Source organism: Nerophis lumbriciformis, linkage group LG04 (genome assembly GCF_033978685.3).
Source record: "Nerophis lumbriciformis linkage group LG04, RoL_Nlum_v2.1, whole genome shotgun sequence".
Taxonomy (NCBI): Eukaryota; Metazoa; Chordata; class Actinopteri; order Syngnathiformes; family Syngnathidae; genus Nerophis; species Nerophis lumbriciformis.
This window is the reverse complement of record NC_084551.2, coordinates 15,812,582-15,884,670: the sequence shown is the minus strand read 5'-3', so window position 1 is coordinate 15,884,670 and position 72,089 is coordinate 15,812,582. Positions and strand designations below refer to the sequence as shown.

The 72,089-nt window shown below is 39.2% G+C and overlaps 1 protein-coding gene across 1 annotated transcript; it reads left to right on the top strand.

Annotated features, from left to right (window-relative positions):
• Positions 1–21,427: 21,427 nt before the first annotated feature.
• On the top strand, positions 21,428–47,462 carry trhra (thyrotropin-releasing hormone receptor a). Its single transcript, XM_061944806.2, has 2 exons — positions 21,428–22,321; positions 46,533–47,462. The coding sequence occupies exons 1-2, from the start codon at positions 21,524–21,526 to the stop codon at positions 46,995–46,997; spliced, it is 1,263 nt and encodes a 420-aa protein (XP_061800790.1). The 5' UTR covers positions 21,428–21,523; the 3' UTR covers positions 46,998–47,462.
• Positions 47,463–72,089: the final 24,627 nt, after the last annotated feature.

Genomic DNA, 72,089 nt, shown 5'->3' with positions numbered 1-72,089 from the left:
GTGTGTGTGCGTGTGTGTGTGTGTGTGTGTGTGTGTGTGTGTGTGTGTGTGTGTGTGTGTGTGTGTGTGTGTGTGCAGACACATTCATGAAATATTAAACTGAGTCTGTCACATTAATTCACAGTGACTGTGCTAATTGAAGCAGCGCGTACTTGCACTGTGTGGTGGTGTAAGGCTGGAAGGGGAAACAAGCTGTTTGATGATTAAGCAAGGCTATACAAAGATAGTTCATTTCAGTAAGATTTATTGTCTTTATCCTCTCATCATCATGATTAATGTGATGTTATACCTTCAGAACCCACTGCTTTAATTCTCTCAATAGTATTTCATGATGATTGTCTGTCCTGTTGTTTATATGTGTTCCTTTAAGGCCTAGTGACTGTTGGTATTACCTTAATTCAGGGGTTTGATTGGTTGATTGATTGTTTGATTGATTGAAATGTTTATTGACATCTTCAACAATTGAATCCATGTACTGCTTTAAAAAGGCAAATTAATGGCACAAAAAGCCAAAGGGCTTGTTTCCACTGTGTCCAAAGTGCGGCCCGGGGATCATTTGCGGCCCGCAGCTAATTGTTTACCGGTCCGCCACACATTCTGGAAATGCTATTGCAAAAATAAAAAAATATAAACATTAAAATAAAGTGGAATGAGGTGAAATCTAACTAGAAAAAGTTGCAATGTTGACACAAAGCAGGCTGTTTTTTTGTTGTTGTCTATCTTTGTTTTTTTATTTTTTTGCCATTGCTCAAAAAAAAAAAAGAAAATCAATGTTATAATGAATTATTGACCTATTCAAGACTCCAATTACTTCAAATATTTCACTTTAAAATGTTTTATGTGGAAAATGTTGCATATATTGTGTGGTTGCCATATAAATACATCAATGTTTTCTTTGACAAAAGAGCATAAAACAAACAAAATTATAGTTTAATCGTAAAATAGACAGCTCTATCTGAAGTTGATCCTGTAACTTAAGTGTTGAAAGTAAAAAAAAAAACACTAATACAAATTAGAGATGTCCGATAATATCGATCGGTATCGTTTTTTTTTGTTGTTGTTGTTTTTTTTAATAAAATCAACATAAAAAACACAAGATACACTTACAATTAGTGCACCAACCCAAAAAACCTCCCTCCCCCATTTACACTCATTCACACTCATCCACACAAAAGGGTTGTTTATTTCTGTTATTAATATTCTGGTTCCTACATTATATATTGATATAAGACCTTTTGGATCCCAACAATATTTAGTGGGATTTTATTTATCTTTTCTCTGTGATTACTCAAAAATAATAATGCATTAAAATCAACGGTGTCCTGCATTATTGATCTTTTAGGGCTCTAATTACTAAATACTGAATATTTCAGTTTTACTATTTTAAAAAAAAAAAAAAGAAAAGAAAAAAAAAAGTGGTCTTTGACAGAAAAGGCATAAAGGCATTTTTATTTTTATTTTATATCAACCTGAAGTTCATACAGAGATTTACTGTAAGCGTTAAATAGAAAATTATAATAATTTGACTTATTTTTAACATTTTAATGACTGAGACCCTTTATGGTACCCGGGACCCCTAAAGGTAAAAAAAAAAAAAAAAGCCTTAATAATAACCCCTGCCTTAATTAAAACTACTTGTGACACTTTTGGACTTGCCAATATTTTATTGTGTTCTTCGTTTTTTTTCCTGCACCAGAGCTCTCTGTCTCCAATTATGCTATCTCCTATGTTGAGTGCTGAGTCACACACCTGCCTGGGTTTAATGATTACGGGACTCACCTGCATCTGATCACTAATTAGAAGGGTTTATATGCCAGCCTGGCTTCGTAGAAGAGGCTGACGTATTGTTTGTGCAATGGTCACACGTTTCTTTGTTATTAACACCTGTGATTGACTGCACTTCGCACGCGAGATTAGCTTTTCGCCCACGTCACCTCCTGTCTGCATCTTGGGGTCACGCATTCAGTCGACATGCGAGTTTGTAACCATACCCTACAATTCGAATGCACACAACAACATTAATAATGATAATATTTTGTATACACATTTCATAGGTGTGTCCGATACGACTTTTTCCACTTTAGATACGATACTGTTATTGAAGCCTTGAGTGTTGGCTGATACCGACATTAATACGATACGATAACAGCAGGAATCATAGTACATACTTTTATTATTTTGCATTGTGGAATGTTCGAAAACGTTTTTGATCAAGTAAAATTATTCAGAGAGCAATGGTAGATATAAAAAAACACTAACTTTTAGGGCATACAAGTACATAGTTTACTATTTTGTAGTGTGGAATGTTAGAAAAAGCTTGATAAGCGACACAGTAAGTTGAAAGATGCGGCCACGTTTGTTACTGCATACTTTTTTAAAACGTTTTGCCTTGGAGACTTTTAATTTAAATATGGAAGTATAATTATTTGATACTAGTTTGTTTTGACAAAAGTGGAGTTATAGACTGCAATATTGTTCAAATAATATTACCTATGTTTAGCTTGTGTGCTATCCTGTGCTTTGCTGTTGTGTAGCTGCTCGCTCCTAGTAGCCTTTACAGCTGACCATGTTTACCTTTTGTACAAACCCCGAAACCAGTGAAGTTGGCACGTTGTGTAAATCGAAAATAAAAACAGAATACAATGATTTGCAAATCCTTTTCAACCTATATCCAATCGAATAGACTGCAAAGACAAAATACTTAACGTTCAAACTGGAAAACGTTATTTTTTGCAAATATTAGCTCATTTGGGATTTGATGCCCGCTACATGTTTCAAAAAAGCTGGCACAAGTGGCAAAAAAGACTGAGAAAGTTGAGGAATGGTCATCAAACACTTATTTGGAACATCCCACAGGCGAACAGGATAATTGGGAACAGGTGGGTGCCATGATTGGGTATAAAAGCAGCTTCCATGAAATGCTCAGTCATTCACATACAAGGAAAATTGTCGAACAGTTTAAGAACAACATTTCTCGACGAGCTATTGCAAGGAATTTAGGGATTTCACCATCTACGGTCCGTATTATCATCAAAAGATTTAGAGAATCTGGAGAATTCACTGCACGTAAGCGATGATATTACGGACCTTCGATCCCTCAGGCGGTACTGCATCAAAAAGCGACATTAGTGTGTAAAGGATATCACCACATGGGCTCAGGAACACTTCAGAAAACCACTGTCAGTAACTACAGTTTGCCGCTACATCTGTAAGTGCAAGTTAAAACTCTAATATGCAAGCCAAAGCCATTTATCAACAACACCCAGAAACGGCGTCTGCTTCGCTGGGCCCGAGCTCATCTAAGATGGACTGATGCAAAGTGGAAAAGTGTTCTGTGGTCTGACGAGTCCACATTTCAAATTGTTTTTGGAAACTGTGGACATCAAAGAGGAAAAAAAACATCCGGACTGTTATAGGCGCAAAGTTCAAAAGGCAGCTTCTGTGATGGTATGGGCGTGTATTAATGCCCAAAGAAGGGGTAACTTACACACCTGTGAAGGCACCATTAATGCTGAAACAGGCATTAATGGTGCATGTTGCCATGGACACATCGAAGCAATGTTATCATGGACGCCCCTGCTTATTTCAGCAAGACAATGCCAAGCCACGTGTTACATCAACGTGGCTTCATAGTAAAAGAGTGCGGGTACTAGACTGGCCTGCCTGTAGTCCAGACCTGTTTCCCATTGAAAATGTGTGGCGCAATATGAAGCGTAAAATACCACAACGGAGACCCCGGAATGTTGAATAACTTAAGTTGTACATCAAGCAAGAATGGGAAAGAATTCCACCTGAAAATCTTCAAAAAATGGTCTCCTCAGTTCCCAAACGTTAACTGAGTGTTGTTAAAAGGAAAGGCCATGTAACACAGTGGTAAACATGCCCCTGTGCCAAATTTTAATAGTTAATAATTATTTGCAAAAAAAAACATGTTTCTCAGTTCGAACATCAAATATCTTGTCTTTGCGGTCTATTCAATTGAATATAAGTTGAAAATCATTTGCAAATCATTGTATTCTGTTTTTATTTACGAATTACACAACGTGCCAACTTCACTGGTTTTGGGATTTGTACATAATTTAGTATTTTGTTGTGTGTAATGTTAGAAAAAGCTTGATAAGCGACACAGTAAGTTGAATGATGCGGACACGTTTATTACTGCATACTTTTAAAAAAAGTTTTTGCCTTGGAAATTTTATTTAAATATGCATGTATAATTATTTAATACTTGTTTGTATTGACAAAAGTGGATTTATAGACTACAATATTGTTCAAATAAGGGCACTTACTACCTATGTTTAGCTTGTGTGCTATCGTGTGCTTTGCTGTTGTGTAGCTGCTCGCTCCTAGTAGCCTACACAGCCGACCATGTTTACCTTTTGTAAATGGCTTCACGAGAATACAAGAAAAGATCAACCTTTTGTGCTTATTGGAGAACATTTAGATGGTTAACTAGTTGCCGAACTTTGCACAAGTAAATGCCCTGCAGGACTGCTTGTGTCAAAGTGCTTACACCGGAGATTTTAGATGCAAGCCGATATAATCCGATACTTTTTTTTTTTTTGCTAAGATCCTAATATCGATCTCAATATTGGATCTGGACGCCCTTATTATTTCAGGACTTTTTTCTTTTTTTTTACAGACTCCTTACAAATCACAGTCAATTTAATAAATATAATAACTAGAGTAGAAAAAACACACAAACAACCAGCAAAAAATGTAAAACAAATAAATGGGTAAATACAGCAATTTAGACAAATATAAAAGTACAATAGAAATAAAACACTGCTTATTGTTTGTCATATCGACGTAAATAGACTCAGACAAACTTTATTGATCCTTAAGGGAAATTGTTCTACACAGTAGCTCAGTTTCAAAGGATGAAAAGGGTAAGGATGGAAAGGATAATACAGGTATTAAGTAGACTAAAAATGTACCATAGTAGCAATATAAAATATAACATATATGTAATATTTACACATTATATATACAGTATATAATATATACTCATATATTATATTATATTTTTATATACTATATACATAGTATAACAAATCCCTATTACCATGTACATACACACCATGTCACCATGTATATATATATATATATATATATATATATATATATATATATATATATATATATATATATATATATATATATATATATATATATATATATATATATATATATATCCTCTTGCTGTACGTCTATATATATATATATATATATATATATATATATATATATATATATATATATATATATATATATATATATATATATATATATATGTACACATCATAATGATGTGATGTTGAATGTGGATCCTGCATGCCACCCCAAAAACCTTTTTTAAAAAAAAATATTTTCTTAACATTAGAACTACTGTGCAAATGTCTTTACTCACCATAGATTTGACGTTTAAGCATTATTTTCATGACCCTATTATACTACAATGTCACTCAGGCACAGTCTTTTAAATAAAACTACAATACAATTTGAAAAAACAAAAACAAAAAACGTAACAATTTTAATTGTATTTGTGTTTGTCTGTCAAAATGAGGGGCACTAAAACAATACATACTTTTTTTTTTTTTTAAATCTTATATTACTGCTTTTATTTATTAATTAGATGCCTTTTACTGAATATGTACAAGCACTTTTTTTAATATTATGTAAAATTGTCTTTTGGACTGTATTTTGTTTGTTTTATGTACTGTATGTGATTTTATAACGACTTGGACATTGGAGTCTGCAATATAACTTGATTGAATAAAACTCGTGGTGTCCTAAGACTTTTGCACAATGCTGTATGTCATTGGACAAATAACCTCCCTTGCTATAGCAAAGGTTGACCACGAGATGGCAATATAGACCAACTATAGGAGCTCGATGAAGAAGTCTCAGGACAAAACGTTGAGGCCAAGTTAAAAAAGTGATCCTCTAGATCAGAGGTCATCAGTTACATTTGTCCAAAAGCCAGATTTTTTTTTCAGCAGGTACTTGCCAGATAAAATAATAATAAATAAATAAATGAATTGAATACATGAATTAAAAAAAATCCATCCTAAATTTAAATGATAATGTCAACATAGTAAAAATATAATTGTATTATTACCAATAATATATTATTTAATTAACAAAAATATTAATAATATAAATAATATTTTAATAAAAGCAACAAAAAAGATAAGTGTCATTACCCCCTCACAATGTATACCCTCCGTTAAAGAGACGTTTATTTTTATAAAACTGTATGATTTCATTATTTGGGTGAGTTGTGGTTATTTGGCGGGCAACATGAAATAGTGGACCGCCTATTAAGGATCCCTGATCTAGATCCTTATCTCCCCTTAAACTTACCTCCTGCTCTTACCAATTACCAAGATATTTAAAAAAAAATGTATGCTTTCACTTTTATGGGGTGTTCCCCGGGGCACAAAGCAAGGTCCATAAAGGCATGTTTGGATGAGTTTGACTCAGCTACGCAGAGGGATGACCTCAACTACCATCAAATACCTTTTAAGATGAACTAGAACAGAGCTTTTGGACGTGACCTTTGACCTCGACATATTTGTTTTTGGGAGGGACGAATGCACCGAAATTCTAACAGACACCCTCAAAAATAAGTCTTTCCAGACGAGTGGAAGCTGCAAACTAAGACTTGTTCTTTTAGAAAATAGTAATATGTGAACATTTTAAACACAGAAAGTGAAACAAATCTGTTTTCTTTTAAATGTATTTATCATCTTTTACAACTTCCACTTTTTAAAAAAAAGAAATAAATTAGTACAGAGAACAAATAAATGAATAAAGGGAGAACAACAAAAAATAATACATTATTTAAAAAATAATAATAATAATAACAGTGAATTTCTTGCTAAAAAATACACAAAAAAAAATCTACACAAAATAATACAATAAAAATAATGAAAACGACTCCCATCTCTACATATTGTTACGCAAACATCTGTCATGCCGATGCGCACTTATCTGTGCGCTCTGATGAGAGCACCTCCAAGAGCGCACTTGCAGAAGCGCGGCAGGCGCGTGTCAGTCCTGTTGCAACCGGCAGCTGCAATCAGCGCACCTGTGGTTGATGAGAGGTCCTGCCTTCATAAGCTTGCTCAACCTGCTATCCGGGCCAGAACGTAATCATCTATTGGAGTACCGTAAGCGATCACCTTGCTCTATGCAACCTTGCTCTCTCTGTGTGTTCTCCACAGTCGTGTTTAATTGGTCTCGTGTCTTCCTTGGCGTCCTTCCTGCAGTCTGCCTTCGTTCCACGTGACGAGCTGTGACCATTGATGAAGGTTACGAGGACAGGGAAGCGTGTCGTAAGTAGCACGTAGGAGGAAACTGATCCTTGCCTGTGGGATCTTCCACAGGTCAGACCAACTGATCTTGCGGTTGAGAACTCCCTCCCAGGTTGTCCAGATTCCTTGTCGGCACCGCGACACAGCCTTGATCTTGTAGCGCTCTTCCTCTATCCACCCTTTCCTTCCTCTCCTTGCGGTTAGCCTTGGACCAGAACCGCGGCGCTTCTCCCCATCCTAGCCCTGCTCTTCCTGCCTGGACTCTGCCCATGGTCTCTCGATGTTGCAGCCTGCTGACGGCTTGGTCAACCTCAGCTTGGGCGTTTCACCTTCGGCCAGTGGGAACCTTGGTGTTGGCATTCCTCACTGACTGGTCAGTGGACTCCCTTAGTGGACATCTCCTGCATCTAACCCAGCCTGATGGACTGCAATGGAAGATGTAGTGCATTCTTCCCAAAGAGGCCCGTTTCAGATAGGCAGTCCCAGCCTCTTTCTGATGAATGCGTTGGCTTTTCCATCCATCTTACTCACAACGGAGGATGGGATCGCACTCATTTTCAGGGGCCACATAACCCTCCTGTAGAGTGTGTGCTGGTAGCACCAGACTTTATACATTAGAGATGGAATATTTGTAATCTGTGCCAATATTACAGCGGACATCAGTTAAAACAATTGCAAAGGATCCGCAAATCCGAGTGTGAAGTCTTAGGTTAACCGGAAAAGTAAATGGTAAATGGGTTATACTTGTATGGCGCTTTTCTACCTTCAAGGTACTCAAAGCGCTTTGACACTATTTCCACATTCACCCATTCACACACACTGATGGCGGGAGCTGCCATGCAAGGCCCTAACCACGACCCATCAGGAGCAAGGGTGAAGTGTCTTGCTCAAGGACACAACGGACGTGACTAGGTTGGTAGAAGGTGGGGGTCGAACCAGGAACCCTCAGGTTGCTAGCACGGCCACTCCCCCAACCGTGCCACGCCGACCCCAAGTAATTCAGTTATCCGCGCTAAAACGAAATAAGCGCCCCCCCAGTGTACGGGAGGCACATGGCGTATGACCAATAATCGCATTTGAGAGTTTGCATGGACACTTGGACTTCACACGTAGGTGTAAAATAAAAAATAAAAAACAGTATACTTACTAGTAATTGTTGAAACATGGAGAGTATATTAAATAAGAGATACCGTATTTTTCAGAGTATAAGTCGCACCGGAGTATAAGTCGCACCTGTCGAAAATGCATAATAAAGTAGGAAAAAAACATTTATAAGTCGCACTGCAGCACGGCCAAACTATGAAAAAAACTGCGACTTATAGTCCGAAAAATACGGTACTTGTTTTTATACGTATTTTCCAACATTATGCCATTCAACTTGTTAATAAGCATGTTCAAACAAAATATACCATTACTATAAATTATACATTATGAGGATTTTTTGAAGCGGGTATGTAATATTAAGTACATGTGAGTCACAAGATGAATTGTTTGACACATGAAGACCATCATCTGTGAGACAGCCATCCTGATTGTCTTCTAAGACCACACCATTCTCGCATTAATATGATCAATATACAGGTGCAGGTAAAAATGACTTGGCAGACCTTCAGGCTGGCAGCTGTGATTTGTGCAACACACCTCTTGATCAACCCTCACCCCCTGGCTGTGAGAACTGATGAGCTGTCGTTGCCTGGCAGCTAAATTAAACACTTCATTTAACATCCGCTCATATGTTGTAATGGGCACAGGGAGGATCGATAGAGGTTACAAATGAATGATAACGCGCAGACAAGACAGTCGTGGAACCTCTGTGTCACTTTAGGATGCGAAGAGCTATCAAAATTGTAAAGAAAATATAACTTGGTTGGAATACCAAGGCTTAGAGACCAACGAGGCGGAAAATATGAATTTAGATGACAACATACATAACATACACACTAAAAATGTTGGGTTAAAAATAACCCAATTTTAACCCAACTGCTGGTTCAGAAAAGGACAAACCCCTTATTTGAGTTATTTTAACTCAACATTTTGCGTTGAATTATTTAACCAAAAAGTCGACTTATGATAACTTAATGTTGAGTTATTCCCAACCAAACCATTGGGTTTAATTATTTATCCCAAAAGTTAAGTTTTGTTAACTCAATGTTGGTCGATTCATAACCCAACTAGGTGTCCTGGGCATGACGTTAAAGTGTATCCGGCAGTGGAGGCTCCTCTATGGGGTCTTGGGGCACTATGAGGTTAACCCCTTTACTACTGTTACCCCAGGTGGCCCTTGGCAAAGGCCTAGTACCTGACTGCCCCCTAGCCAGGGATACGGTGAAGACCTCAACGACGGAGCAGGCAGAAGACGGTAGATTTAAGAACTACCACAATGGCTGCGATGGCGGAAGAAGGCTGCAGCAGAAGAGGGTCCCTAGTCGTCTTGGACTCAATGCCACCGGACCCTGACCCGATTCTGTCAAGGATCGTGTGGTGACTGTCTGTGCACCAGTCTCCCCACGTTAAACAAAGTCACGCACAGGCATCCTCCGTAAAGGGATACACCCCAACCAGGAGGATCGTCATACTCGTTCGAGTGACCGCCGATGATGATGAGTGGGTTGAATTTATTTCACACAAAAGCTGAGTTATGCTCACTACAATGTTGGGTTATTCCAAACCCAACAATTGGGTTACGCGATTTAGCGCTCCTACTGATCAAAATCATTTTTATTCCATTAAAATGTACTCAAAAGCAACATTAGTTACATTTATTTTACAAGAATTGCCGTGTATGGTCATAGTTGTCACGGCGGGGTCGCATTTTACGGCGTGGATCGTTCTCCCAGGATGCAGACGGGACTCCGGAGGCAAGGTGCAGGTAAGGAAATTATTTATTGTCCATAAATCATGCGTGATACAACCAAAAGAGCACCAGCGGGCTGATAGCACGGGAAGCTAATGGGATAGCGAACATGTAAACAGGCAAACAAAAAGGCGAAGCTTAGCTCAGGAATCCAATTAGTAGCCGTCGTAACTGTTGCGTGGAAGCAAATAAGAAAGCCAGACTGAGTGTGGCGAAAAGCTCTCTGATTAGTGCCCAGCAGCAGGTGAGCGTCCCGAACACTAATCAGAGGCAGGTGAAAACAATCTGCAGTCATGGCAACTAAAACACAAACCCCTGGGGGTGCTCAAAACAAGAATTGAGGGAGTCAAAAACTAAACAAACATGTACCGGGCAGCGGATCATGACATTAGTAATCTAGACAGCATGCTCAAATATGTTCATGTACATAAGATGTGTGATTGTAAATAATGTTAATGAGATCAATCCTTAATAAAATTCCCTTTAAAAAAAAAGTACCTTTTTAATTAAAAAAAAAAAGCCTTTTACCCAAAAGTGTGTTACTCATTGAAAAACAACCCAAAAATGGTTCATAGTTCTGAAAACCCAGAAATGTAGTTAAAATTATACCCTTAAAACCCAAAAAATGGATTGCTCTTCATAAAGGTAACTCCAAAATGTAACCCAACACTCACAACTCATAAAGTGGGTTATCAAAATAACCTAGCATTTTTTAGTGTGTACTTTGGACAGCACAGAGTGTTTTGTTTTGTTTCTCCCATTTTCATATCTGCCTCCGCACCTGTGTCTCATGTAGCAGATGCAACCCTTGTGGGGGAAAAGCTGCCAAGTTGCTGGAGGATGCTGTGATGAGAGCCATTTCTGGAAATGCCTAAACGTGTTTTTCACAAAACATGTTTCCAGCACACTGGAAACATGAGGCCGCAAATCCGATGACACAACTACAAAGTCGATCATGGAACTGCGGCCTAGGGTGTCCTGGTGCCAAGTGCACATATGGACACCCTTATCTTTGAACATGGTGTTCGTTATGGACAATCTGTGACGGGCTCAAAAGTCCAATAACAAAACACCGCTCGGGTTCAGATCCGGGCAGCCATTCTTCCCAATCACGCCTCTCCAGGTTTCACTGTCGCTGCCAACATGAGCATTGAAGTCCCCCAGTAGAACGAGGGAATCACCCGGGGGAGCACTCTCAAGTACTCCCTCGAGTGAATCCAAAAAGGGTGGGTACTCTGAGCTGCGGTTTGGCGCGTAAGCGCAAACCACAGTCAGGACCCGTTCCCCCACCCGAAGGCGGAGGGAAGCTACCCTCTCGTCCACCGGGTTGAACTCCAACGTGCAGGCTCTGAGCCGGGGGGAAACAAGAATTGCCACCCCAGCCCTTCGCCTCTCACTGCCGGCAACGCAAGAGTGGAAGAGAGTCCAGCCCCTCTCGAGAGAACTGGTTCCAGAGCCCTTGCTGTGCATCAAAGTGAGTTTGACTATATCTAGCCGGAACTTCTCCACCTCGCGCACTAGCTCAGGCTCCTTCCCCCTCTACGAGGTGACGTTCCACGTCCCAAGAGCTAGCTTCTGTACCCGAGGATCGGACCGCCAAGTGCCCTGCCTTCGGCTGCCGCCCAGCTCACATCGCACCCGACCTCTATGGCCCCTCCCATGAGTGGTGAGCCCATTGGAGGAGTGACCCACGTTGCCTCTTCGGGCTGTGCCCGGCCGGGCCCCATGGAGACAGGCCCGACCACCAGGCGCTCGCCATCATGCCCCACCTTTTGTTTTTATCTTTCATAGAGGTCTTCGAGCTGCTCTTTGTCTCATCCCTCACCTAGGACCAGTTTGTCTTGGGAGACCCTACCAGGGGGCATAAAGCCCCCGGACAACATAGCTCCTAGGATCATTGGGACACGCAAACTCCTCTACCATGTTAAGGTGGCAGCTCAGAGAGGAGTGGAGAGGGAAGTCTGGGCTTCCCTGCTTAGGCTGCTGCCCCCGCGACCCGACCTCGGATAAGCGGAAGAAGATGGATGGATGGATGGACTGGAAGTAAAATTGCAATTCCAATTCAAATTGAAGAAAGTATACATTTCAAGTTGATATGTTTTGTTATTTCCAGAATCAACTATTGTACTGTTCCAAAGTCAAAATGGTCAACTTATTGTAGTTATCACTTTCATGCTAGGTGTTAGCGTCCTAACAGCACCCACATTTCTTAACTGATTTAAACTGTTCCAAAGTTAAAATCCTCAACTCATTCATGGACATTTATTAGCATCGCTGTACTTGGTGCTTTCATGCAAATATAACCATGCGCTGTTCCTTAATCTAACTTGTTAAACATATCTGAAACTAACAAATCATAACCATGTTAGCATGCTAACTGTTAGCATTTTAACCATTTTATATTTTTTGTGGATTTCGGAATCAACTACTCCTAGGGTGACCAGGTGTCCGGATTTAGGCCGGACAGTCCGGATTTTTAATGCCCTGTCCGGCGTCCGGCGCAGCTTCAAGCCGGACACGTATTTGTCCTCCTTTTTGAGGCACATAGGCTTGAAGAGCGGAGTTTTTTCATCTTTGCTGGGCTGCAGCGCGATAGCCAATCAAAGACCGTAAAAAATGCCCAACGCAGTAACGTATTAAATGATTGGCTAAGAGCTGTGTCGGATACAAATCTGCTTATCATTGGTTAAAAAAGTAAACAAGGGTCCATGCATGTACTGTTGCGGCATGACATTGACAGAAAGTTAGCATCATGCCAAAACGCAAGACCTCGTTTAATTCTGAATGGATAAAAGAGAACAAATTTATAACGAAAAGCAGTCGAGACTCATTCCATGGCTTCTGCACACTTTGTCGATGTGATGTCGACGTAAGTAGTCAGGGGAATGCTGCAATTGAACGGCATGCAGGTACCTCTTCAATGAGGACATTTTTTCGTGAAGTTTCGTCGCCCCTGGATGACAAGATAACCGCTGCGGAGCTGTGCAAGGTGTACCATGCTGTAAAGCAGTGGTTCTCAAATGGGGGTATACGCGTACCCCTGGGGGTATGTAATGTAATGTAAGTTCATAAACTGAACATCAAATCAAGTAGGCTATTCCATTAATTACCATAAAGCCAGAGTTTCCCCCATGCCATGATGGTTTGACCCTCACTAACCCTAACCCTGTCAAAAAGAAGTGTAAAAAGAAATGCAACAATGCAATATTCAGTGTTGACAGCTAGATTTTTTGTAGACATGTTCCATAAATATTGATGTTAAAGATTTCTTTTTTTGTGAAGAAATGTTTAGAATTAAGTTCCTGAATCCAGATGGATCTCTATTACAATCCCCAAAGAGGGCACTTTAAGTGGATGATTACTTCTATGTGTAGAAATCTTTATTTATAATTGAATCACTTGTTTATTTTTCAACAAGTTTTTAGTTATTTTATATATATTTTTCCAAATAGTTCAAGAAAGACCACTACAACTGAGCAATATTTTGCACTGTTATACAATTTAATAAATCAGAAACTGATGACATAGTGCTGTATTTTACTTCTTTATCTCTTTTTTTCAACCAAAAATGCTTTGCTCTGATTAGGGGGTACTTGAATTAAAAAAAATGTTCACAGGGGGTACATCACTGAAAAAAGGGTTGAGAACCACTGCTGTAAAGCATCACCAGTCCTACAGAAGTTTAGACTGCGGCATGAAAGTGGACCGGGAGATTTTCAGTGACTATCCCACAGCTAAAGGGATGGCCTGTGGCCGAACGAAAGCCAAGGCATTGTGTGAGAACGTCATCGCTCACTATTCAGTACAGGAACATACCGACTACATAAAAGAAAACAACCTACCCTTTTCCGTGGCAACCGACGCCTCAAATAAAGGAACAAACAAGTGTTTTCCCATTGTGGTAAGGTATTTTCACTTTGATGAAGGCATCCAACATGTCCTGTTGGATTTTTATAGTGACAGCAACGAAACGTCAGAAGCCATAACAAACCAGCTGCTGGCAAAACTTGAGATGTCTGGCTTAGAGGTGAAAAACATGTCTGCATATGCAGCAGACAATGCCATTGTCAATTGTGGCAAACATAACAGTGTGTATCAGAAGCTGAAACTGAGCCAAAAAGATGTGCTCCCTGTAAACTGTTTGGCCCATATTCTGCATAACGCAACCAGATATGCAGCAAGCAGCCTTGATGTTGATGTGGAAAATTTTTTGTGGCATTTTTCTTTTTATTATATATGTTAACTACATTTAAGTCCACACATGTTATGCTTTGTGGCACTCTGCACTTGAAAAGATTCATCTCAGTGGTCACTTTTTGAACAATGTATTGAATAAATACAAATACTGTTAACAAACACTTGACTTTAATATTTTTTCCTATTCAGCCACACAAACATCATCTTTAAACCACTCAAAATTGTACTATAAATAAGGTATACCAGAGTCCTATGTACACCATAGTAATTTATTGATATGCCGCATAATGTCCTCCTTTTTGGTGTCATGGAAATGGTCACCCTAACTACTCCCACACTTCTTAACTGATTTAAACTGTTCCAAAGTTAAAAGGCTCAACTCATTCATGGACATGTATTAGCATCGCTGTACTTGGTGTGTTCCTGCTGTGTGCTAGCATGCTAACAGCATGTTTCAGACATGTTGAAATGTGTAAATGTAACTGCATGATGTAACTTTTTAAACATGTCTGAAACATATATATCATACCCATACACATGTTAGCATGCTAATTGTTAGCATTTTAGGCAATTGAATTCAAATTCAATGAAATTCCGATTCATATTTTTTGTGAATTCCAGATTTAACTACTCCAACATTTCTTAACTGATTCGAAATGCTCTACTTACTCACAACATTTTGTGAGCATTTCTTTGCTTTGCACTTCCATGCTAGGTTCTAATGTGGTAACAGTTAGCATATTTCAGACATGTTAGTATGCTAACTGTTAGCATTTTAGCAATTGTATAATTTTTTGTAGATTCCAGAATCAACTATCCACACTTTTCAAAACCAATTCAAACTGTTCCAAAGTCCAAATGCTCTACTCATTCATGGACATTTGTTAGCATCTATGTACTTAGTGCTGCCATGCTATGTGGCAGCATGCTAACTGTTTGCATGTTTTAGACATGCTAAATTGTGCAAATTTAACTAAATAAAGTTTCTAAATGTAACTTGTCTGAAACAAATACATCATAACCATGTTAGAATGCTAGCTTTTAGCATTTCAACCATTTGAACTTAAATTGAAATGTTTTTGATGTTTTTTGTGAATTGCTATACAAACGACTCCCAAATTTCTCAACCAATACTAACAGTCAAAATGTTCAACTTATTCAGGACATTTGTGAGCATCTTTGTACTTAGCAATGTCATGCTAGGTGCTAGTGTACGTGCTAACAGCATGTTTCAGAAATGCTGAATTGTGCAAATTTAACTACATAAAGTTCCTAAAGGTAACTTGTTAAACATGTCTGAAACAAATACATCATAACCATGTTAGAATGCTAGCTTTTAGCATTTTAACCATTTGAACTTAAATCGAAATGTTTTTGATATTTTTTGTGAAATGCTATATAAACTACTCCCAAATTTCTCAACCAATACTAACAGTCAAAATGTTCAACTTATTCAGGACATTTGTGAGCATCTTTGTACTTAGCAATGTCATGCTAGGTGCTAGTGTACGTGCTAACAGCATGTTTCAGATATGCTGAATTGTGCAAATTTAACGATATAAAGTTCCTAAATGTAACTTGTTAAACATGTCTGAAATGAATACATCATAACCATGTTAGAGTGCTAGCTTTTAGCATTTTAACCATTTGAACTTAAATCGAAATGTTTTTGATATTTTTTGTAAATTGCTATATAAACTACTCCCAAATTTCTCAACCAACACTAACAGTCAAAATGTTCAACTTATTCAGGACATTTGTGAGCATCTTTGTACTTAGCAATGTCATCTTAAGTGCTAGCGTACGTGCTAACAGCATGTTTCAGATATGCTGAATTGTGCAAATTTAACGACATAATGTTCCTAAATGTAACTTGTTAAACATGTATGAAACAAATACATCATAACCATGTTAGAATGCTAGCTTTTAGCATTTCAACCATTTGAACTTAAATTGAAATGTTTTTGATATTTTTTGTAAATTGCTATATAAACTACTCCCAAATTTCTCAACCAATACTAACAGTCAAAATGTTCAACTTAGTCAGGACATTTGTGAGCATCTTTGTACTTAGCAATGTCATGCTAGGTGCTAGTGTACGTGCTAACAGCATGTTTCAGATATGCTGAATAGTGCAAATTTAACTACATAAAGTTCCTAAATGTAACATGTCTGAAACAAATACATCATAACCATGTTAGAATGCTAGCTATTAGCATTTCAACCATTTGAACTTAAATTGAATTTTTTTTAATATTTTTTGTAAATTGCTATATAAACTACTCCCAAATTTCTCAACCAATACTAACAGTCAAAATGTTCAACTTAGTCAGGACATTTGTGAGCATCTTTGTACTTAGCAATGTCATGCTAGGTGCTAGTGTACGTGCTAACAGCATGTTTCAGATATGCTGAATAGTGCAAATTTAACGACATAAAGTTCCTAAATGTAACTTGTTAAACATGTCTGAAACAAATACATCATAGCCATGTTAGAATGCTAGCTTTTAGCATTTTAACCATTTGAACTTAAATCGAAATGTTTTTGATATTTTTTGTAAATTGCTATATAAACTTCTCCCAAATTTCTCAACCAATACTAACAGTCAAAATGTTCAACTTATTCAGGACATTTGTGAGCATCTTTGTACTTAACAATGTCATGCTAGGTGCTAGTGTACGTGCTAACAGCATGTTTCAGAAATGCTGAATAGTGCAAATTTAACTACCGGTACATAAAGTTCCTAAATGTAACTTGTTAAACATGTCTGAAACAAATACATCATAACCATGTTAGAATACTAGCTTTTAGCATTTCAACCATTTGAACTTAAATTGAAATGTTTTTGATGTTTTTTGTGAATTACTATACAAACGACTCCCAAATTTCTCAACCAATACTAACAGTCAAAATGTTCAACTTATTCAGGACATTTGTGAGCATCTTTGTACTTAGCAATGTCATGCTAGGTGCTAGTGTACGTGCTAACAGCATGTTTCAGAAATGCTGAATTGTGCAAATTAAACTACATAAAGTTACTAAATATAACTTGTTAAACATGTCTGTAACAAATACATCATAACCATGTTAGAATGCTAGCTTTTAGCATTTTAACCATTTGAACTTAAATCAAAATGTTTTTCATGTTTTTTGTGAATTGCTATATAAACTACTCCCAAATTTCTCAACCAATACTAACAGTCAAAATGTTCAACTTATTCGGGACATTTGTGAGCATCTTTGTACTTGGCAATGTCATGCTAGGTGCTAGCGTACGTGCTAACAGCATGTTTCAGATATGCTGAAATGTGCAAACGTAATTACATGATGTTGGTCAATGTATTTCGTTAAACGTGTCTAAAACAAATAACTTAAAACCATAACCATGTTAGCATGCTAACTGTTAGCATTTTAGCCATTTGTATAGGACTGATGAACTATTGCAAAATTAAGAATAATTGTGAATTCCAGTATAAACTACTACAAGATTTCTCAACCAATTCAAACTGTTCAAATTTTAAGTACCGTATTTTTCGGACTATAAGTCGCAGTTTTTTTCATAGTTTGGCCGGGCTCCAGTGCGATTTATATATGTTTTTTTCCTTCTTTATTATGCATTTTCGGCAGGTGCGACTTATACTCCGGTGCGACTTATACTCCGAAAAATACGGTAATTATGAGCATCTATCAAAGGTTATTATTCAGTTACTCGGTAATTATTAATAATAATGTTAATAATTACTCAGTAATTACTAAGTACTGACTAGAACTTGAATGTGTCATAATACAGAAGAGTTGTCCGACTATTTTTGTGGCAGTGAAGGCATCACTGGCTGAGCCAAGTGTGTGGGTCTTTTGACGCAAATGAAAGAGAGCGAGCGGCTGCTGTCAATACGACATTTATTTGTTTTGGTGCGCTTACAATAGAAAGTGACCAGTTTTGTTAGATAGTGGTTTTGTTGCTGATGTTGTTTTGTTGTAGTTACAGCCGATAGTAATCCGTTTTGCTCAATAAAATGATTGTTGATGCACTGCACTTCCTCCTCCTCCGAAAACGTCTTGGCTGACTTCGTCATTGTTTTATCTGTTGTGAGCAATTGTTGAAAATGGTACAGAATTATTTGTTTAGTGTTTATTTTGTTTCGAGTTTACATTTGATTAACATTGTGTGTGCTGCATCTAGATATGAAATATACATACATACAAATAAACATAGAGACGCCAGGCTAAAGTAGCCCAAATCAGATTTTTCACAAGTGGTAGAAAATGGATGCATGGATGTCTACACCGCAAGTAAAACATGATCTTTATCAGACTCCAGTATAAACACGCGCAGGCCCCAGTGTGGCCCCCATATGGCCGTGATGTCACTTGCATGCGCGTTTCCATACATTGTAAACAAAGGAAGTTGATCTGTCGAAATGAGCTTCTTTTAGATGAAGAGTTGACTTGCCACTGGCGCTACAGGTAAGCAATTATTTTATTATAGATTTTATTTGACATCTTGACATTTTGAAAATTAGGGTGACATTTTTAATCCGACAGCAGCAAAAAACAATAGCTGGTAGCTTTTTTCGACGAAGCGACTCATCAGTGCTAAATATTGTAAACTTATCACTTTCCTCTGGCACTGTTCCCGTAGCATTCAAGAAAGCGGTTATTCATCCTCTGCTCAAAAGACCTAACCTTGATCCTGACCTCATGGTAAACTACCGACCGGTGTCCCACCTTCCCTTTATTTCGAAAATCCTCGAAAAAATTGTCGCACAGCAGCTAAATGAACACTTAGTGTCTAACAATCTCTGTGAACCTTTTCAATCCGGTTTCAGGGCAAATCATTCTACGGAGACAGCCCTCGCAAAAATGACTAATGATCTACTGCTAACGATGGATTCTGATGCGTCATCTATGTTGCTGCTTCTTGATACCGTCGATCATAATATTTTATTAGAGCGTATCAAAACACGTATTGGTATGTCAGACTTAGCCTTGTCGTGGTTTAACTCTTATCTTACTGACAGGATGCAATGTGTCTCCCATAATAATGTGACCTCGGACTATGTTAAGGTAACGTGCGGAGTTCCTCAGGGTTCGGTTCTTGGCCCTGCACTCTTTAGCATTTACATGCTGCCGCTAGGCGACATCATACGCAAATATGGTGTTAGCTTTCATTGTTATGCTGATGACATTCAACTCTACATGCCCCTAAAGCTGACCAACACGCCGGATTGTAGTCAGCTGGAGGCGTGTCTTAATGAAATTAAACAATGGATGTCCGCTAACTTCTTGCAACTCAACACTAAGAAAACGGAAATGCTGATTATCGGTCCTGCATTTATTTAATAATACCACCTTAACATTTGACAACCAAACAATTACACAAAGCGACTCGGCAAAGAATCGGGGTATTATCTTCGACCCAACTCTCTCGTTTGAGTCACACATTCAGAGTGTTACTAAAACGGCCTTCTTTCATCTCCGTAATATCGCTAAAATTCGCTCCATTTTGTCCACTAGCGACGCTGAGATCATTATTCATGCGTTCGTTACGTCTCGTCTCGATTACTGTGACGTATTATTTGCGGGTCTCCCTGTCTTGCATTAAAAGATTACAATTGGTACAAAATGCGGCTGCTAGACTTTTGACAAGAACAAGAAAGTTTGATCATATTACGCCTATACTGGCTCACCTGCACTGGCTTCCTGTGCACTTAAGATTCGACTTTAAGGTTTTACTACTTACGTATAAAATATTACACGGTCTAGCTCCGTCCTATCTTGTCGATTGTATTGTACCATATGTCCCGGCAAGAAATCTGCGTTCAAAGAATTCCGGCTTATTAGTGATTCCCAGAGCCCAAAAAAAGTCTGCGGGCTATAGAGCGTTTTCTATTCGGGCTCCAGTACTATGGAATGCCCTCCCGGTAACAATTAGAGATGCCACCTCAGTAGAAGCATCTTAAAACTCATTTGTATACTCTAGCCTTTAAATAGCCCCCCTGTTAGACCAGTTGATCTGCCGTTTCTTTTCTTTTCTCCTCTGCTCCCCTATTCCTTGTGGAGGGGGGGGGCACAGGTCCGGTGGCCATGGATGAAGTGCTGGCTGTCCAGAGTCGGGACCCGGGGTGGACCGCTCGCCTGTGCATCGGCTGGGAACATCTCTGCGCTGCTGACCCGTCTCCGCTCGGGATGGTGTCCTGCTGGCCCCACTATGGACTGGACTCTTACTATTACTATTATGTTGGATCCACTATGGACTGGACTCTCACAATATTATGTCAGACCCACTCGACATCCATTGCTTTCGGGCTCCCCTAGGGGGGGGGGGGGGGGGGGGGGGGGGGTTACCCACATATGCGGTCCTCTCCAAGGTTTCTCATAGTCATTCACATCGACGTCCCACTGGGGTGAGTTTTTCCTTGCCCTTATGTGGGCTTTTTACCGAGGATGTCGTTGTGGCTTGTGCAGCCCTTTGAGACACTTGTGATTTAGGGCTGTATAAATAAACATTAATTGATTGATTGATTTAGATCAGCATACCTAAGCTCCTTCAAAAACTGTGCTACTGGCTGCAAAGCATCGCACTTTCAAATACAACAATGCGTAGAGGAGTTTTATGTGTGTGTATATGTGTAAATAAAGGAACACTGAAATTCAAGTATTTAATATATATATATATATATATATATATATATATATATATAAATGTGCATGTCATAGATGACTAAATATATGATTATTAATTATTGGTTTAAAATGTTCAGGTTTTTCTTATTAAGTTCTGATTTTGTGTTCTTGTTCTTACATTTTTACTGTTGTTTTATATTGTATGAAGATCCTCGAATGCTAATAAATCATCAATCCATGTTCAGATACACAGTATGTCCCTCTCTTGCAGGCAGTGTAATGAGTGTGTGGTGTGCTAGGAGGCAGTCAGGAGGGAGGCAGGCTGCTCCCATGCACACATGAAGAAGGTATGAACACTCACTGGGAATCAAGCAGGAGGACAAACTTCACTTCAGCAGAACATGGAGGAGAATATCAATTTGTCCGGATTGTTTCAAGTTTTGGCACATTTAATCTCGCTGGCTGGGACTTATTAACTTGTTTTTCTTGTTTTTCAATGCCAAAAAAACCCAAAACAAAGCCATAATGGATAACAACATGACTGTTTTGAACGACACGACGCCGGCGGGCAACCAAACGCTGGGCGTGTGGAGCGACTACACGCCGGAGTACAAAGTGGTCAGCGTGCTTCTGGTGTGCCTCATATGCGGCGTGGGGATGGTGGGCAACATCATGGTCATCCTGGTGGTGCTGACCACCAAACACATGCGCACCCCCACCAACTGCTACCTGGTGAGCCTGGCCGTGGCGGACCTGATGGTGCTGACCGCCGCCGGGCTGCCCAACATCACGGACGCGCTGCGTGGGCAGTGGGTGTACGGCTACGCGGGCTGCCTGGGAATCACCTATCTGCAATACTTGGGGATAAACGCGTCGTCTTGCTCCATCACCGCCTTCACGGTGGAGCGCTACATCGCCATTTGTCATCCCATCAAGGCGCAGTTCCTGTGCACGCTGTCCCGCGCCAAGAGGATCATCATGCTGGTGTGGGCGCTCACTTCCGTCTACTGCGTCATGTGGCTCTTCCTGTCCGACACGCAAACTTTGGTGTATGACAACGTGGTGCTGCTCAGCTGCGCCTACAAAGTGTCCAGGAGTCATTACCTGCCCATTTACTTCATAGACTTTACGGTGTTTTACGTGCTGCCGCTGCTGTTGGCCACCGTCCTGTACGGGCTCATCGCCAGGATACTTTTCCTAAACCCTCTGCCTTCACACCCTAAAGACAACACCAATAAATGGAGGAGAAGGACGAGCAATGGAGGGGGAAGGATGATCAATGCGAGCTCCTCCAGCAGCACCACTGCTGCTTCTCGCAGACAGGTGAGGGAACTTCATTAGCCTCCATATTTCATCTCCTGGTGTTCTATAGCAGTGGTCCCCAACCACCGGTCCGGGGACCGGTACCGGTCCGTGACGCAATTGCTACCGGGCCGCAGGGAAACATAAAATAATTTATAAACGACCGCATTTTCTCCAACTTAAAGGCCTACTAGTGATGGGTTGATGAGGCGTCATGAAGCGTTTCAACACATTGCAAAACTGTATTGATACTGTGTCGATACTGTGTCACTAAATACTGACATCTGCTGGACATTAAAAATCCCTACAGGCAACCTATGGACCGACTCAACTGACACTGATTTTATAACCTAGTACAGTGGTTCTCAAATGGGGGTACGCGTACCCCTGGGGGTACTTGAAGGTATGCCAAGGGGTATGTGAGATTTTTTTAAAATATTCTAAAAATAGCAACAATTCAAAAATCATTTATAAATATATTTATTGAATAATACTTAAACAAAATATGAATGTAAGTTCATAAACTCAGTGAAGCACAAGCTCAGGTTTGTCACTAAAATGTCTGTCAAAAAGAACTGTGAAAAGAAATGCAACAATGCAATATTCAGTGTTGACAGCTAGATTGTTTGTGGACATGTTCCATAAATATTGATGTTAAAGATTTTTTTTTTTTGTGAAGAAATGTTTAGAATTAAGTTCATGAATCCAGATGGAGCTCTAATACAATCCCCAAAGAGGGCACTTTAAGTTGATGATTACTTCTATGTGTAGAAATCTTTATTTATAATTGAATCACTTGTTTATTTTTCAACAAGTTTTTAGTTATTTTTATATCTTTTTTTCCAAATAGTTCAAGAAAGACCACTACAAATGAGCAATATTTTGCACTGTTATACAATTTAATAAATCAGAAACTGATGACATAGTGCTGTATTTTACTTCTTTATCTTTTTTTTTTTCAACCAAAAATGCTTTGCTCTGATTAGGGGGTACTTGAATTAAAAAAAAATTCACAGGGGGTACATTGCTGAAAAAAGGTTGAGAACCACTGACCTAGTATATACAATAATATAAACCAAGTCATTGTATTTCATTTAGGATTATTTCATAACTTCATTTAAATAAAAATATATTTTTTGTCTTTTTTAGATACAGTCAATAAATAATGTGAACATGTATCATAACATGGAAATCTAAGAGAACGTGTTGTGAATGAAGATGCTTGTGGACCTGGAATTTTTTTTTTTTTTTACACTTTTTTTTTTTTTTTTTTAAACAGTTTTTCCAACGTATTCAATTTTAGACGCTTTCTCTTCTTAGTTATTATTTCTCCGGCTGTAGAAAAGACCCTTTCACAGGGCACAGAGGAGGCGTCAGTGCGACACAGTTCGCGTATCGGTCACGTGACCAAAACAGCTCATGATCGGTCACGTGACTTTCTAAAAGCGGTACGCGCACCGACACAGGGTTTCGCTCTATGAGCTCGACGCATGCGCCGATGCATCGGTGTTGCCGGACCCATCACTAAGGCCTACTGAAACCCACTACTACCGACCACGCAGTCTGATAGTTTATATATCAATGATGAAATCTTAACATTGCAACACATGCTTTAGCTTACTAAAGTGCAATTTTAAATTTTGCGCGAAATATCCTGCTGAAAACGTCTCTGTATGATGACACCTGCGCGTGACGTCACGGATTGTAGAGGACATTTTGGGACAGCATGGTGGCCAGCTATTAAGTCGTCTGTTTTCATCGCAAAATTCCACAGTATTCTGGACATCTGTGTTGGTGAATATTTTGCAATTTGTTCAATGAACAATGGAGACAGCAAAGAAGAAAGCTGTAGGTGGGAAGTGGTGTATTGCGGCAGGTGTTGTGCCGTATAACGCACCCCCGCCGTAGAATGCACCCCTTGACTGTTGTGCCGGTTAACACAGCCGGTGTTTCATTGTTTACATTCCCGGAAGATGACAGTCAAGCTTTACCATTGGCCTGTGGAGAACTGGGACAACAGAGACTCTTACCAGGAGGACTTTGAGTTAGATGTGCTGACGCGGTACCGTGAGTACACATGCAGCTGCGGCTTCCAAACATTTGATCGCTTGCCCGTACGTGCGTGCCGCTATGTGCATGTCACGTACGTAACTTTGGGGACTTTGGGGAAATATATGTGCTGTATGAACTTTGGGGAGGTGAACAGTACTTTGGGCTGTGGGATTGAGTGTGTTGTGCAGGTGTTTGAGTTGTATTGGTGGGTTATATGGACGGGAGGGGGGAGGTGTTTGTTATGCGGGATTAATTTGTGGCATATTAAATATAAGCCTGGTTGTGTTGTGGCTAATAGAGTATATATATGTCTTGTGTTTATTTACTGTTTTAGTCATTCCCAGCTGAATATCAGGTCCCACCCGCCTCTCACAGCATCTTCCCTATCTGAATCGCTCCCACTGCCCTCTAGTCCTTCACTCTCACTTTCCTCATCCACAAATCTTTCATCCTCGCTCAAATTAATGGGGAAATTGTCACTTTCTCGGTCTGAATCGCTCTCGCTGCTGGTGGCCATGATTGTAAACAATGTGCAGATGTGAGGAGCTCCACAACCTGTGACATCACGCTACTCGTTGCTACTTCCGGTACAGGCAAGGCTTTTTTATCAGTGACCAAAAGTTGCGAACTTTATTGTCAATGTTCTCTACTAAATCCTTTCAGCAAAAATATGGCAATATCGCGAAATGATCAAGTATGACACATAGAATGGACCTGCTATACCCGTTTAAATAAGAAAATCGCATTTCAGTAGGCCTTTAACTTTTGCCTGTCCCACTAGACCAGGCCTGGGCATTTATTTTGACTCGGCGGCCACATTTAGAGAACAAAACGTGTCTGGGGGCCGGTATATCTATCTACCGCATTTTTCGGATTATAAGTCGCTTCGGAGTATAAGTCGCACCGGCCGAAAATGCATAATAAAGAAGGAAAAAACATACATAAGTCGCACCAGAGTTTAAGTCGCATTTTTGGGGGAAATTTATTTGATAAAATCCAACACCAAGAATAGACATTTGAAAGGCAATTTAAAATAAATTAAAGCTGCAAGCAGCGATGGACGGGAACGATTTTGACGGCACATAAAATCCAAACCGAAACAGTAATAAAACTCTTTGGTCAACTTTTAATCAGAAGGGTTCAATCTCTCTCCTGTGCTAGTTTGAAGCCGACACAACAAACGCGCTCAGAGGAGATAATGTTTGAAAAAAGGTGACCGTTTTTTACAAAACTTTTGTTTTGAAGGGGGAATTGCAAACTTCCTGTTGATTTTTGCTGGGGGTTGTCAATATATTAAATGTAAGTCTAAGTGAGACCTACACAGAGGTTTGTTTCATGTCTCTATGACATTCCTACTGGAAGTTACAGGCAGTTTTGTCTGAGTTTTCCTCCTAGGAGCAGTTGTGTCTGTGTTTTCTTCCTAGGGGGCGCTAGAGCGCAATTTTGAGTTTTGGGGTTGGGTTTTTTATTAGATCGCAATTTTTGCCAGTCCTAATGTGTGTGTCCAGTTTAGTGAGTTTTGAAGCATGTTAAGGGGGTCAAATTACAGGTCAAAGAGGCAAAAGTGACTGTTTTTACTAACATTTTGTTTCAAAGGGGGAATTGCCAACTTCCTGTTGATTTTTGAAGGATGTCAATGAATGAAATCTAGGTCTAAGTCAGACCTACATAGAGGTTTTTGTTTCATGTCTCTACGACATTCCTACCGGACGTTACAAGCAGTTTTGTCTGTGTTTTTTCCTAGGGGGCGCTAGAGCGCAATTTTGAGTTTTGAGGTTTGGTTTTTTTATTAGATGGCAATTTTCGCCAGTCCTGATTCCGGTTTTTAAGGCGGTCTGTAATAATGTTTTTAGCATTCAGACATTATTGTGAGGTTTTGTATTCGTGTTCCTAATAAATAGGTATACCGGCCCACAGACACATTTTTTTCTCTAAATTTGGCCCCCCGAAGCAAAATAATTGCCCAGGCCTGTTCTACAGGGTCATTTGACGCCCCAGGCGAGAGTAGAGATGGAACAATCTTATAGATGTTGACATCCCAGTAACAACCATATTCATCATGATTATGCATCGATTAATTCCACCACAATTTTTTTTTAAATCACATAGACCTACGGTTCTCAGACTTTTTTTCACCAAATACCACCTCAGAAAACACTTGGCTCTCCAAGTACCACCATCACGACCAATATTACAATACAGTAGCAAAGTATTGTCACGACTAGGACTATGGCGTGGTTTGTTCTCCCGAGGTGCAAAAGATTTGGACCATACGTGGCGTGAAGGGGAGTACATGATTTATTTAAACACTATAACTACAAAAAAGGGAAGCAAACAAAAGGCGCGCACAAGGGCATAAGTACAAAACTTGACTATAAACACAAAACTTGCACGTAGGCAGAAACTGTGAACAATTAAACAAAAACACTAACTGTGGCATTAATAAACAAAAAAAACTTACTTGGCATGGACTATGAAGTGTGCAGAGGTAAGAGTGTGACAGGGGTATGAATCCGGGATGTCGCCAGGAAGACAAACTGAAAACAATGAACTTAAATACTACAGACATGATTAACGAAAACAGGTGCGTGACTCAAAACGTGAAACAGGTGCGTGACGTGACAGGTGAAAACTAATGGGTTGCTATGGTGACAAACAAGAGTGCACAATGAGTCCAAACGTGGAACAGGTGAAACTAATGGGTAACCATGGAAACAAGACAAGGGAGTGAAAAGCCAGAAACTAAAGAGTCCAATAACTAAACTAAACAAAACATGACTAATGCAAAACATGGTCACACAGACATGACAAGTATTAATTAAAAACAAGGCCAAACTTTTATTTAAGTATATTTAGAATTTTTGGCCGCAGCAACATTACACACGGTTTGAACAGTAAGACTGTGTTTGAATATAGGAACATAAAACATGTTAATACAATCTTTGGCGCACCACTAGATAGAGCCAGTGTTCCATACCAAAGTGTAAAAATCACTGACAGACATTCCTTAAGTATTTTGATGTGTTATTTATTACTGTCAAAAACAACATGTAATCAAATAATATTATAATGACAGTACACAAAAATAAACATGAACACATTATTTTAATAATAAATACATGAATAAATCATTGTTTTATTAAAATAAAATTCAAATTAACTTTATTGATCCCCCAGGGGAAATTGTTACCCGGGGGTAATAAACTCAAGTGTAAGTGTAATTAACTTAGCCCCTTTATTCATTTCCATTGTATGCTGTTTATAATAACTGGAACGCACATTGTTAGATCCCACTGTATAGCTCTTGGTGTTAATGTTAGTGTTTTACACTTGCTATACTAACTTACAATGCCTAAACTTTGTTCAACATAGACAGGGAGAATTTCTGACGTTGAAGGGGTCATATTACAATTTTTTCCCCCACATTCCAAACACTTCCTTGTGGTCTACATCAGTGGTCCCCAACCACCAGGCCACGGCCCGGTACCGGTCCGTGGATCGATTGGTACCGGGCCGCACAAGAAATAAATAAAAAAAAACAATATATATATTTTAATTTTATTTTTTATTAAATCAACATAAAAATCACAAGATATCAATATAGATCAATACAGTCTGCAGGGATACAGTCCGTAAGCACACATGATTGTATTATTTTTATGACAAAGCATTGACCGGTCCACAGTTAAAAAAAGGTTGGGGACCACTGGTCTACATGACAAGCAATGGTGGTCCAATTGTTTTACAGATTATCTGACTGTCTCTTCATAATATGCTGTATTTTTTTTTTTGTGGGCGGTCTTATTTACATGCAGAAGCCCGCTTTTATCGCTTTTATATCGAGTCTACTGACGAATATAAATTAGAACTATACGCTGCTTTTTACTAGAAATGGCAAAAGGATTTTAGCTTCCATGTGCACGCGCGAGCCAGTCTGCCCCACAACAAGAAGATGTACAAAAATAAGGAACTTTTTGACTACAACTTAAAGGTGCCATGGGTAATTATGTGGCCAGAAATGGTACTGCAATCACGGTGAAAATTCTGTAGTCCACTCCCACACTACAGTACCCATATCCACATAGGTTTTATTTGTCGAAAATATATTTTGCCCTGTCAGTTGGATGACACATCGACATACAGGCTAACGGGCATATATATTTCCCCCGTTAGCCTGTATGTCGATGAGTCATTGACCGGGCTAACATGCTAAGCTACACTAGTGTGATGGTGCTTCGCTCCTAAGCATTCGTTGCACGAACATACTAGCTTTGTTAGACACGGTCATAGACTGTATTGGACAATATAGTTTACATACAAAATGTCCATTTCCATTTATTACTAGTAATAAGAAAACATAAATGCATCACTCACATATATCAAGGAGGAAATTAGCAAGTTTGGTGTCAGATGAAAAAATCTTCTCCGCCTTTAACCGTCTCCATCTTTCAAAGGCATCCCCGATACAAATCCTCGTTTTGTTCCTGGCTTTGTCATGAATGAGTTGAGAATCGTAACAATGCCTTTTAGATTTACTAAGGTCTGACATGTTTAATAACTTTACCTGAGGCAGTAACTCGACAAAGGTGGCGGTGCGTAACTGTCAACCTGGATGTGACACACTCACAGACTTTGTAATTGGTCAAATGGTGGAGGGCAGGGCATCGAAATGAAAACAATAACAAGATTTCGGGGCTGTAAATCTAATTTTGAAATGAGCATATCTCGGCTGAACTACCGTTATCAGTTATAAAGGTATTCGAAAATGACATGATTTATTAATGCCTTTTGACATATCAGGGCCATTTAATGATGACTTGACATGCTATTATTACATATGGCTCCTTTAATAAAAATGGCAGTCAAAACTAAATCCACACAAGCAGTTACCCACAGGGAAGAAAAGTTTGTTATGCATAATAGGGCCTTTTTAAATGAAGCCCTTGACATGAGTACATGTTTCTGTCTGTTTACATTGAACTGACTTAACGCTAAGCTACTAAATGACACGTTTATATTTGAGATGTCCGATAATATCAGCTTGCCGATATTATCGGCCGATAAATGCGTTAAAATGTAATATCGGAAATGATCGGTATCGTTTTTTTTATAAAATTGGTTATTTTTATTTATTTTTTTATCATTATTATTTTTTTTTTTTATTAAATCAACATAAAAAACACAAGATACACTTACAATTAGTGCACCAACCCAAAAAACCTTCCTCCCCCATTTACACTCATTCACACTCATTCACACAAAAGGGTTGTTTCTTTCTGTTATTAATATTCTGGTTCCGACATTATATATCAATATATATCAATACAGTCTGCAAGGGATACAGTCCGTAAGCACACATGATTGTGCGTGCTGCTGGTCCACTAGTAGTACTATCCTTTAACAGTTAATTTTACTAATTTTCATTAATTACTAGTTTCTATGTAGCTGTTTTTATATTGTTTTACTTTCTTTTTTATTCAAGAAAATGTTTTTAATTTATTTATCTTATTTTATTTTATAATTTTTTTTTAAAAGTACCTTATCTTCACCATACCCGGTTGTCCAAATTAGGCATAATAATGTGTTAATCCCACGACTGTATATATCGGTTGATATCGGTATCGGTTGATATCGGTGTCGGTAATTAAAGAGTTGGACAATATCGGAATATCGGATATCGGCAAAAAGCCATTATCGGACATCCCTAGTTTATATTTAACTCCCTACTAACTCATTAGGTAACTGGCCACTAACATAATTTGACTCAGTTATTATGTCTTACTGTGGCGTGCAAAGCTGGGTGGAGCCCGCAAATGATGCGCCATATCAGACATATTAGACCAGTGGTCCCCAACCACCGGGCCGCGGCCGATTGGTACCGGGCCGCACAAGAAATAAATAAGAAAATAAAAAAAATGTTTTTATTTTTTTTATTTTTATTAAATCAACATAAAAAACACAATATATACATTATATATCAATATAGATCAATACAGTCTGCAGGGATACAGTCCGTAAGCACACCTGATTGTATTTCTTTATGAAAAAAATTAATTAATAAAATACCCCCCCCACCCCCCACCCCCCCTCCGGTCCGTGGGACAAATTCTCAAGCGTTGACCGGTCCGCAGCTACAAAAAGGTTGGGGACCACCGTATTAGACCCTTCAGCTGCAACTCTCTTTTGGTTTTGCAAATGGGTGAGACATTGTCTTCAATGACACACCTAAACTTCAGCTTTTTTGGGGGTGGGAACAGTTCGCTGCTTTGCTTTGTCCTGCTGTCATTTTTAAAGGAGAACTGCACTTTTTAAAAAAAAATTCCTGTCATTCACAATCATTATGAAGGACATGACGGCGGATGGATTTTTTAAAATGCATTCTAAATATTGAATAAAAGTTAAAAAAAAGTAATCTTACAGTGAAGCCAAACAGAAAAACATTCATCAACGACCATTGGCAAAATTACCCCCCAAAAAGTGCAGTTCCCTTTTCAAGCTCCATGTATATCGAGTAAGGGAGATTAAAACACACGGTAAATAATTTAGTAATAATAAATAAGTTTTCAATCACGGTTGATAGGAAAACCGGTTAATCGTGGCCTCAATAGGCGAGAGTGAACTTTGCGCCCCCCCACAACTGCCCAGAAAAACGTCTAATTTTAAACGTCAACACAACAAATTTGCAATCTGAAGAAAACATAAGTTATTTAAATAATTACCCTCAGATGAAGTAATAACTAAAAAAAAAAACCCAAATGTAGTGCAAAAGTCATGGGGAAAAAATGGTGCACATCTTAATTTAGATTTTCTTTTTTTCTTTTAATTAAATTCTGCCATTTGGTACCCCTGGCAACTGCCCTGTCTTGTGCAATAAATCATGATAATGTGATATGCTAGATTACAGTCGAGTAAACCCTCGTTCATCATTGTTGATTGGTTCGGAGCCTGACTGTGGTAAACTAATTTATTCGCAAAGTAGAGATTATTATTCCGATCAGGGTTTTATGGCTGCCACTTACGATACCAATCATCCATGAGTGAGAACAGCTGATACCAACCATTACCGATCATACCTGTCAACATTTGTATTTCAAAATATGGGACATTCTCATGACAAGTTGCCTTTTAATAATAAAATACAACTTTCTTGGATGTTTTATAGACAAAGCACATATCACTCTGCAATTAATTTCCTCAACAAGCACCGGGTACTGCCGTGAGCACCTCCTCACGCAGCAGTCCCAGCTGCAGTCAGAGCAGCGAGGAGGCCCACAGCCCAATAAAATGGGCGTGTGAAAAGCTGCCGTTATCTCCGCCTTGGTTTACAGAGCGAGATTTAAATGTTTCTTCACTGTCACGGTATAATAAATCACTGCAACATCCCAATCATGTTAAGGAGCCAGTCAGTAGATTTGTGAATGTCACAATCATCCAGTCTTTTGATTAAATGTGATACTCTAACATTTACCAACTCTGAACAAAATTGATTTGAATTTAAAGAAAAAACAATTTAAAGAATCATCAGAAGAAAGTTCATGTTTCTAATCCAATGAGCATGTTTTAAACTGACACTACGTTATTCCTCTCCCCTACAGCGTCCATTGCAATCAATTATGTATGAGAAAACCTCAAGTGTAAACAACTGCATGCTCTTTTCTAGGTAAAGATAATAAGTTTTTTGTATTTTTAAAGCTATTCACACAAAGTTTGGATGTTCCTAAGTCAATCAAAAATGTCATTTACCATTTAGGAATTAAAGCAAAAGGGACGGTATGTGTACAAGATGAATATAATGCATATTTACTTGTTTAATACTCATAACTGAAGTATTAAATCAACTGAAATTAATTAGAAAGTCAACACTTAAATTGCATGCTGATTCATTTATTGTTTCATTTATTTTTAATATATTGAGCTGGTGTATACAGTGAAGGCAAAATAATAATTAAAAAAAAAACTGTCACTGTTGAAATACTTACAGCAGCTACAAGGTTTACAACAACATTGATAGCAAAGGATGTTTAAAGGCCTACTGAAACCCACTACTACCGACCACGCAGTCTGATAGTTTATATATCAATGATGAAATCTTAACATTGCAACACATGCCAATACAGCCGGTTTAGCTTACTAAAGTGTAATTTTAAATTTTGCGCGAAATATCCTGCTGAAAATGTCTCGGTATGATGACGCCTGCGCATGACGTCACGGATTGTAGAGGACATTTTGGGACAGCATGGTGGCCAGCTATTAAGTCGTCTGTTTTCATCGCAAAAATCCACAGTATTCTGGACATCTGTGTTGTTGAATCTTTTGCAATTTGTTCAATGAACAATGGAGACAGCAAAGAAGAAAGCTGTAGGTGGGAAGCGGTGTATTGCGGCAGGTGTTGTGCCGGATAACGCACCCCTGCCGTAGAATGCAACCCCTGACTGTTGTGCCGGATAACACAGCCGGTGTTTCATTGTTTACATTCCCGGAAGATGACAGTCAAGCTTTACCATTGGCCTGTGGAGAACTGGGACAACAGAGACTCTTACCAGGAGGACTTTGAGTTGGATGCGCAGACGCGGTACCGTGAGTACGCATGCAGCTGCGGCCTCCAAACATTTGATCGCTTGCCCGTACGTGCGTGCCGCTATGTGCATGTCACGTACGTAACTTTGGGACTTTGGGGAAATATATGTGCTGTATGAACTTTGGGGAGGTGAACGGTACATTGGACTGTGGGATTGAGTGTGTTGTGCAGGTGTTTGAGTTGTATTGGCGGGTTATATGGACGGGAGGGGGAGGTGTTTGTTATGCGGGATTAATTTGTGGCATATTAAATATAAGCCTGGTGGTGTTGTGGCTAATAGAGTATATATATTTCTTGTGTTTATTTACTGTTTTAGTCATTCCCAGCTGAATATCAGGTCCCACCCGCCTCTCACAGCATCTTCCCTATCTGAATCGCTCCCACTGCCCTCTAGTCCTTCACTCTCACTTTCCTCATCCACAAATCTTTCATCCTCGCTCAAATTAATGGGGAAATCGTCGCTTTCTTGGTCCGAATCGCTCTCGCTGCTGGTGGCCATGATTGTAAACAATGTGCAGATGTGAGGAGCTCCACAACCTGTGACGTCACGCTACTCGTCTGCTACTTCCGGTACAGGCAAGGCTTTTTTATCAGCGACCAAAAGTTGCGAACTTTATCGTCGATGTTCTCTACTAAATCCTTTCAGCAAAAATATGGCAATATCGCGAAATGATCAAGTATGACACATAGAATGGACCTGCATTTCAGTAGGCCTTTAGTGTTGAATGTGTGGTTTAATTTGAATTATCAGTGAAATGTTTGGACTTACTTACTTATTGCTATAAACAAGGTGTTCTTAAACCTTTAACAGTAGTGTAGGTCATATATTTATTATCTACACTATTTGCGTCATAGCTGACATAGCAAAGAGTTTGTAATTATTTGCATTTAGACAAATGGCTCCTGATCCGAACCTTGGCGACACCTGGTGTAAGTAATGACCCTAACATTTAATACCCAATGTAGGTCTTTAACATGCTAAAATTACTAAACAACAATGTTCATAAAGGACATCAGTGATTCAACTATATGATTCGAATTGGTTAGGTTAAGGCCGTAGGTTCGTCTCTCAAACAATTCTCAATCAGCTTTAAAACAAAAGTATTGGCTGAAACTTTAATGTGTGTTTTGGAAGGGGAACTGATCGTATAAAAAGCATACATTCAAATACAATCCAAATTTAAGTTACTAAATAGCAACAACTTACCATGTTCAGTAAAACCATTATCTTTTTTCAGGTGGCTAAAAACATTTTTATAGAATCCAAGCTAATACTGCCATTATTTTATTTTGCAACATTTTTGCACTGAACAGGAAATTATGTATGCCACATTTTAATGTTCTTTAACACAGCAGTAGTGCTATTGTGGAACGCTGGTTAGTGATAATAAGGATGTTGAAAACATGACAACATATGTCGACGTATACGGACAATTTTATTTAGAATTAAACATATTTGGCTCTCAAATTTGATGTTGAGAAAAGCGGCCAACCTGCAGGTACAGGCCTTGTGTGTCAACGTTGACGTACCATGTTGTATTTCTAAAGGCGCAGAGTTAAAGGGGAACATTATCACAATTTCAGAAGGGTTAAAACCATTAAAAATCAGTTCCCAGTGTCTTATTTTATTTTTCAAAGTTTTTTTCAAAATTTTACCCATCACGCAATATCCCTAAAAAAAGCTTCAAAGTGCCTGATTTTAACCATCATTAAAATCCAGCGTCCATTTCCTGTGACGTCACATAGTGATGCCAACACAAACAAACATGGCGCATAGAACAGCAAGCTATAGCGACATTAGCTCGGATTCAGACTCGGATTTCAGCGGCTTAAGCGATTCAACAGATTACGCATGTATTGAAACGGATGGTTGTAGTGTGGAGGCAGGTAGCGAAAACGAAATTGAAGAAGAAACTGAAGCTATTGAGCCATATCGGTTTGAACCGTATGCAAGCGAAACCGACGAAAACGACACGACAGCCAGCGACACGGGAGAAAGTGAGGACGAATTCGGCGATCGCCTTCTAACCAACGATTGGTATGTGTTTGTTTGGCATTAAAGGAAACTAACAACTATGAACTAGGTTTACAGCATATGAAATACATTTGGCAACAACATGCACTTTGAGAGTGCAGACAGCCCAATTTTCATCAATTAATATATTCTGTAGACATACCCTCATGTCAGCAGGCCAGGGAAGCTAGGGTCGATATTCTTCTCTTGATCATCTTCGGTGGCATAAGGGACGGTGTGAGCCAAGACATCCAGGGGGTTTAGCTCGCTCGTCTGCGGGAACAAACTGCCGCCATTGCTTGCCGTGCTACCGAGGCTCTTTGTCCCTGAATTGCTCACACACTCCGGCAGATTCAATGGGGGTCTGGCGGCAGATTTCTTTGACTTTATCGTTGGAAATGCATCTGCTTTGAGTGTCGCAGGATATCCACACATTCTTGCCATCTCTGTCGTAGCATAGCTTTCGTCGGTAAAGTATGCGGAACAAACGTCCAATTTCTTGCCACTTTCGCATCTTTGGGCCACTGGTGCAACTTTAATCCGTCCCTGTTCGTGTTGTTACACCCTCCGACAACATACCGACGAGGCATGATGTCTCCAAGGTACGGAAAACAGTCGAAAAAACGGAAAATAACAGAGCTGATTTGACTCGGTGTTTGAGAAAATGGCGGATTGCTTCCCGATGTGACGTCACAACTCTAAATTCACCCATTTAGAGTTCGGAAATCGGTTAAAAAAATATATGGTCTTTTTTTCTGCAACATCAAAGTATATATTGACGCTTACAGGTCTGGTGATAATGTTCCCCTTTAAAGTAAATCCATTAAACAGTAAAGGCTCGTACAAATCTTTTACTCCTTTACAGAGCTGCATGTTTGTTTATTGGATGAAGGGAAGAAACCTTCATTGAATGCATTGAGGGTGTGGTACCCTGAGGATCCCTTTCCCCATTGGCCGATTTTAATCAGTTAACTCTAACTCAAATAGGATTTTATCTGCACAGGTAGATGCATATTGTTTGACAAACGCACACCCACAAATACCCACGCACATATGTTGGTCGGCATTAACTGAACCACTTTGAACACAAGTAAGACAATTCTGTGTATACTTTTTAGATTAGTCAAAGGTCAAGAAAGGATCTGGGATTAGGTTTTGCTCACGGATGACGCCGAAAGTATTGATGTACTGCAGCTTGTGTAAATGTCACTTGCCTGTCTCATTCGAAATAACTCACTGTTGAATACAAAACTGAGCAACACTTTATTTGCTTGCCATCTTTGTCAGCCAGAGCTCTTGTGCAATAGCTTTTGAAACATGTGCAGTGTGTCATCATGATTGGTCATCTTGTTATTATTTGAGATTGAGAAATATTACGTATATTAACATTATGACCAGTTCTATGTTAACAATGGCAACAAGAAAACTGTCACATTGACACTCAGATCCTTTAGGAATCAGGAAATTAGCAGTGATCTGCAGTAGCAAGCTACATGTAGCAAAACTACATTTTCCAGTAGCTTCACTACTTTTTGAACAAGTAGCGATGTTTGTAGCTCAGCTATTTTTAGACCCATGTAGGGAGGTAACTTACATCAAAGCTACAAAGAGAGAAAATGGAAGATAATAAAAACACAATTTTAAAAACGCCATTAACTTGTTTGTCAAGTTTAAAAATCACTGTCTATAGTGACGCCAAGGCTGGTGACTTTGGGATGTACATCATTTTGCAATGGTCCCAAGTCAGTGAGGGCCGGACCAAAAACTAAAATTTCCGTTTTTCCCTCATTCATTATTAAAAGATTCCGGGCTAACCATGTCTTGACGTCGCATAGACAGTTGAGAAGGGGTGTCAGGGGGCCGTGGCCTTTTGAAATCGTCATATAAATTTGGCAGTCGTCTGCATAAAAATGATAAGACACAACTTGCCTCTTAAAAATCTCTCCAAGAGGGAGTTATGGTCGAAAATACATTTCATAAACATTATATAGATGAATCCGGTGACAACCAAGCCATCATTTATGTCACTGCATGTTGCACGTCTATGTTATTATGTCCAAGCCATGATAAGATGAAAATGACAGTTTATCGCTCCTTTTCTTGTGTTTCTTCAAACCAAGTTGTAATGTCGCGATGTCGAGTTTAGCAGGTAATCCAACTTCGTACTTAACTGGTCCATGTTGACAAAACAGTCCCGTGTAAAATGTTGTTTGTTTCATTTCATAGAAATCAGAGCAGGTGGAAGAGCATATAATGAGAAGGAATGACACAAGACTTTCCAGGCAGCGGTAACTAATCTTGGCACAAGAGAGCAGAGTAGAAAGGAGAGGCCCAGTCGAGAGAATATACCACACTGTGGCATCTCACTGTGCCCACTGTTAAAAATAATAGTCCAAAACACAGTGGTCAGGGGCATCCAATACTGCATGCAAGCTCACACCTAAACACATGAACCTTTTGATTCTATGTGGCATTGTTTTACACAAGTATCCAACATTGTAACATTTCTCATAAATCAGAAGACAGGAAAATCATCAAAGGTCCTCTTTAAAATGTCTCCAAAAGCTCTGACCGTTAATCAAAATGCAAAAAAATATATATATTTTAGTGATACATTACACACTGTAATTGGATCATTTGCCCAGTAATTCAAGTAAAAGCTTAATAATGTGGTAGCATAACAATAGCTATGTGCACATGGACATATTTAATCGGATTAAAAGCCTAACCGGAATAAAAATGGTTCATGTAAACACGCAATTCGGAATATTCTGACCCTATTAAGACATGTTTGGATCAACATTTCATTCAGATCGAGACGAGTGGTTTATATATTCAGATGAAAACACTTCTTTCAAAATTTTGGTCAAAATAATCCTTACTGCGCAAAACTTTGATGTCAGATATACTTTGTGGTGGAGCGGGGACTAAATTCAATAGTCTAATAGTGTCTCCCCCATCCAACAAGGACAGAAGTAACATTATATACTGTTGACTTTGTTGCTTTAAAACGAGACTCGCAAAAAGTCTGGTGTGAAGTGTCATGTGTGGATGTAACAATAAAAGAAGGGATCCAACGAGCTGTTCTATTCACGACCTTACAGCTTCTACAAGTGCTAACTGCTGCTCATTTTCAAAAAGTGAGGTAAAACAAAAGTGGCGAACAGAAGGGAAAATTGATAAATATATAACACGGCAACGTCGGACAAACAAATGCACAGATCCATGTTGCGGAAATCCCTGCTTCTTCTTCTCTTTCCGTTTACGTTATGTGCTGCGCATGTCAAAATAAAGTATTCCGATTTAAAGTGTGATGCATGAAAATGCACGTCATAATCTGATTCTTTTTTCCAGGGTCCATGTGCACAATAACATTCTAATCCGAATTCTGATTAGAATAAAACATTTTGACCAGGGGTCGCCAACCCAAAATGTTGAAAAAGCCATATAGGACCAAAAATACAAAAAAATCTGTCTGTAGCCGCAAAAAATTAAAAGCCTTCTATAAGTTGTATAATGAAGTCAACACATGATATAAGTGTCTATCCATCCATCCATTTTCAACCGCTTGTCCCGTTCGGGGTCGTGGGGGGGGGCTGCAGCCTATCTCAGCTGCTTCGGGCGGAAGGCGGAGTACACCCTGGACAAGTCGCTACCTCAGTGTCTATATTAGCTATATTAGCCTACTATTAAAATGACTGTGTCGCCGGCTGATACAAATCTTTGTTGACAGAAATGTTTACATGTGATATTTATTCTACACATTTTAACAAAATTGGAAAACATTAGTAAAATGCAGAGTGAGATAACTCCTCTAAATGACTGGCTTAGAATGGCCAAATGTATAGATGTGTGTGTCCAAGTTAAAGGAAATGACGTGCTGTCTTCTTCGAATGGATTTATAACAATCTACGCAAGCTGAGTTACGTTTGCTGTGGTCTGGAACAACATGGCACACAAAAAACTATCAGAAATGCAGGCAATATTACATACAGATAATATGTCATGAGAAATGCAGGTATAAATTAAATACACAGAGGACATAGGAAATTAAATGAGCTCAAATATACCTACAAGTGAGGCATAATGATGCAATACGTACATACAACTTGCCTAAATAGCATGTTAGCATTGTTTAGCTTGCAATCATGCAGTAACCAAATATCCCTGATTAGCACTCCGATAAGTCAATATCATCAACCAAGCTCACCTTTGTGCATTCACGCACAGCATAAAAAGATTGGTGGACAAAATGAGACAAAGAATGGGTGGCATAAAATATATCTTTCTCTGGCATCGTTGAAGAAATTTGTACATGTAAACAAACTACGGTGAGTTCAAGGACCGCCAAAATTAGCGCTCGCCAAATATTGTCATTCGAGAATCATGTTTAGAATAAAGAGTGGGATTTTTAACAATCAGAGAGGTTTGTGTCATGTTGTCCTCCTACAGAAACCCTATTAAAACAAAAATATATTTTTTCCCCCCCTCACCTTTTTCTATTTTCATAAATTTTTTAAAAAGCTCCAGGGAGCCACTAGGGAGGTGCTAAAGATAGAGCCGCAGGTTGCAGGCCTCCGCCCCAGACAAACGTTCCTTCTCCTCACAATGACAGCATTTCAGTCTCATTATGTCAATTAATGTGACTGTTCACCTTTGGTGGTAGATTCTGTTTTTCTCCGCCAATTCCGCAACTCATAGAAATCATAGCTCGGCCTTACGTTCCAAACTGAATAGTAACAAAGAAAAATGATCATGATCTGAGCAACATGCGCGCTCCGACCTGTATTAAATCAACCAAACGGTTATTTTTTTTCATTAACTATTCCATCTCTAGTCAAGGCTAAAAAATATAATAAACAAAAAGTAGCGAGACAAGGTCAAGGTCCTCATGTGGACCGCGAGCCACCTATTGAAGTTATTTTATCGAGAGTCGCCGTAGCTAAAACAAGGTAACACTTAATCTTGAAAGCAAAACATATTCCATCCTATTGTTTGTTTCGTCCCTCACCAGTCATTTATATGTCTGAATATTAGTATGTTTGGCTCTCTTCTATCCTAATGAGCTGATTTTCTTGTAGTTTGCTTCATCATGGGTGTCCAATCCAATTGCAGCTCATTTATTAGCTGCACCTGGTAATCCTGCTGCTATCCTATCAGCTCCACCAATTATCAGATATATTATTGTGTATTGTGCCAGCATGCCACAGAACAATAAAAATACATAAATGCAAAAGAAGGAGGAAAAAAAAAACCTTGAAGGCTCTCAAAATCCCAATCTTGTCGGAAGGCAGCACTTCACCATCAGGATGAAATTTCAAGATGCATATGCAGCCACTTGCAGTCATTGTTCTACTGCTGGTGCCATCAAACATCTTAGCAATCACTACAATGATAAGAGAAAATATTTCATATATTTGGAACAACAGCTAAGGACGCTTTGGGTCATCTTATTGTTCGGAGGACCAACAGTCTGATTATCAGAGTATAGAAGGAGGAGGTCAGGGGGTGTTCAATTATGAAAGGGTGTTGAAGTTAGCACCAAGTAATATGGGAAGATAATAAATATTGGCATTTCCAAGTTCATGCTGATGCATTCATTTCAAATATATATATTTTTTTGTATGATTCTCACAGGAAAATCCACCTAAAACCTGTCCTCATAGTTTCGTTGTATCGTATCTAGATACTTCACCACAATTGTTTTTGATAAATCAATCAAATATGTTTGAAGTGTAGATTATGACTTTAATTTAAGAGGGTTCCAAGGCAAGATAGATTAAATGGCGCTACAATGAGACGTCTAAAGGGCATTTCAACTGAAAGTAGGGACATCATTGTCAATATATACAATCCATAGAGCATGTATATAACCTATAAAGACTAAAGTTAAGTTTGCTATCATGATCCGTTGCCCGAGTCATGTTCAATCAATCAATCAATGTTTATTTATATAGCCCTAAATCACAAGTGTCTCAAAGGGCTGCACAAGCCACAACGACACATAGCCCACAAAAGGGCTCTGTACCGAGGACGTCGGTACAGAGCCCTTGTCATGACTTGGTCCTGGGTGTTTGCTTTTCCGGAATGCAACGGAAAGTTGGCTCGGGCGAGACGGGAATGTGAGTACATGATTTATTTAATATATCAAAAAAAGTACAAACGAAAAGCGCGCACAGTGGCAGAGAACAAACTATGAAACCAAAAGACTATAGCAAAAAAGTACAAACGAAAAGGGCGCACAGTGGCGGAGAACAAACTATGAAACCAAAAGACTATAGCATTAACAAACAAAAACTTACTTGGCTTGGACAAAAGTAGCAGCATGAAGGATGGATATGAAAACAAGTGTCAGGAATGTACAGAGCATAAATGTGAGATGTCGCCAGAAAGACAAACTGAAAACAATGAACTTAAATACTATAGACATGATTAGTGAAAGCAGGTGCGTGACTCAAAACGTGAAACAGGTGCGTGACGTGACAGGTGAAAACTAATGGTTGCTATGGTGACAAAACAAAACAAAAGTGTACAAAAAGTCCAAAAACAAAACCGAACATGACTAAAACAAAACATGATCACACAGACATGACAGCCCTAAACTAACTGTTTTGCTTAGTTTAGTAATTGCCTTAGTCATCAATCAATCAATCAATCAAAGTTTATTTATATAGCCCTTAATCACAAGTGTCTCAAAGAGCTGCACAAGTCACGACATCCTCGGCTAAGATCCCACATCAGGGCAAGAAAAACTCAACCTAATGGGATACAATGAGAAATCTTGGAGGGGACCGCAGATGTGGGGACCCCCCCTAGTTAATAGTGTGAGAGTCCAGTCCATAGTGGGGCCAGCAGGGAATCATCTTGAGTGGAGACAGGTGAGCAGCGCAGACATCCCCAACTGATGCACAGATGAGTGGTCTTTGAACATCTGTGGTTACCTAATAACCTCTCCACGCATGTTGATTAGTTATGTTTCAGCACCCTTGTTTGTTTTCTTAGTTGCCATGGGTGCTGATTTGTGTCACCTGCCTCTGATTAGTGGCCGGGACGCTCACCTGCTCCTGGTCACTAATCAGATAGCTATTTATTCCTACCTCGCGCCACACTCTGCCTGACAGTCTTATTCACAACACGCGACACTTACGTTGGTGCGAGTTTTGAACTACTAGCTTCGTGCTGCCTGGTTTTTGAGTCTGTTTGTTAAGCTTTGCCGTAGCTTCCTGTGCCATCGGCACGTTTTCCGTTTTCGTATGTTTGCCTTTATTATTGGAATAAATCACATTCTTACCTGCATGCTGCTTCCGGACGTCCATCTGCATCTTGGGGAAACAATCACCGCATAAACATGAGACCCCGATGTGACAGTTAGCAAGGTGTAAAAACTAGCAGAAAGTGAATATATCTGCAGTAAAAGGTCTGGCAACGCATTTCTAGGAGCTCCACACTTCTAAGTGGGGGTGTTCCAATCTGATATTTATATTGGTCCGATATCAGACAAAAAAAAACATTGTTTTATATTAGTAGAATTCTGCTTCGGATACTTTCTATCTGCAAGTGATATGCAACTATAATTATTTGATACTTGTAAATATTGACAAACCTCGTGTTTTTATATGTTGTTCAATAAAGGACACTTATTATGTATGTCTATGTTGTGTGTGTAGCTGCTAGTTCCGAGTAGCTGATAGCCTACCATGTTTACCTTTTGTAAATCACTTCAGTAAAATACAAGAAAAGACCAACCTTGTGTGCTTATTGGAAGATATTAAGCTGCAGGACTGCTTGTATCGCAACGCTGATAAGATGCAAGCCCTATTAGAAATGATACAGTAAGAAACGTGTTTGCATCATACAACTTAACCTAATTGGTGTCCCCAAGAGAAAAACATAATACTCCGCTTCAACTTAAAGACAGAAATAAGTCAATTGTTTTTTTTTATACTTACTATTGTTCTCTCTTTTGAGTAATTTCACTTGATCAAGCTATTTTTTACACACTACAAAATAATCCGAGTATGTATGATTCGGGGCAGCACGGTGGAACAGGGGTTAGTGCATGTGCCTCACAATACGGAAGTCCTGAGTAGTCCTGAGTTCAATCCCGGGCTCGGGATCTTTCTGTGTGTAGTTTGCATGTTCTCCCCGTGACTTGTGTGGGTTCCCTCCGGGTACTTCGGCTTCCTCCTAAAGACATGCACCTGGGGATAGGTTGATTGACAACACTAAATTGGCTCTAGTGTGTGAATGTGAGTGTGAATGTTGTCTGTCTATCTGTGTTGGCCCTGCGATGAGGTGGCGACTTGTCCAGGGTCTACCCCGCCTTCCGCCCGAATGCAGCTGAGATAGGCTCCAGCACACCCCCCGCGACCTCAAAAGGTACAAGAGGTAGAAAATGGATGGATGGATGTATGAATCGTGCTGACATATCGACTCAATATCGGTATCTCCAATATTCAAGGTTCCATTATATTGGATAAAATCAAAGATGAAAAAGTTGTATCGGGACACACGCTAAAAACACATTTTAGGCATGCAGAAAATGTGATATAAACAACAAATTAAACGGACACATTAATATTTAACGTTGATTTAACCTTTATGGAAGACTCTTGTTGGAGAAGACAGAAATGAGCAGCCCAACCCTAATTAGCAGAGAAGCAGGGAGACCCACAAGGGCAACACCTTCGTGCTTTGCTACTGGTTCTTTTCTTAATTCAATAATTCATCACTTTCTATATCGACGTGTTGACCCTCAGGACTTTCTTTGGCAACATGGTAGATTTTGCAGCCATACTCAATAAAAAAAGAGATGTGTGGTGTAAATGTATTAGCCCAGAACCACAGAGTCAACCAGTGATGAAGTCAGAGGGGTGACAGAGTGGGGAGGAAATGACTTCTGGGTGGGGATGTTTTGTAATAAAGACATACAGTATTACATAGTTGGACTCACTCAGTGTATTAATAGCACGGCTTGAGTTAGTTACCAATACATAGGGTACTTAGTTTTTGCACTGGACACAGACTAGTTTGTTGGATTCTAACCCAGTTACTGAATTCAGTACTTTTTTAGACACCGACCGAATTTTGTTGACACTACCGGGTATCGATTCACGTAAAATCAAACAATGCTAAATTTCGATACCTTTTGTAGCATGTAACATCACGTCCATTTTCAAACACTTGGCAGGCAAACAAGCACTCAAGCAGCATTTAGGGAATGTTGCAATTTTCCAAGCCAACAAAGCAAGTATGCCTTATAAAAAACATTCCGATGTACGGTAAGGCTCCACTTTCCAAAAATGCTTGCGCTGGATGCTAATTTACTTTGAATTTGCCTTTAAACTACTACTGATTAGCTTTAGCAATTTTATATGCCGATTTCTACACCTCCAAATTTGATAACGAAAACTACAATTAAGATGCGAGTTATAATCAAGTACAAACCCCGTTTCCATATGAGTTGGTAAATTGTGTTAGATATAAATATAAACGGAATACAATGATTTGCAAATAATTTTCAACCCATATTCAGTTGAATATGCTACAAAGACAACATAGTTGATGTTCAAACTGATAGACATTTTTTCTTTTGCAAATAATCATTAACTTTAGAATTTGATGCCAGCAACACGTGACAAAGAAGTTGGGAAAGGTGGCAATAAATACTGATAAAGTTGAGGAATGCTCATCAAACACTTATTTGGAACATCCCACAGGTGAACAGGCAAATTGGGAACAGGTGGGTGCCATGATTGGGTATAAAAGTAGATTCCATGAAATGCTCAGTCATTCACAAACAAGGATGGGGCGAGGGTCACCACTTTGTCAACAAATGCGTGAGAAAATTGTTGAACAGTTTAAGAAAAACCTTTCTCAACCAGCTTTTGCAAGGAACTTAGGGATTTCACCATCTACGGTCCGTAATATCATCAAAGGGTTCAGAGAATCTGGAGAAATCACTGCACGTAAGCAGCTAAGCCCGTGACCTTCGATCCCTCAGGCTGTACTGCGTCAACAAGCGACATCAGTGTGTAAAGGATATCACCACATGGGCTCAGGAACACTTCAGAAACCCACTGTCAGTAACTACAGTTGGTTGCTACATCTGTAAGTGCAAGTTAAAACTCTCCTATGCAAGGCGAAAACCGTTTATCAACAACACCCAGAAACGCCGTCGGCTTCGCTGGGCCTGAGCTCATCTTAGATGGACTGATACAAAGTGGAAAAGTGTTCTGTGGTCTGACGAGTCCACATTTCAAATTGTTTTTGGAAACTGTGGACGTCGTGTCCTCCGGACCAAAGAGGAAAAGAACCATCCGGATTGTTTTATGCGCAAAGTTGAAAAGCCAGCATCTGTGATGGTATGGGGGTGTATTAGTGCCCAAGACATGGGTAACTTACACATCTGTGAAGGCGCCATTAATGCTAAAAGGTACATACAGGTTTGGGAGCAACATATGTTGCCATCCAAGCAACGTTACCATGGACGCCCCTTCTTATTTCAGCAAGACAATGCCAAGCCACGTGTTACATCAACGTGGCTTCATAGTAAAAGAGTGCGGGTACTAGACTGGCCTGCTTGTAGCCCAGACCTGTCTCCCATTGAAAATGTGTGGCGCATTATGAAGCCTAAGATACCACAACGGAGACCCCCGGACTGTTGAACAACTTAAGCTGTACATCAAGCAAGAATGGGAAAGAATTCCACCTGAGAAGCTTAAAAAAATGTGTCTCCTCAGTTCCCAAATGTTTACTGAGTGTTGTTAAAAGGAAAGGCCATGCAACACAGTGGTGAACATGCCCTTTCCCAACTACTTTGGCACGTGTTGCAGCCATGAAATTCTAAGTTAATTATTATTTGCAAAAAAAAAATAAAGTTTATGAGTTTGAACATCAAATATCTTGTCTTTGTAGTGCATTCAATTGAATTTGGGTTGAAAAGGATTTGCAAATCATTGTATTCCGTTTATATTTACATGTAACACAATTTCCCAACTCATATGGAAACAGGGTTTGTACAATACTTACAGTATACACACTTTTTGAGGGGCAACAAAAGACTTGATGCAGCCCTAATGGCAAAGACTTCTCTCTTACTTGGCAACACACCATAGCCTAAACACTACTGCCATCTAACGTCTTGGAATCGCAACTGCATGCACGTGTAACGGGGGCCAGTCAGAGTGGCTGCGCCAGCAGTACGTTGGTAAACCCATCCGTCCATCTATTTTGTACCGCTTGTACACCCTGGACAAGTCGCCACCTCATCGCAGGGCCAACACAGATAGACAGACAACATTCAAACCTCACTTCAAATAGTGTACTCGCCGCTCGACAGCACAGTTATCAATATCAACTCAGTGTTAAATGCCAAATGAAAAAAATTAGATTATACGAACACACATTAAAGTACCACGGATTGGTACTGTTGAGTACAGGTATTGATTATCAGGTACATAGAATTGGTACCGCATGGATTAAAATGGGAAAGGTACCCAAACCTTCCCACTGTATTATGAATGAATGGTTTGCGTGTACAAATGTGTGATCCATACTGCATATATTAACATGTTTTATTGTAATAGGTTACAAAGATGCTGGCTGTGGTCGTGATCCTTTTCGCCTTACTTTGGATGCCCTACCGGACCTTAGTGGTGGTCAACTCCTTCCTGGACAAGGCCTACCTGGACACGTGGTTCCTGCTCTTCTGTCGCCTCTGCATCTACTTGAACAGCGCCATCAACCCGGTCATTTACAACGCCATGTCCCAGAAATTCCGCGGAGCCTTTAAGAAGTTGTGTCACTGCGGTCCTCAGCGCCTGGAGAAACCTGCTTCATACAGCATGGCGCTTACCTACAGTGTCATCAAGGACATATCCAATGGGGAGAGTCTTGACCACTTCACCACGGACATGGAGGAGCTCCACACCCCGAGCGACCAGTTTGTACCCACTCTACCAACTGCCAAAGAGATTCTGTTTGAAGAGCCTCTGCTTTTGGGAAATATGTCTCAACTTAGTGAAAGGGGATCACTGGAAGTCAGTGAATAAATTAATCTGATACATTTTGCACCAGATATTTAGAGGTGTTAGGTTATGATCAAGATGCACAAATCATATCAGGATTGTTTACAGAAGTTTAAAGCAGATAGGAAATAGTGCATTATGTATCCTGTTTGACCTCCTACTTGCTCCTAAGCATGGTGTACCCAATGGAAACTCCCACGAGACTGCGCGGCAAATTACAGCCTGCCCATAGACAGGAAGGAACAAACACACTGTTAGAAAACTACCCCCAGAATACCATTATATGAATCATATTTTGTATCTATTTATGCACATTATGGGCCTGGTCTACAAAAGGTTTGTGTTTATTAAACACGCGCAAACTTGATTGGGCATGCAAATGGGATCTACTAAATTTGTGCGCACAAAGGATTATGTCTCTTAAAAAGGAACACACCCTCTCATTTAGGGATGTCCCGATCCGATATTTGGATCGGATCGGCCGCCGATATTTGCTAAAAAATGCGTATCGGCAAGGCATGGGAAAATGCCGATCCAGATCCAGTTAAAAAAAAAAACTCCGGTCCGTGTTTTCCAACGCACCGATTTAAATAATACATTCCACATTTCTGCTGCTCCCTGATTTCCGTTCCGCAATTTCCAGCACACCTTCAACACATCCACAAGTCTGTGAATTCTCACGCAGTTGCTTTTAGCTGCTGGCATTACACGACAGGCTCTTCTCACTCTTTCCTGTGTCTCCCTCTCACAGACAGCGAGCGCGGCTTCTTACACACGTCACATACTGTCACGACATACGTCACATACGTATACGTCCTCCCCGAGCAGAGAGGTAGCAGCATGGCTAACGTTAGCTGTGATGCTAGCGCAGCCGCTAAGGTGCGCGCCTGCTCAAGCGTCCTCTGCGCACGGCAAATCTATGCCACGCACAAAATCAAATAAAAAAATAAGCGCATAACAATTTCCGACACACGGACACGACAGAGAAAACAGTTTTCGTCATCATTGTTCAAATATTGTAACGTCTGTCGAGACGCTTATCTCCATTCGGTGCCACACGTCCACACCATCAAAAATGCCGAGGCAAACATTTCCAGATCAACACCGTATGAAAAAAATAGCGATTTTTTTAATTGTGATTTCATTCTCTGCATGAAAGTTTAAAAGTAGCATATATTAATGCAGTATGAAGAAGAATGTTTTAATGTAGACACATAGAATCATCATACTGCTGTGATTATATGCATCAAGTGTTCATTCAAGGCTAAGGCAAAATATCGAGATATATATCGTGTATTGCTATATGGCCTTAAAATATCGCAATATTAAAAAAAGGCCATATCGCCCAGCCCTAGTTCAATAATGCCATTTCTGTTTGTCATGTATAATTTGGTCTATTTTGTGTTTATCATTGAATAAACAGGTCAGTTTCTTGTTACCAACCATTGTGTATTATTCAAACTCCCCTAATTCAGCTGGCTAGTTGTTATCAAGAGTACTAAAACCCTTTTCAACATGATTCTGACAACTAAGTAGGCTAAATAACTTTAATACATGCTCGGATAGGCCAGTATCGGTCAGTATCGGTATCGGATCGGAAGTGCAAAAACAATATCGGTATCGGATCGGAAGTGCAAAAACCTGGATCGGGACATCCCTACTCTCATTCAATGTGTTTTCTTTATTTTCATGACTATTTACATTGTAGATTGTCACTGAAGGCATCAGAACTATGAATGAACACATGTGGAGTTATGTACTTAGCAAATAAAGGTGAAATAACTGAAAACATGTTTTATATTCTAGTTTCTTCAAAATAGCCACCCTTTGTTCTGATTACTTTTTTGCACACTCTTGGCATTCTCTCGGTGAGCTTCAAGAGGTAGTCCCCTGGAATGGTTTTCACTTCACAGGTGTGCTTGAAGCTCATCGAGAGAATGCCAAGAGTGTGCAAAGCAGTTATAAAAGCAAAGGGTGGCTATTTTGAAGAAACTAGAATATAACCATATGTTTTCAGTTATTTATTTTTTATTTTTTTTGTCCTGTCCAGCTTCTCAGACAAATCATATAGTTGATGTAGATGCCCATGTCGGCTGTTCAGATTTAATTTACAAAAGAGAAGTGTAGGATACCTCTCTTGTTGCCTTATTTGTATTTGACTTTATTAAATGTATTTATATTATCATTTGGTGCAGCCGGGCCGTAGCAGGAGGGGATAGAAAGAGAAAAAAAAGGAAGACAGAGGGGGAAATTGTGGGGACAAGAGGGGGATTAGACAGAGAGACAACAACAACAACAACAATAGAGCAACATCAGCAAATACGACATGTACAAATATGATGGTGAAAGTAATAGCAAATAAGCAGTTAGCGAAAATAAAAAAATAATACAGAAATGACAATGAGCATTATTACACTACAAATGGAGCAATACAAATACCAATAGAAATAGCGCTATTGATAATGAACAATACCAATAATTTACCTCTATTATCAACAATACAGTTGTTTAAATGTATATACCGTATTTTCCGCACCATAAGCCGCCCTGGGTTATAAGCCGCGCCTTCAATGAACGGCATATTTCAAAACTTTGTCCACCTGTAAGCCGCCCCGTGTTATAAGCCGCATCTAACTGCGCTAAAGGAATGTCAAAAAAACAGTCAGATAGGTCAGTCAAACTTTAATAATATATTAAAAACCAGCGTGATGTGGGCGCGCATGGAGTCGTATATCAACATGGACGGAGCTGCGTGACAAAAGCCACCCGGCCTCTTCGCGTAAACTTACCTTAACCACTCGCTCATCTTTTCTTCATCCATCCATCCCTTCGAGTTAGCTTTTATGATGACGCCGGCTGGAAAGGTCTCTTTTGGCAAGGTCTTCCTTTTGAATATCACCATGGGTGGAAGTTTCTGGCCATTAGCATGGCAAGCTAGAACCACAGTGAAGGATGACTTCTCATTCCCTGTGGTGCGAATATTCACCGTACGTGCTCCCGTTGTACCCACAGTGCGGTTCACAGGAATATCAAAAGTCAGTGGAACCTCGTCCATGTTGATAATGTTCTCTGGCCGGATCTTTTTTTCAGCTATCTTGTTTTTACAATATGCACGGAAAGTAGCCAGCTTTTCTTGAAAGTCTTTAGGCAGTTGCTGTGAAATAGTAGTCCGTGTGCGGATGGAGAGATTGCGTCTTTTCATGAACCGGAAACCTGTCGCTTAGTAGGAGCCATTTTGTGGTCTTTACAGATGTAAACACACAAAGGAAATGAAACGTAATATCCGCGCGCTTTTTCTTCTTCTACGCGGGCGGGTGGTTGCTTACAGTAGAAGAAGAAGCGCTTCCTGTTCTATGGGGGCGGGTGCTTACCTTGGCGGTTGCTTGCGTAGAAGAAGAAGCACTTCCTCTTCTACGGGGAAAAAAGATGGCGGCTGTTTACCGTAGTTGCGAGACCGAAACTTTATGAAAATGAATCTTAATATTAATCCATATATAAAGCGCACCGGGTTATAAGCCGCACTGTCAGCTTTTGAGTAAATTTGTGGTTTTTAGGTGCGGAAAATACGGTACGTAATTATAACTTGAGATACGAAAGAATGCAGAAAAATGGAGGGGAAGAAAGAGAAGCAACCTACCTTAACCTTGTAGATTGTTATAGTAACAATAGTTTAAGCTTTGTCAGTGTGCCTTGTGTTGTACCCAGTTTACCCTAGGGCAACATCGTTAATATATGTTTGATGAAACGTGATTATGTGCATGAGTGTATACATGCATATGTACTTGTATATGTACAGAATGTGTATATGTGTTTGTACAGTGAATGTATATGTACAGTATGTGTTTTCAGTTATTTCACCTTTTTTTGTTAAGTACATAACTCCACATGTGTTCATTCATAGTTTTGATGCCTTCAGGGACAATCTGCAATATAAATAGTCATGAAAATAAAGAAAACGCATCGAATGAGGAGAAGGTGTGTCCAAACTTTTGGCCTGTACTGTATATGCAAAATATATGAGGATTATCGGAACACCGACAATACTGGGAGGCGATGCAATGTAATTTATGAAGGATAAAACTGTTTTGCGTCTCTTTTTTTGCATTTGTGCAAACTGGCACAGTTACGCATAAATGGCTGTGAAACAAGAGGCGATGGCACTACAAAGACGGATGATTGAGAGAGAGGGAAATAATAGTCCATATGTGCGTGCCCACTAGGGTTGTACGGTATACCGGTATTAGTATAGTACTACGATACTAATTAATCATATTCGGTACTATACCACCTCTAAAAAGTACCGGTCCCCCGACCCCCCGTCGTCGTCACGTCGTGGCATTGCTGGTTTACGAGCAGACTAGCTAGTTCGGCAGCGTAGACAGAAAAGGGAGAACGGACGCTTAAAAACTTAACGATAAAGGTGAAGTTATAACACTGAAACGCCCTCAGGAAGAGGTGCTTTAAGACATGGCTAGCTAGCTAGTGGCTAAAGTCCAGCCCCAGTCGGCAGTGTTTTAGCTACTTCTAAATCACTAATCCTGGTCTCCATGGCGACAAATAAAGTAAGTTTCTTACAAGTATCATCCCTGCAGGACTAGGAATAGCTAAACATGCTTCACTACACACCGTAGCTCACTGCCGTCAAAATGTAAACAAACGCCATTGGTGGATCTACACCTGACATCCACTGTAATGATACCAAGTACAGGAGCGTATCTAGTCGATATTACTATGATTACATCGATATTGTTTAGCATCACAAAATCTTCTTTCGCTTTTTTAAAATGTATATTATGTTTATAAACTCAGAAAATATGTGCCTGGACACATGTATGATTCTGTAACGACTTGGTATCGGATTGATACCCAAATGTGTGGTATCATCCAAAACTAATGTAAAGTATCAAACAAGAGAAGAATAAGTGATTATTACATTTTAACATAAGTATAGATAGAACATGTTAAAAGAGAAAGTAAGCAGATATTAACAGTAAATGAACAAGTAGATTAATAATTCATTTTCTACCACTTGTCTTTAATTATTTTGACAAAACAATAAAATGGAAAATGACACAATATGTTACTGCATATGTCAGGGGTTAAATTAGGAGCCTTTGTTTGTTTACTTATTACAAAAAGGCAAGTTGTCATGTATGTTCACTATTTTATTTAAGGACAAAATTGCAATAACAAACATAAGTTTAATGTACCCTAAGATTTTTTGTTAAAATAAAGCCAATAATGCAATTTGTGGTCCCCTTTATTGAGAAAAAGTATCAAAGTACCGGAAAGTATCTAAATACATTTAGGTACCGATACCGTTCCCAAAATATTGGTATCGGTACAATACTAGTGTCCACATATTTGGACTGTCAGAAATAAAAGATACAAATATTAAGACACATTTTCTATTCAGCAATGACATTTTATAACCGCTGGATGATTAAGAGGCGGAATAAAACAAATCAAACTGATTCGTTTTGGTCTTTGGTGTTATTTTTTTGTTTGTTTTTCAGATACGAAAAATGTATCTCCTTTTAAAAAAAAAACTTCTTGCAAAATTCATTTTCTTGCATCGGGCTCATTCCAGAGGCACCGTCACAACACCAGAGCACACCATGCAGCTTAGAGTGGGTTCTGTTGTCTCGATCGCGCTTCAATAAAGCCTAGAAAAGGTGGTTCATATTATATGTGTATGCTGCATGTCAACAGCATGATGAAAAGCCAAGGGTTAGATAATATGATGCCATAAATGTAGGGAGAAATGAGTGTCTCCATGGCGACAGGATAGTGCATGCAAAAATGTCATTTAATAGGGCGATCTGCACCACTTTTGTACTTGTTATCAATTGTACACACAGTCTTAGTACTGTAGATCCACAGGAAGCCCACTAATAGTGCACACAATGTTATAGTTTGCACATGCTATTTGTTTGGATCTTAATAGATCAGGCCCTATATGCATAATAGATACCAGAAAGTAGACTAAGACTAAGATCACCACTCATTGCCATGTATTTTGGGTGATGTAGACAAACTCTATAGTCATGTTGGTCCACTAAACAAAACCAGGGAAGTAAAGTACAGTACTAGTGTTCTCACAGAGGTTTAGTAAGATGTTGTACAATACGTACTGTACTATAATAATTAAATGCTTGAAGTGTACTAACTGAGTAAAAAAAAAGCTTATTTTTTTAATGAAGCACGTTCCAAGCATAACCAACTATTTTACAATTGGTGGCGTTTCCATGGCAACGTAAACTTTCGGTCATGTTTTGTAGAGTGTGTTGTGGCTGGACTCGCTTTGGAATTGAACGCCGCTTTGTCTGTGCATGCCCTTGTAAAGATGGAATGTATAATATTTACTCTTTGTGTTGTACAATTTCCTACTATATTCCTGTGAGAACGTAGACGGATCGATTTGTATACACAATTACGCTTAAAATGACACATGCGGGTTTGTTTTGGTCACTTGGGGGGGAAAAAAAAGGATGGTCTTTTCTTGCAGCATTCTTGCAAAAAAAAAAAGTCAGTTGCCAGTGAAAAATAATTGTAACAGTTGTCGCAGTAATTTATTGATATTTTAAATAAGACTGCTGAGAGCGGCATTTCCGTGATATGTGTTATGAAAAATGTGCAAAGCGATGATGGAATGTGTAAATAAATCTTGATAAAGTGCCACACTGTCGCCTGCAGTATGTATATAGCGGGTGTTGCTATTATTAGAAGGTACAAAGGAGCTCCAGTGGGAATGAAGAGCTTCTGCAAAGTGATGTTTTGTTTTTTAGCCCACTCTGTAGTTTTGATTTGTGCTTGGTAATGGAAAATCATTTCAGTATTGTGTTCCGCAAATGTGCACCACCAAGTGCATTCTGAAGAAGAAAAAAAAAAAGCTTGTTTTGATCCATTCTGTTGTGTTTTGTCATTTCAAACCAGTCAGAGGAAATGGTTTGCCTTCAAAGTGAAATGTGTGGAAGACTAAAAATGTATTGTGTTGTATAGCCTTTGTTGTGAAATATCATTATTCTGCACTTTTACATCTCCCTCTGCTTTGAGTTCAAATGTTATTTTTTTAGGCATTCTACCAAACCGCTGTTCTGTGATGTGTAATGCACGAGCACAATATTTTGTCTGATGGTTATTCTTCTTACCTATCTGATGCTTTGTGCATATTTCTATGGCAAAACAACTTTGTTGCTTTGTGTTCTCTTGTTATTGATCATGTTGATTTTTTTTTTGTATCGTTGTCAGTCTGTAATAAATAGAGAAGGTGACAGTCGTGCAAAGTGCGTCATTGCCCATTGCTCATTTAAAGGGGTTGGTGGCAGGCGGGATCGTTAAAAGTTCCCACCTTAAGATTTTATAAAAAATAAAGGTAGGCCCACTTGTTGATTATAAAACATGTACAAATCTAGTGTAACGTTATCTGTGATGAATATAGTGAAAGTATGTATCCAACTAAAGCTACTGTTGCGTTCATGCAGCGTTGCTTGCAACGTAGTGTTGTCCCGACACCAATATTTTGGTACCAGTACCGGTACTTAAAAATGATTTTGATACTTTTCGGTACTTTTTCTAAATAAACGGACCACAAAAAATTGCACTATTGGCTTTATTTTAACAAAAAATCTTAGGGTACATTAAACATATGTTTCTTATTGCAAGTTTGTCCTTAAATTAAATAGTGAACATACAAGACAACTTGTCTTCTATTAGTAAGTAAGCAAACAAAGGCTCCTAATTTAGCAGCTGACGTATGCAGTAACATATTGTGTCATTTTCCATTCTATTATTGTGTCTACATTATTAAAGGGGAACATTATCACAGTTTCAGAATGGTTAAAACCATTAAAAATCAGTTCCCAGTGGCTTATCATATTTTTCGAAGTTTTTTTCAAAATTTTACCCATCACGCAATATCCCTAAAAAAAAGCTTCAAAGTGCCTGATTTTAACCATCGTTATATACACCTGTCCATTTTTCTGTGACGTCACATAGTGATGCCAACACAAACAAACATGGCGGAAAGAACAGCAAGCTATAGCGACATTAGCTCGGATTCAGACTCGGATTTCAGCGGCTTAAGCGATTCAACAGATTACGCATGTATTGAAACGGATGGTTGTAGTGTGGAGGCAGGTAGCGAAAACGAAATTGAAGAAGAAACTGAAGCTATTGAGCCATATCGGTTTGAACCGTATGCAAGCGAAACCGACGAAAACGACACGACAGCCAGCGACACGGGAGAAAGTGAGGACGAATTCGGCGATCGCCTTCTAACCAACGATTGGTATGTGTTTGTTTGGCATTAAAGGAAACTAACAACTATGAACTAGGTTTACAGCATATGAAATACATTTGGCAACAACATGCACTTTGAGAGTGCAGACAGCCCAATTTTCATCAATTAATATATTCTGTAGACATACCCTCATCCATGCTCTTTTCCTGAATGCTGATCTGTCCAGTTTTGGAGTTGATGTCAGCAGGCCAAGGAAGCTAGGGTTGATAGGGGGTTTAGCTCGCTCGTCTGCGGGAACAAACTGCCGCCATTGCTTGCCGTGCTACCGAGGCCCTTTGTCCCTGAATTGCTCACACACTCCGGCAGATTCAATGGGGGTCTGGCGGCAGATTTCTTTGACTTTATCGTTGGAAATGCATCTGCTTTGAGTGTCGCAGGATATCCACATTCTTGCCATCTCTGTCGTAGCATAGCTTTCGTCGGTAAAGTGTGAGGAACAAACGTCCAATTTCTTGCCACTTTCGCATCTTTGGGCCACTGGTGCAACTTGAATCCGTCCCTGTTCGTGTTGTTACACCCTCCGACAACACACCGACGAGGCATGATGTCTCCAAGGTACGGAAAACAGTCGGAAAAAGGGAAAATAACAGAGCTGATTTGACTCGGTGTTTGAGAAGATGGCGGATTGCTTCCCGATGTGACGTCACGTTGTGACGTCATCGCTCCGAGAGCGAATATTAGAAAGGCGTTTCATTCGCCAAAATTCACCCATTTAGAGTTCGGAAATCTGTTACAAAAAAATATGGTCTTTTTTCTGCAACATCAAGGTATATATTGACGCTTACATAGGTCTGGTGATAATGTTCCCATTTAAGGACAAGTGGTAGAAAATGAATTATTCATCTTCTTGTTCATTTACTGTTACTATCTGCTTACTTTCTCTTTAACATGTTCTATCTACACTTCTGTTAAAATGCAATAATCACTTATTCTTCTGTTGTTTGGATACTTTACATTAGTTTTGGATGATACCACAAATTTGGGTATCAATCCGATATCAAGTAGTTACAGAATCATATATTGGTCATATTCAAAGTCCTCATGTGTCAAGGCACATATTTCCTGTGTTTATAAACATAATGTAAATTAAAAAAAAAAAAAAAAAAAGATGTTGTGATGCCAAGAATTATCGATGTAATCATAGTAGTACTTGGTATCATTACAGTGGATGTTAGGTGTAGATCCACCAATGGCGTTTGTTTACATTTTGACGCCGGTGAGCTACGGTGTGTAGTGAAGCATGTTTAGCTATTCCTCGTCCTGCAGGGATGATACTTGTAAGAAACATACTTTATTTGTCGCCAGGGAGGCGAGGATTAGTGATTTAGAAGTACAAAACAGCTGAGTCTACTGTCATTAATGGAGGCTTCAGAAACTGGAAAAAAAAAATCTTGCGGACAATTCACTTTACACCAAAACTCTGGAGCCCACCATCACCATGTGAGTGTGAGTCACCCAAATCCCATCAGTGCACAATTACCCAACACAGGCAGGAGGTGCTGTAGCAAGACGATGCTTTGGGGATATTGCAGCATGTAGTCAGGGACAACACTTGAATCTTTGAATTGATATCAGGTAGGGTTGAATGGTATACCGGTACTAGTATAGCATTGCGGTACTAATTAATCAAAAATGGCACTATACACTGTTTGAAAAGTACCGGTTCCCCATTTTTTTCCCCTTAATGGGCATGATGGTGCGTCATCACGTCATGACATTGCTGGTTTAGGAGCAGACGAGCATGTTCGGCAGCGCACAATCACGGAGTACTTACAAGCAGACACAGTGTGTAGACAGAAAAGGGAGAACGAACACATTTTGGCTTAAAAACTAACAATAAAGGTGAAGTTATAACACTGAAACGCCCTCAGGAAGAGGTACTTTAAGACATGGCTAGCTAGCTAGCAGCTAAAATCCATCCGCAGTCTGCAGTGTTTTAGCTACTTCTAAATCACTAATCCTCGCCTCCATGGTGACAAATAAAGTAAATTTCTTACAAGTATCATCCCTGCAGGACGAGGAATAGCTAAACATGCTCCACTACACACCGTAGCTCACCGGCGTCAAAATGTAAACAAACGCCATTGGTGGATCTACACCTAACATCCACTGTAATGTTACCAAGTACAGGAGCGTATCTCGTCGATATTTCTATGATTATTTACTACTATCGATATTTTTTATCGTCACAAAATCTTTTTTTCCTTTTTTTAGAATTCACATTATGTCTATAAACTCAGGAAATATGTCAATGGACACATGAGGACTTTGAATATGACCAATGTATGATACTGTAACGACTTGGTATCGGATCAATACCTACATTTGTGGTATCATCCAAAACTAATGTAAAGTATCCAAACAACAGAAGAAGGGATTATGACATTTTAACAGAAGTGTAGATAGAACATGTTAAAAGAGAAAGTAAGCAGATATTAACAGTAAATGAACAAGTGGATTAATAATTCATTTTTACAGCTTGTCCTTTATAATTTGGACAACATAATGGAATGGGAAATGACACAATATGTTACTGCATATGTCAGCAGACTAATTAGGAACCTTTGTTTGTTTACTTACTACTAACAAAAAGTTGTCTTGTATTTATTTTATTTATGGACAAAATTGTTCTTCGATTGCAATAAGAAACATATGTTTAATGTACTGTAAGATTTTTTTTGTTAAAATAAAGCCAATAATGCCATTTTTTGTGGTCCCCTATATTTAGAAAAGTATCAAAGTGTCGAAATACATTTTGGTACCGGTACCAAAATTTTGATATCAAGACAACCCTAATATCAGGTTTATATCAGGTCTTAGAACAGAAGAAGCATACCCAATGTTCATACTTGCCAACCTTGAGACCTCCGATTTCGGGAGGTGGGGGTTGGGGGTGTGGTTGCGGTGGGGCGGGGGCGTGGTTGGGGGCATGGTTAAGAAGGAAGGAGTATATTTACGGCTAGAATTCAACAAGTCAGGTATTTCATATATATATATATATATATATATATATATATATATATATATATATATATATATATATATATATATATATATATATATATATATATATATACTTGTCCAGGGTGTACCCCGCCTTCCGCCCGATTGTAGCTGAGATAGGCTCCAGCGCCCCCCGTGACACCGAAGGGAATAAGCGGTAGGAAATGGATGGATGGATATTTACCTACATCCTGAAAATATGCAAACAAAACTGTGTTTAGATAATTGATACTTCAAACTTGCATAAATAAATCTTAAGGAATATAACATAACCTGGCTTATGAGAGTTTAAAAATTTAATGAATAAAATGCTAAAGTTGTTGATAAACAAGCAATTATTTTAATAATTAAATACAGTCATTTTAAAGGAATTATTATAATTTAAATTAATTAGTTCAAATATGTTTATTTTAATGTATAATTCTATGGCTCGATGTAATAAGGAGTCAGAAAAAATACAATTAATTTCGATGTTTTTAGCTAAATATAGTAAAAATGTATTTTGTTTTTTTTAATTATAAATATATTTATTTTTAGGTAAGATAAACATAATAATACAATTTATCTCTCGTCTGGATGATTTAGTTAATGTCACCCTGTTGTCTTCCCGTCTCTTCCCCATGGATGGCTCCATGAGCTGGGCAAACGCCTGGAATAACGTGATTGGGCAGGCACGCTGTTTATATCGTGGGAAAGCGGACGTGTAAAAAGGCTGTCCTCACTCAGGTCCGCATAGAGCTGAAGGGGGCGTGGCCTCCAACTCCGGCTTGAAAATCGGGAGATTTTTGGGAGAATATTTGTCCCGGGAGGTTTTCGGGAGAGGCGCTGTATTTCGGGAGTCTCCCGGAAAATCCGGGAGGGTTGGCAAGTATGCCAATGTTGCAACTGTGGTTAGTAGAGCACACCCCAATGTGCATACGTCCAAAATCTTGGAATTAAATTGTAAACATAATGGCCAGTACCATAATGTGGGGCATTGCAGCTGAAATTAGAAGTATTTAGTTTTCAGATATGGTTGAGTGTACTAGTTTATGTTGTTTGTCAAGCGACAGGACGTTCACCCATTAGGATGGAAACTATAATCTTGTAAGGGGCGGCATAGCTTGGTTGGTAGAGTGGGCGTGCCAGCAACTTGAGGGTTCCAGGTTCGATCCCCGATTCTGCCATCCTAGTCACTGTCGTTGTGCCCTTGGGCAAGACACTTTACTCAACCTGCTCCCAGTGCCACCCACACTGGTTTAAATGTAACTTAGATATTGGGTTTCACTATGTAATGCGCTTTGAGTCACGAGAGAAAAGTGCTATATAAATGTATGAATTGAATTCAAGTTTACTGACAGCAACACATCTGTATTTCGTTCATCAGCATTAAGTGGGCGACAGCAATACCATTGAAGGCAAGATTTAACTTCAGAAGAGTTCCCTTAACACAATCGCTCACCTTTCACCATCCAAATGCTCGGCAGTTGGATTCACTGCATTTGTTTACAGAGGAGACAACGGCACCTGACAATAGGCACACTTTTCATCCCTTACTTTATTACGCACCTATTGGGAACGTGTGTCCAACCAAAAATTCCGATCCAAGTACCTGTACGCTTACTTTGGAGAACACATTGAAAGAAACACTATGGTAGTAATGAAATTAATGTGTGCTTGTAAAGGTATAAGTGACACCAGAAGAAGCATGTTTGGTTCTTCTGTAATCAATGTTTATCGTTTAAGAACATATTTTGAGTGTTAGTTTCATGTAAAGCTATTGTAGTTGAGATCAGACCAGTGTTCATGGTGATCAAATCAATCATGTTAGGTCATATATGATGTACAGTAACCCAATACTACTTCTAGTGTTGCGAGTTGAACACACAATAATGTCTCGACAGAGAGCATATGGACTCATGACATGATGATAAATGACATAAACATTGGCAAAGTCACTGATGGTCTGTTGACTAAATCACCTGTTTTCAATTACAGACAGTGTCGGTTCAGTTCCCACTCACTTTTTTGTTTATTTTTTATTTTTCCACAGAGCTCCTGCTGCTGTGCTCTTGTGTCATCCTTTTGTGTTCCTGATGTTTCCCTCTTGTTTTCATGTGTTTTTTGGGGTTTTTTTTGCCTTTTGTTTGGGGACCCTTTGGGACTGTGTGACAAGGGGTGGCACTTTCCTGACTTCTGCTGTGCTTTTTTTATGAACTTTTGGATCTGCCTCCCCGGGAGCCTTTTGGGCATGGAGACCAGCTGTTGGGTCTCTGCCACACCAGAGTCCGTTTAGAGAGACTGGAGGAGATGTGGATGAAGAGACAGGGCTGCGGAGCTGGTGCTGGATGGATGGACAAGCTTCACAGTGTCATGGCTGAATGAGCAGGTATCAGACACCTCGGTCTCCTTAGACCAGTGGTTCTTAACCTGGGTTCGATTGAACCCTAGGGGTTCGGTGTCACACCACGGTGAGGGATGTCTTGTCTTGGTTTTTTCTGTCTTGTGATTTGCATGTTTTAGTTTGAAAAGTAACTCTCCTCTCGTTTCAGGTCACTTGCCATTCCTTTTGTGTCATCAGTCTGACGTCATCCCTGTTCCCTGATTGTTTCCACCTGTTCCCTATTGCCCTCATGTGTCTTATAAGCCCACTCCTCCCTTAGTTCTGTGCCAGATTGTCTCGTTTATTCGTGCTCTCTAGCTTCCATGTCCATGTCCATGTCCATGCCTTGCCTTACCTTGTCTCGTCTCTTGCTTATGTGCCTTGATCCTGAATCCCTTCTTGCTATTTTGAGTTTTCCTTTTTTCCTCCTCAGCAGAGTGATTTTTTTTGTTATTTAGTTTATTCAGCCGAAGTGGTGAGTTATCAGTTATTTTTCATTCTTTCCTCAAATTTTTGAGTGACAATTTTTGTTATACTTTATTAGATTAGATAGTGTAGAATTTTTCATAGCTGTTGTTTCTTCCTCCTGTTGGAGCGTTTTTTGTTAATAATATTTTATAGCATATACGGCGCCAATTATAGTTCGTCTTTGCTTTTGTGTTTTCCTCCATTTGGAGTGATTTTCGGTTGTTCCTATTTTTTGGAACCTTTTTCGCCGATTAGTTTTTTGGTTAATATAGATATTGTAATTCCTTGACTTTGGAGGTGAAAGGAAGCTGTCAAAATAAAAGCCTGTCAAAGTTCCCTACTCTGCATCTGAGTCCTATCCTTTTTACCAAGCCTGACATTCAGTGAGCTCATGGGTTCGACGGAGCCTCCGCCGCGGAGGTCAAGACACACCCGACTTATCGTGTAAATAAAAACTTCTCCCTATCGGCGTATTACGGATAAGGCAACAGCAGAAGTCAGACTGATTTGCAGGTGTGTAATTTGTTGTGAGTTTATGCACTGTGTTGGTTTTGTTCTTTGAACAAGGTGATGTTCATGCACGGTTCATTTTGTGCACCAGTAAAAAACATGGTAATACTTTAGTATGGGGAACATATTCACCATTAATTAGTTGCTCATTAACATGCAAATGAGTAACATATTGGCTCTTAACTAGTCATTATTAAGTACTTATTAATGCCTTATTCGGCATGGCCTTATTATAACCCTAACCCTCTAACCCTGGCCCTAACCCTCTAACCCTAACCCTAACCAAAAAACTCTAAATTAAGTCTTTGTTACTTACAATATGTTCCCCATACTAAAGTGTTACCAAAAACATATAACTTTGTCTTGAATTTGAATTTTTTTTTTTTTTTTTTTTCACTAAAGAAGGGTTCGGTGAATGCGAATATGAAACTGGTGGGGTTCGGTACCTCCAACAAGGTTAAGAACCACTGCCTTAGACGCATCCTCGCTCATCCATCCAGAATGGACACTGGCCGAGAGTTGGTGGGTGACTGAGGTTGCTTTGTTGGGTCTGCTCCTGTCTCTGGCCATTCTCCTCCCACCCCAGCAAACGATGGCGTGGAACACCGCAGAGGCCACCACAGTGTATATGTTTTTTGTTGTTATTGTTGTTGTTGTTGTTGTTGTTGTTTTACTTTTGTGGCTGTGTAGAAGTGGCTGGTTGCTTCAGCTCTGCTATTTTAATGTCTTTAATGTCCTTTGTTTGCTTTAATGTTTCCCTCTTACACACATGTGTATGTGTGCTATGTTTCCCCCCCCCCCTTGGCCTCAGTCTGGACCCCATCTCCAAGAGCCCAGGCATAGACTGAAATTTTTTTTTCCTCAAAGTCAGCTGGGATAGACTCCAGCCTGAGCAGATAATGCGTGATGGAAGATGGATGGATGCACATAATTGTGTGAATGTTCCAAAGCATTCACACATATGGTTTTCTACACCAAAATTAATCTATTTATTAAACTTCTTCAACTTCTTCTTATACTTCTACAAATTTTGGCACGCTTTACCTTCCACATTTTTCATCCGATTCAAACCGTTCTACCTTCAACATATTCCACTCAACCTGGAAATCTGGAAATTCAAACTATAATTTTTTCAAGATCAAAAAAATTCCAGGAATTCACAAATTTACCTTTTTTTCAAACCCTTTTTTTCTACTCCTCCCGCATTTTTCAACCCACTTTAACCTTTGTACCATCCAAACATTCCTCTTAATCAGGAAAAAAAAAAAGCACGTTTTGTGAACTGAAATAATTCCCAGTTTCCCTGAAATTCTTGGAATTCCTTAATACCATTTCTCAATTAAAAATATTACTACTTCAACATTTCTCGACAGATTTGAAAAACCCCAACACCAACCATGTCAACTCATTCAGAACATTCAAGTCTTTTAACATTTTCCAAAAAATTCCCGCTTTTCCCAAAATTCCCAAATTTCCATAAAATTCCCATTTAAATGAATGGGACATTTTTCAAAGTTTCACAATTCCCACATTTTTTTATCCGATTCAAACTGTTCCAACTCCAAAATATTCAGCCTGTTCAAAATCCTGTGCACTCCCTCAACAATTTTAAAAAATTCCCGGATTTCCAAGAATTCCCAGTTTTCCAGGACATTTACCCCATTCAAAATGAATTGTCCATTTTTTAAACTTCCACAATTCGCACATTTTTCAACCGATTCAAACCATTCCACATTCAACACATTCAACTCATCAAACTAACACTTTCCCAAGTTCCAAACCAAATTCCGTTCTTGCTGGAAATTCAAACTCTTCAACATTCAAACTATTCCAAAATACAAACTATTCTTACATTCATACTACATTATATCAGCATTTCAGTTCAACTTCAGCATTGGAGCATTCACAAGCAATTCCTTCAGGAATTGCCTCATCTAGTTACACTTATTCTTCAATATTATTTTTATCTCCCCTTCACAAATTACTCTCTGAATTATATCGCCGGCAACCGTAGACGCAACTACTTCATCCAAGATGCTGCCATACTCAGATAACGAGACTATCAGTCGCAGCCCCACAGAGGACATAAATCACATGGATTGATAACTAAATTGCTTAGCATGTGGTGCTTGAGCAATCTGTCAACGTTCCAAAAATGCCACAGAATTTGATTTATGTTCAGGTTCTGTGAATACAAAAAAACAAAATTGTCAAGCTGTAGTTGGTTATTCTGTTAATACTTGGATGAGATTTGCAGGAGTATATACTTTACTATGCTAATTATCAGCTACAACAGAATGCCAGTATGTTGTGCACTGGTTTTTATTTGGTTTTTGTGTGATTTTGTTTTTGATGAAAGGTTTCACCAAAAATGTGTCTCGATTTACCCTGTGCATGTCTTAGGGATGTGGGAGAATGTCACAGTACCAGGTAAAGTCCACACAGGCACAGAGACAACATGCAAACTCCACACAGACAAGAAATTCGAACCCTTGATCTCGTTGACTGTGGGCAAATCCAGATAACCGCTCGGACACCCTTCCATCCATCCATTTTCTACCGCTTATTCCCTTTGGGGTCGCGGGGGCGCTGGAGCCTATCTCAGCTACAATCGGGCGGAAGGCATTTACACCCTGGACAAGTCGCCACCTCATCGCAGGGCCAACACAGATAGACAGACAACATTCACACACTAGGGTCAATTTAGTGTTGCCAATCAGCCTATCCCCAGGTGCATGTCTTTGGAGGTGGGAGGAAGCCGGAGTACCCGGAGGGAACCCACGCAGTCACGAGGAGAACATGCAAACTCCACACAGAAAGATCCCGAGCCCGGGATTGAACCCAAGACTACTCGGGACCTCCGTATTGTGAGGCAGACGCACTAACCCCTCTTCCACCGTGCTGCCCGCTCGGACACCATGAAGCCTATAATGTAAAAATGACAGAAAGAGTTACACATGTTAAGTAGTGGTAGTAGTTCATTTAGAACATGCTTTACAGTCTATTCACAGTTCACCTTGTCTGAAAGAGCATAGGAAACACTAAAGCTTAGTTACTGCTACCCCTTTAATATATTACATCTCAGAAATTAGGAGTAAGTTTGTTCACTTTGTGTGCTCAAAATAATTGACCCTAAGAAGGCTAGAGACATCAGGCCCCCAGTGAAACACCAGAATGAACTCAAAATGCACCATGACTTCCGCAGGGGGACCTAACTCGACGCACCTGAACCCCCAATCACACAGGTCCCGTCTCAAGTGCTCCAGCACTCGCCATTGTTCTGTGCAGAGCCAAACAATACACCGTCAAGTTTCTGATGTACCTAGTCTTCCCCTCTACATTAAAACTCAGAAGGTTGATGTTGCATGCACTAGCAGTGGATTGCAACGGAATGCAGAATAAAACAGATCGCATTCATTATTGCAGTGTTTTTCAACCTTTTTTGAGCAAAGGCACATTTTTTGCGTTGAAAATATCCGGAGGCACACCACCAGCAGAAATCATTAAAAAACAAAACTCAGTTGACAGTAAAAAGTCTTTGTCGTAATTGTTGGATATGACTTTAAACCATAACCAAGCATGCATCACTATAGCTCTTGTCTCAAAGTAGCCTGTCACATCACACCCTGACTTATTTTGACCTTTTTGCTGTTTTCCTGTGTGTACTGTTTTAGTTCTTGTCTTGCGCTCCTATTTTGGTGGCTTTTTCTCTTTTTTTGGTATTTTCCTGTAGCAGTTTCATGTCTTCCTTTGAGCGATATTTCCCGCATCTGCTTTGTTTTAGCAATCAAGAATATTTCAGTTGTTTTTATCCTTCTTTGTGGGGACATTGTTGATTGTCATGTCATGTTCGGATGTACATTGTGGACGCGTTTTTTTTTTGCTCCACAGTAAGTCTTTGCTGTCGTCCAGCATTCTGTTTTTGTTTACTTTGTAGCCAGTTCAGTTTTAGTTTCGTTCTGCATAGCCTTCCCTAAGCTTCAATGCCTTTTCTAAGGGGCACTTACCTTTTGTTTATTTTTGGTTTAAGCATTAGACACCTTTTTACCTGCACACTGCCTCCCGCTGTTTCTGACATCTACAAAGCAATTAGCTACCGGCTGCCACCTACTGATATGGAAGAGCATTACACGGTTACTCTGTCGAGCTCTAGACAGCACCAACACTCAACAATAACACATCATTTGCAGACTATAATTACTGGTTTGCAAAAAATATTTTTAACCCAAATAGGTGAAATTAGATAATCTCCCACGGCACACCAGACTGTATCTCACGGCACACTAGTGTGCCGCGGCACAGTGGTTGAAAAACACTGCATTATTGTGTTCAAGGCTGCTGAATCACAGTCAGAGGGTTGTACATATTCGATCACTCAGCAGTGCACGTTTTGTACTACTTTTAATCAGCTTCCCTCTTCAATTATTCAACCATGCATCGACCAGCTGGATTGAACATATCTGTCCAATGCCACGGCAGGATGTGATGCTCTCATCTGAAGTCTGCAGAGAAAAAATTAGACCTATAATTGAAGAGAGAGAGAGAGAAAATTGTGAAAAGCTTAGTTTTCTCTTAAACCAGGGGTCGGCAACCCAAAACGTTGAAAGAGCCATATTGGACCAAAAATACAAAAAACAAATCTGTCTGGAGCCGCAAAAAATGAAAAGCCGTATATAAGTCTTATAATGAAGGCAACACATGACGTAAGTGTCTATATTAGCTATATTAGCCTACTATCAAAATGACGATGTGTCGCAGGCTGAAGCAAATCTTTGTTGACAGAAATGTTGAAATGTAATATTTGTTAAAAAGTACTGGCTTTTAATGGCCAAAGGTATAGATGTGTGTGTCCAAGTTAAAGGAAACGGCAGGCTGTCTTCTTTTAATAGATTTATTACAATCTTTGGCAAGCTAGGTAATGTTTGCTGTGGTCTGGAACAACATGGCACGGAAACAACTATCTGAAATGCAGCCGATGTTACACACAGATAATGTGTCATGAGACATGCAAAACTACATTATATACAAAGAGGATATTAATGAGCTGTGAGCAATTATTACTCTCCACCCACAGTCTGAATGATTTTGTATATATGTATATAGGATAATATTTAATATTTGATATTTAAACAACACATTCAGAACATTTGTTCTCAGGACTGGACTGTGCACCTTACCTCCTTTTGCTCTATTTTTCTTTTCTTTCCTTCCTATGTTTTGCATATTTACAGACTGTCGCACTGATACTGGAGTTGCTTTTAATCTCATTGTACCTGTGTATAGTGACAATAAAAGGCATTCTATTCTAAATGAGGCTTAAAGATGAAATATGTACATATAGCAAGCCTAAATAGCATGTTAGCATTTATTAGTTTGTAGTCATGCATGCACGGACCAAATATGCCTGATTAGCACTCCAACAAGTCAGTAACATCAACAAAGCTAATTGTTGTGCATTCACGCACAGTATAAAACGTTTGGTGGACAAGATGAGACAAAGAAAGAGTGGGAAATTGTACATGTAAACAAACTGTTGCATCACAGTCCACACTGTGGTGAGTTCAGCAACCGCCAAAATTAGTAGGACAAAACGAAGCATACACACAAACATAATAAACAGTGGGATTTCCAACAATTGGGAAGGTTTGTGTCACGTTTGTCCTCAAACAAAAAACATACTAAAACAATAAAAATATTTTCCCCCCATCTTTTTCCATTTTCAATCCTTTTTTAAAAATGCTCCAGGAAGCCACTAGGGTGGCACTAAAGAGCAGCAGGTTGCTGACCCCCGACTTAAACGAATGAAACGTACCTGGTTGAATGAATATAATGTGTTCAAGCCTGTTGTAGCTATACTCGATTGGAACCACTCTAATAATGAACATTTGAACTTTTTGGTCAGTGTTTCTGATTTTAACATTTGCACTCGCAATGTAAATGCACTTGAATGATTGACAATAGAGTGAGTCCTGCAAAGTCCAAACTCTAAAAAAACCTGCTAAATGAAGCATGAAGGACCCTGACTGACGAGAGCAAAATCCGGCCATGCCGGGCTCGTGTTTCCTTCACCTCAACCAATCCCGGACTGAAAGAAAAAGATGGGAGCGTGAAAGGAACCATATAATCACAATTTGTTTCTGAGGTGCCCCAGGTAGTCTTTCACAGGAGTGTGCCTTTGTGAACAATGGCTGTGGTCGATGAGACAGAAGGGGAAGTGGCTGAAAGTAAATTATATGAGCTCAGCCAGGCACTTTTACTGGAAGGCTTTGCAAGTCAGTACAATGTGTCATTTTTGCAACAAAGTCGTTATCTCTTATGTGCAGCGATATCAATAAAAAACGTCCTTCCAATCTGAACTTTGACGGGTCAAAAGGTTTTTAATTATTTATTTTCTTTATAGTTTCACAAAAAAAATGTGTTTTTGGAGCATTGGGTAAATAACAGTCTCAGCAAGGCAGACTGTAAAGGAAAAAGATTGTCAGCCATTGTTCTGAATTAGGATTGTACTGTATACTGTTGCGTTTTGGACCAGTTGTTCCTCTCAGGGAATTCAAGTCACAAGTCGCTCCCAAGCTCTTTATGACACTTAAAGCTGTGTTGAAAAACCACCAGAGACAGAATAGGTATTTTGTAATATATTTGCAAAGCTTTGCATATATATATACATTTGAGACCAATCCAGCATAGAACATTCTATCGCGCCGCCAAGATGGTCTGTCTCCCGAAACACCCTCTCCCCTCAAGTCTCTCTTCCTCCCCCCCTGGCAGTCATGTCTCGCTAGCCAAAACAAATGCTTATTATCGCTCTCTCTAACATTCCTCACTTCAAGGTTAAGCACACAGTTTTGCAGACAACCAAAAGACCACATTTGGAAGAAAAACACTAGCTGTTTTGTAATATGACAATGGAATAAAAAGAAGTAACACTTAAATTCGGATATATGTAAATATCTGCCTCCGACAATACCGGTATTAGTACAGTACCGCGATACTAATGAATAATTTTCGGTACGATACCGTCTCTGAAACATACCGGTCCCGCGCCCGCATCGAAGTCACATCGTGACATTGCTGGTTTAGGAGCAGACGAGCATGTTCGGCGGCACACAATCACGAAGTACTTACAAGCAGACAATGTGTGTAGACAGAAAAGGAAGATCGGACGCATTTTGGTCTAAAAACTACGATAAAGGTGAAGTTATAACACTGAAACACCCTCAGGAAGAGGTGCTTGAAGACATGGCTAGCTAGCTAGCGGCTAACGTCCATCCGCCGTCGGCAGTGTTTTAGCTACTTCTAAATCACTAACACTGGTCTCCATGGCGATAAATAAAGTAAGTTTCTTAAAAAGGATCATCCCTGCAGGACGAGGAATAGCTACGGTGAGCACACCGTAGCTCACCGGCATCAAAATGTAAACAAATGCCATTAGTGCATCTACACCTAACATCCACTGTAATGACATCAAGTACAGGCACGTGTCTAGTTAATACTACTATGATTACGTCGATATTTTTTGGCATCACAACATTTTTAAAATTCATATTATGTTTATCAACTCAGGAAATATGTCCCTGGACACATGAGGACTTTGAATATGACCAATCTATGATCCTGTAACGACTTGGTATCGGATTGATACCCAAATTGGTGGTATCATCCAAAACTACTGTAAAGTATCAAACGACAGAAGAATAAGTGATTATTACATTTTAACAGAAGTGTAGATAGAACATGTTAAAAGAGAAAGTGAGCAGATATTAACAGTAAATGAACAAGTGGATTAATAATAAATTTTCTACGCTTGTCCTTAATAATGTTCACAAAATAATAGAATGATAAATGACACAATATGTTACTGCATATGGCAGCAGATTTATTAGGAGCCTTTATTTGTTTACTTACTACTACAAGACAAGTTGTCTAGTATGTTCACTATTTTATTTAAGGACTTAACTGCAATAAGAAACATATGTTTAATGTACCCTAAGATTTTTTGTTAAAATAAAGCCAATAATGCCATTTTTTTGTTGTCCCCTTCATTTAGAAAATTACCGAAAAATACCGAAATAATTTTAGCACCGGTACCAGTACCAAAACATTGGTATCGTTACAACACTATTCTGAATATTTAAAAAAATCACAAGTCATTTAAAAAAATAAAAAAACACTTAGAGTGGATGAGAACTTACTGTGGGTGCTATTTTACCTTTTTTTCCTGCATGTGACTGCTGTCAACAGTAAGTTGACTAATTGCATCTGAGAAGACAGCAGCATGAAAACACCACCCTTTTTGGGTGAATGTGGAACTACAGGTATTTGTTGTGGAGATGTTGTTCGGCATTTTGACTTGTCAGGTGCCCTTGAGCAAGACACTCTGGGGCGGGGTCGCCAAGACCCAATCAATTAAGTAGCATTTAAGGTAAAAGTGGTTTCAAGTGAGGGTTTTATCAATGAGATACAATTATTAATGTTATTTACAAGGATACAATACTCCATTAAAATAAGTTTTGCTCTCAAGGTGACTTCCTTCCAAGTGTTTCTTTCCACACTCTGTTCCTCAGATGTGAAAAGTATCATATACATGCCTATTGGGCCACAGGTCATCTAGCTCCCTTCTGATAGACTGCTTTTGGTGGTATGCTCCAAGCACAACATGCCTCGGACTGATACACATGACTTGTGTGACATTGTTACTAATACCAAGTAAGGGCAATATGATTACCAACTAAAAAAACAAAACAAACACCTATAATTAAAAGTCCACACAAAGCTGTTTTTGTTAGCTTGTGGTATAGTTTTCTTCTTTTTCATAGTCTATCTCTCTCGGTAGCTACTGGGAATCATCATAGACTTTACCTCAATTTAATGAATGAATGAAATGAGTTTATTTCGGTCCTATAATCAACCATTTTGTGTGATCAATTTAACAGTACAGATTATACATATTTAACAATCATGCACATTTACCACACACAAAAAGAAAAGAAAAAGAATGACCGAAAAGGAATAGGCTGAAGCCAAGGCTTATATTTGCCTATCCTATACATTCACTGAAAATAAGATTACCTGGAACATCAACGTTCAAAAAATCAATGGGATGAAAGTAATTGTTACTACATTTTATAATTCTTTATTATTTCACCTTTCAAAGCTTTCTTCAAGATTCAAGATTCAAGATGATTTATTGTCAATTCTTAACATGCACAAGACACATAAGAACTGAAAAGTATATTTTCGGCACAGTCCCACTAAGAGCAGACATACGTTACAGGGAGACAAGACAAGACCGCCGACGACACAGCCATTTTTACGGCGCTCCTTAAAAAAAGGTGATTTCTAAGGTTCTTTAACCTTAACAAATAACTACATGTCTTCAACTCATCACTGAGCTTCTTCCACCATTTAACTCCTAAAACTGAAACACATTTGTATTTTATATTCGTTCTTACTTTACCTATTTCAAAAATCAATATCCCCTGCAAATTATAGTTTTCTCCTTTTAATTTAAATAGCCTAATAATACAAGCTGGAAGTTTTTCTTTACTCGAAACATAATTTCCATTGTTTTTAAAAACACAATATCTGAAAATTTTAACACATTGGCATTTATAAATAATGGGTTGGTATATTCATAGTTGCACACTTTGCGTATTATTCTATTGACCCTAATTTACATATTAATTTTAAAGATAATTCAGTGGATATCTATAATTCATCCATCCATCCATCCATTTTCTACCGCTTGTCCCTTTTGGGGTCGCGGGGGTGCTGGAATTCAATCTCGTGCAATTAGATTCACGATATTGTTAATGCACGGATTCACAAGAATACATTCTCAATTTGAATTTGCAGCAAACGCAACTGGGACTGAAATGGCCAGCTAACTCTGGGCATGTTTTCAGTTATCGGGCTGAAATATGCAGACATGCAAAGACAGAAAATAAAGCCTGCAGGTATTTCTGGGGCTTCAACTACCCGAAATATGGCTAATAAATAGTTGATATATCAGTGAATATATCAATGGTACGGAATAATCTTGAGTTGCAGTTCATCTACTAGTACTGTAGTTTATATACAGGCAATGTAGGAACAGCCACATTCTTTTTTTTTTTTTTTTTTTTTTGTCCTGTCCAGCTTCTCAGGCAAATCATATAGTTGATGTAGATGCCCATGTCGGCTGTTCAGATTTACTTTACAAAAGAGAAGTGTAGGATACTTCTCTTGTTGCCTTATTTGTATTTGACTTTATTAAATGTATTTATATTATCATTTAGTGCAGCCGGGCCGGAGCAGGAGGGGATAGAAAGAGAAAAAAAAGAAGACAGAGGGGGAAATTGTGGGGACAAGAGGGGGATTAGACAGAGAGACAAAAACAACAACAACAACAACAACAACAATAGAGCAACATCAGCAAATATGACATGTACAAATATGATGGTAAAAGTAATAGCAAATACTTAGCGAAAAA

What these genes read in the sequence shown, in the direction of transcription:
- trhra (XM_061944806.2), top strand. Translation starts at nt 21,524, where the DNA reads ATGGATAACAACATGACTGTTTTGAACGACACGACGCCGGCGGGCAAC. An exon ending in CTGCTGCTTCTCGCAGACAG is followed by an intron (nt 22,322 to 46,532) that starts GTGAGGGAACTT and finishes TTATTGTAATAG; the next exon opens with GTTACAAAGATGCTGGCTGT.